The sequence below is a fragment of the Nerophis ophidion genome, linkage group LG08 (genome assembly GCF_033978795.1).
Source record: "Nerophis ophidion isolate RoL-2023_Sa linkage group LG08, RoL_Noph_v1.0, whole genome shotgun sequence".
NCBI classification, from domain to species: domain Eukaryota; kingdom Metazoa; phylum Chordata; class Actinopteri; order Syngnathiformes; family Syngnathidae; genus Nerophis; species Nerophis ophidion.
The window spans coordinates 33,700,946-33,773,034 of NC_084618.1; the positions used below are offsets into that span (position 1 = coordinate 33,700,946).

Below are 72,089 nucleotides of genomic sequence, written 5' to 3' on the forward strand. Positions count from 1 at the left end.
AGAGGTTTTATTCAACAATATTTGTGGCCACTGTATCATTACACACTTTGAACAGTAACACTGTGTTTAAAAATTCTATTTAATTGATGATTGATTTGGTGTGCCACAAGATAGAGCCCGATCTCCCACAGTTTGAGAATATCTGCATTAGAGAAAGTGACTTTAGTTGAGTAAAAGGGATAGTTTTCTTGGGAGAAAATAATTTGAGTTCAAGTCTTAAAGTAGCTGCTATCTATTGTGCTCAAAGGCGCTGTTAACAACTCTGCATGTGTTTATTATCAAAAAACAAAACTCATTTGTGACTATTAGGGGTTTATTAGGAGAACATATATGTTCTATTGTAGTTATGCTTTATTCCCGCTAGATGGGGACAAAGACCAATAGATGACTCCAAGGCACTTTAAAAAAAAAGCCTCAGGTCTTGTATAAATAAATACCTAAATAAAGTGAATTTGGCAAAAGTGAAAGTTTTTTTTGTAAAAAAATACTTTTTAGCTGTCATAAGAGGAATACTGAAGTCTTGCAAAAAGAAAAATTATCTTTACAGAAGACATTTAAAGTATAGAACCAAAGAAATTGAATACAAATATAAAAAGCACAAAAATAAGTTAACACAAATGATAAAGCACAGCAAACGAACATATTACTGTAACCTATTAGAACAACATAAAAATAGCATCCAGAGTACGTGGAAAGTTTCAAATGGTATCATTAAAAAAAAAACATGACACATAAGGAACATCCTAGCTATTTTATAGAAAATAATCAAACTATAAATGACCCTAAGAGAATAATGGATGCTTTCAACAATGTTTTTGTAAATGTTGGACCTAATCTAGCAAATAAAATTGTACAACCTGAAAACAATGAAAAATTTAATGAACAAACCATTCAAAACAATTTAGAATCATTTTGTATTTCCCCCGTTCATGAAAGTGAAAGCACAACAATTGTACATTCTCGAAAAAACAAGAAGTCAACAGACGGCTGTTACTTGGACTTTTCTCTTATTAAGGAAACTGTTGATTTTATAGCTGCTCCTTTCACTTACATTTGTAAAATTTATTTTACAAAAGGTGTCTTCCCAAAGAAAATGAAAACTGCAAAATTCATTCCCATCTTCAAAAGTAGAGATAAGCATCAGTTCACCAACTACAGGCCTATTTCTTTACTCTCACAATTTTCAAAAGTCCTCGAAAAATTATTTGTGTCAAGACTAGATAGTTTTATTGATAAGCATCACTTGTTAAGTGAACACCAATACGGTTTCCGATCGAATAGGTCCACTTCCATGGCAGTGATGGAACTAGTTGAGGAGGTAACCACTGCAATTGATAGGATGGAGTTTGCTGTTGGTGTTTTTATTGACCTGAGCAAGGCCTTTGACACCATCGATCACACATTACTTTTAAACAAATTGCAGAGGTATGGTGTCAGAGGTCTTGCTCATGATTGGTTGAAAAGTTACCTCGGTGGCAGAGAGCAGTATGTACATTTGAACAATTTAGATTCAGATAAAAAGATTATAACACATGGAGTACCCCAAGGTTCTGTACTGGGACCAAAATTGTTCTTACTGTATATTAATGATATTTGTAAAATCTTTAAAAATCTCAACTGTATTCTTTTTGCTGATGATAGAAGTATGTACTGTTCTTGGCAAGACCTTGACCAACTCCTAGAGACTGTAGAGATTGAACTCCACGTACTAAAGCAATGGTTTGATGCCTATAAACTATCAATTAACCTCAATAAAACAAAATGTATAATTTTTGGAAATAGGAAAAAATAACATACAGCATCATATAAGAATTGATGATATGGAGATAGAAAGGGTGTATTCAATAAAATTTGGGGGAATCTATATAGATGACAAATCAAATTGGAAACTGTACATAAATATACTTAAGACAAAGATGGCAAAAATTATTGCTATGTTACATAAAATTAAAATTCTGTAAATCAAAAGGCTCTGAACATGTTATATAATTCTTTCATACTCCCATATCTCAATTATTGCGTTGAAATCTGGGGTAACAATTACAAATCAAACATCAACTCTATATTCTTACTTCAAAAGAAAGCGATTAGCATTGTAAATTATGCGAACTATCATGACCATACCAATGCTCTGTTCATTAAATTAAAAACATTACAACTGCACAATCTTGTTGACCTCAATACTACTATTGTGGCTTACAAAGCTCATAACCAATTGCTGCCTGGGTGTCTACAAGTGAGATTCAAACCCAGAGAGAATCCCTATGACCTCAGAGGTTCAGCTTACTTTCAGAAAGCAAAAATAATGTGTTTCTGTTAGAGGAGTTCAACTGTGGAACACCTTGAATGATTCCTTAAAATGTTCCAGTTCCATTCACACATTTAAAAAACACTTTAAGACCAATGTCTTGAAGAAATATATCACTCTTGAATCAACATTGTGATTAATGTTGATTGAAAACTAAACTTGGGATATAAATAATAATGAAAGTATAATTGTTTGTATATATAGTATAGAATAGGTGCAAAGGTTTAATACGTGTGCAAGGATATTTCACATGCCTTTACTGTATATATAATTGAACTACGCTCATGTTGTGTATAACGGGTATTCACAATATGTTGTGCGAAGGACATTTCAAAAATTTTCGGAACTTTATATTTATTTTGTACTTGACATTGCTTATAGGGTTAGGCGCAATACGTTTTCAACTTCAGCCTAAACCCTTTCGGTCTGCAACATGTTTTTATTTTTCATTTTATGTATGTATAACTGTTCATTTGTTGACTGAAGAACAATACACTTGAATATAATGTACTTCAATATCAAAAGTGTATATACCTCAAAAAATTGTAAGTATAAACAGTATAATTAAATACACATAAAACTGTTATTTTTAGTCAACTTGAACTTTTTGAACTATTCATGTAAACTTAAGTCAATATTACACTTTTTGATTGATTGCCGCAGCTCTTCTTGCACTTATTGGCTGCAAAAACGGGACAAAAAGTAAAGAGTATTGATGGTAAAAAAAATATTAAGGTAAAAGTCATCCTTAGCAGGAATTTTGGAGCGCAGTGCGACGCCAGTGAGACACTGGACAAACATGCATGCTTCATCGATATCATGCAGTGTCTTGCTTCAAACCTTTAATAAAGATACAATGTAATGCAGAGGTGTGCTTTTCACAATTGTATAGACAAATGATACTATTTATAGTTGCAGCAGAGAGTATATGGAGGGATGGTTGGCGTCTGTAAGGAAATTCCCCACATTACCATCATATCTGGTGACATAACATTTGGTAATTATATTTTTATATTTGAAGAAAAAATATATTTTTGCACTAATCATACTGTATAGTTGTCTGTTCTTTAAAGCATTATTCTAAAACTGTGGCACCATTGTTTCCACTTCTGAGGTGGAAAAAGGTGAAAACATCTGACAAACACTATTTTAAAGACAACCTGCTCTGGAAAACTAAAATATTTAGTCCGTCTGAATTGTTGATAAAAAAAAAAAACATGATTATTTGAGTGACTCTGCTGAAGATAATACATCAAAATTTAAATAAAAGGAAGCTATAGTTAATATTTATCATGAGCATCACTTTTGGATATATATATATATATATATATATATATATATATATATATATAAATGTGTGTGTGTGTGAATGTGTGTGTGTGGTGGGCGTGGCCTGTGGACCTACAGGGAAGCGGGTGTGGCAGAACCGGCTTCAAGATTAGCGACAGGTGAGTGGATGACACAGCTGAAAGTGTTTATCTAATCACCTGTCGCTCTGTTAAAGGCAGCAGTCAGGAAGGAGAGGTGGTGGATGGTGGCGAACGAGCTCAAGCGAGAAAGAAGGAAAAAGACACTTGCTGAAAAGCACAACAACAACAACAACAACAACAACAAAAAAAAGACTTTATTGCAAAGTAAAACAGTGTTGTAAACCCGGAAACTGAACTGTATGTCAGTGCTTGGTGGTCCAAGGAACCCCGAGGAGGGAAACCTCCACAATTTGGCGCCAAACCTGTCTGGACCACTGGAGGCGGAGGAAGAAGACCCCTTGACGGATCTCGCTGGTTTGCTCGCCAAGGTGGCGGCGAGCAGCCGCCAACAAATAGATTGGGCCCGCCAACAGTGCCAGGTCCAGATGGGTGCGGCACTGCCAGGGCCGAAGGCCGTCTCCATTCACCGCATGGGGGATGAGGAGGACCCCCATGCCTTTCTGGACATTTTTTCGGCCAGGCCGAGAGCATACGTGTGGCCAAAAGAAGAATGGGGGGTGCGACTCTTTCTGCTCTTGACGGGGGAGGCGCAGCAGGCGGCGCTCAGTCTGCCGGCGGCGTCCAGGGTGCGCTTTGCGGACCTGAGGAGGGTGGTGCTGGACCGAACGGGCTGGTCCGCTGAAGAATACCGGCGTCAATTCAGGTCCATGCGGCTAGGGAAGGAGGACCGGCCGTTCGCATTCAGCCAGCGGCTCCAGGAGAAGGCAACGTGCTGGCTGCAGCCGGAAGAAGGGGACGGCAGGCTGCTGGACCAGTTCGTCCATGACCAGTTCCTAGAGGCAATCCCGAAGCGGACGGCTGACCTGGTCCGGTACCACCGGCCCCGAGACCTGTCAGCTGCGGTGACCCTCGCCGAGGACCACCTGGCCGTCCACAGCGAGGCGCATCCAGCAACCCCTGCGCACAGACAGAGAGCGCGACAGGAAAAGGAGAGAATAGTACACATTCCCCACCTTAACCCGCGTGACTCCCCTTCTGCTCTTTCCCCGCAGGTCCCAACTGCTGTCCCTAGAACATCTCCCGCGCAGACGGCCCCTCAAACGCTTGGGCAGGCGTGCTGGAGGCGTGGGCGGCCCGGTCACACGCGTCAGGGACCTCAGTGTCAGGCTTGCCACTGACAGTTTGTTTGTGTTTTAGTTTTAGGAGTGGCTGCTAAGACACAGCTACTCCTCACACAAGTAGGTCTGCAACAGATGGCGCCACCATCTCAAGTGGGTCTGCAACAAACGGCACCATCATCTCAAGTGGGTCTGCAACAAACGGCACCATCATCTCAAGTGGGTCTGCAACAAACGGCGCCATCATCTCAAGTGGGTCTGCAACAGACGGCGCCATCATCTCAAGTGGGTCTGCAACAGACGGCGCCATCTTCTCGAGTGGGTCTGCAACAGACGCCACCATCATCTTCGGTGGGCCGGCAGACGCCACCATCATCTCCGGTGGGTCTGCAACCTACGGCGCCACTATGCACTCCGGTGGGCCAGCAGACAACACCATGCACTCCGGTGGGGCAGCAGCAGGGGGCGCCACCACCATCATTTCCGGCGGGCCAGCAGCAGGGGGCGCCACAACCATCTGAACACAAACACAAAATATTTCTGGAGGAATTAAAATCCATGCTGGAATTGGCGGTAATAGAAGAATCCCACAGTGCGTGGTGAAGCCCCATAGTTCTGGTAGGGAAGAAGGATGGGTCTGTGCGGTTCTGTTGATTACCGCAAGGTGAATGAAGTATCAAGTTTTGACGCGTACCTCATGCCTCAGGTCGACAAGCTCCTGGATCAGCTAGGCATTGCTCGTTTTTCAACGACACTGGATTTAACCAAGGGTTACTGGCAGATTCCCTTGTCACCAGAGTCCAAGGAAAAAACAACCTTTTCCACTCCGGAAGGTTTATACCAATTTGAAACACTTCCGTTTGGCTTGTTCGGTGCGCCCGCCACATTCCAGCGCCTCATGGACCGGGTGCTGCGATTCCACGCTGCATACGCGGCCGCCTACCTGGATAATGTCATCAATCAGAGTAGCACTTGGGAGGAAGGCAGGTGCGGCCCCAGGTAGATAAAACAGCGGCAATTGCGGCCTGCCCAACCCCCAAGACGAAAAAAAAGGTGAGGCAGTTTTTGGGTCTGGCGGGTTACCACCGGAGGTTTATCCCCCGGTTTGCGGACCTGACCAGCCCAATAACTGACCTCCCTCGAAAGGGTGCCCCAGATCTGGTCCAGTGGACGGAGCAGTGCCAGCAGGCGTTTGAGAGGGTTAAGAAGGCCCTCTGCGAGGAGCCGGTCCTCCACATGCCTGATTTTTCTCTACCGTTTTGTCTGCAGGCTGACGCGTCGGGCAGAGGACTGGGAGCGGTTTTGTCCCAGCAGGTGAAGGGCGTCGACCGACCCATCCTTTACATCAGCCGCAAGCTATCCGAAAGGGAGGCCAGGTACAGCACAGTGGAGAGGGAGTGCCTCGCCATCAGGTGGGCGGTCGGGGCCCTCCGATATTACCTCCTGGTGCGCTCATTCAGCCTCTGCTCGGACCACAATCCCCTCCAGTGGCTCCACCGCATGAAAGATGCCAACGCGCGGATCACCTGTTGGTATCTAGCTTTGCAACCCTACAACTTCAAAGTGATCCACAGACCGGGTGCGCAGATGGCTGTGGCTGACTTCCTTTCTCGCTCTCCCCCGGGGGGTGGGGGAGGTAGGTGCGAAGCGGGTTGTGGCAGAACCGGCTTCGAGATTAGCGACAGGTGAGTGGATGACACAGCTAAAAGTGTTTGTCTAATCACCTGTCGCTCTGTTAAAGGCAGCAGTCAGGAAGGAGAGGTGGTGGATGGTGGAGAACGAACTCAAGCAAGCAAGAAAGAAGGAAAAAGACAATTGCTGAAAAGCACAACAATAAAAAGACTTTATTGCAAAATAAAACAGTGTTTTAAACCCGGAAACTGAACTGTCATGTCAGTGCTTGGTGGTCCGAGGAACCCCGAGGAAGGAAGCCTCCACTATATATATATATATATATATATATATATATATATATATATATATATATATATATATATATATATATATATATATATATATATATATATATATATATATATATATATATATTAGGGCTGCGAATCTTTGGGTGTCCCACAATTCGATTCAATTCCGATTCTTGGGATCGTGTTTCAATAATATATCGATTTTTTTCGATTCAACGCGATTCTGTATTCATTCAATAAATAGGATTTCAGCAGGATCTACCCCGGTCTACTGACATGCTAGCAGAGTAGTAGATGTTTATAAAAAGAACTTTTATAATTATAAAGGACAATGTTTTATCAACTGATTGCAATAATGTAAATGTGTTTTAACTATTAAACAAACCAAAAATATGACTTATTTTATCTTTGTGAAAACATTGGACGCAGTGTGTTGTCAAGCTTATGAGATGCGATGCAAGTGTAAGCCACTGTGACGCTATTGTTCTTTTTTTTTTTTTTATAAATGTATAATGTTTATGAGGGATTTTTAATCACTGCTATGATGAAATTAAAATTAATGTATTGGATTAAAAACATTGTGACACAGTAGTATTAAGCGCACATGATACAATGTTTCATTAAAACGACGTAACCCACAACGGGACCTGCTGCTGTGGTTATCCATCCATCCATTTACTACTGCTTGTCCCCATTGCTAAACTAAAAGTGATGCCATTGCGCGTTTACCGTATTACGTCATAAAAGCCACCATCGTACCAAAGTTTTGAAAACTTTTCGTTTGTATTTTCTCAAGCACAGACTGGTGATATAAGGATTCGAATACCTTTTAACATTTGATCTACAAATGACAGGTGAACCGATTTCATATGAACCCGGTAATTTTATTAGCAGTCGCTGCATTGCCCGGCATTACGGTAAATGCTATTTGAAGCGACTGTACCACCACGACACAATGCAAGTGCCCCGACTTTAAATTGATTAAACGGCAGCTCTTGCGTATCACCGACAGTTATATGCCTGTCTCACCGACAGTTATGTTCATGTTTTGCTTGTGAAGTGAAGAGAAGTGTGAGGCTTGGAGCAATTAACTAGCATTTCTGACGCGTCCGCTTACTAAGACAAAAACGCCGGTATAGCTTTTTGTCAGCTAGCTAGCGAGCTAACAAGGGAGGCACCTGACTGGGTGTGCATCATCGTCTCCACTAAGGACACACTATGGAGTTTCCTTTTGATATAAACCAGCTATTTTCCGAGAGGGTAACCATCTTGGACCAGACCCTTGGTGGAGGTCGTCTTACTCCGAGAAGGTAATGCCACAGTTCTCTGTGTTGTTGGTGACCATAGTCCCGTCATGTAAACATTCAGTACTGTTAGTGTTAGTATCTCCATCTTCTACTTTAATATTCAGCTGAATAACTTACATTGTTTGCATATTCTTGTTTTTAGGCATTTATATATTTTGGGATTTTTTAAAAAGTATTTAAAACTATAGGAATGTGTATTCGTTTACATCAGGGGTCGCCAACGCGGTGCCCGCGGGCACCAGGTAGCCCGTAAGGACCAGATGAGTCGCCCGCTAGCCTGTTCTAAAAATAGCTCAAATAGCAGCACTTACTAGTGAGCTGCCTCTATTTTAAAAATTGTATTCATTTACTAGCAAGCTGGTCTCGCTTTGCTCGACATTTTTAATTCTAAGAGAGACAAAACTCAAATAGAATTTGAAAATCCAAGAACATATTTTAAAGACTTGGCCTCTACTTGTTGAAATAAATTAATTAATTTTTTTACTTTGTTTCTTATACTTTTCAGAAAGTAAATTTTAGAGAAAAAATACAACCTTAAAAATTATTTTAGGATTTTTAAACACATATACCTTATTACCTTTTAAATTCCTTCCTCTTCTTTCATGACAATTTATATCAATGTTCAAGTAAATTATTTATTTATTGTAAAGAAAAATAAATAAATTTTAATTTAATTCTTCATTTTACCTTCTGTTTTTTTGCCGAAGAATATTTGTGAAATATTTATTCAAACTTATTATGATTAAAATTAAAAAAAAAATATTATGGCAAATCTAGAACATCAAATTTAAATCTTATTTCAAAGTCTTTTGAATTTCTTTAAAAAAAATGTTCTGGAAAATCTAGAAGAAATAATGATTTGTCTTTGTTAGAAATATAGCTTGGTCCAATTTGTTATATATTCTAACAAAGTGCAGATTGGATTTTAACCTATTTAAAACATGTCATCAAAATTCTAAAATTAATCTTAATCAGGAAAAATTACAAACGATGTTCCATAATTTTTTTTTTTTTTATTCCAAAAAGATTCGATTTAGCTAGTTTTTTCTTCTTTTTTTCTGTTGAATTTTGAATTTTAAAGAGTCGAAATTGAAGACAAACTGTTTCAAAATTTTATTTTAATTTTTTTCTAGTTTTCTCCTCTTTTAAACCGTTCAATTAAGTGTTTTTTTCATCATTTATTCTCTACAAAAAACCTTCCGTGAAAGGAAAAAAAATGTACGACAAAATGACAGAGACGTTATATATATTATATTTTATTTATTTATTAAAGGTAAATTGAGCAAATTGGCTATTTCTGGCAATTTATTTAACTGTGTATCAAACTGGTAGCCCTTCGCATTAATCAGTACCCAAGAAGTAGCTCTTGGTTTCAAAAAGGTTGGTGACCCCTGGTTTACATGTACTGTACTAAAAATTCAGGCAACGTGGGCAGTACTATACCTAATAAAACACAAGGGTCGTATCACCAATTTGTTCGTACCTTTCGTTTTTATGTGACTATTATTTGGTTTAGGCCAGGGGTGTCAAACTCATTTTAGATCGGGGACCACATGGAGAAAAATCTACTCCCAAATGGGCCGGACTGGTAAAATCATGGAAAGTTAACTTAAAAATAAAGACAAATTCAGATTGTTTTCTTTGTTTAAAAATAGAACAAGCATATCCTGAAATTGTGCAATTCATAATGTTGTTGTGTTTGTTTGTTTTATTCCAATTACCTGTTGCGGTTAATAGTATATAATAATAATAACGGTGTGACAGGGGTTAGTGCATGTGCATCACTATGTTGTAAGCACAATACCAATGGCGCGCAATTTGCAAAATTGAATGTCAAATCAAATCAAATAAAAATGTTTATTGGATTCATTATTATACAGTGTACATCCACGACAGAACTACTGACTAAACTACTACCACAGCTTGGTTTATTATTTATAAAATATAATAATGTAGGGTTACCTGGAACTTGAAATAGGCCACCCGGCCTGAATCCACACTTGGTAGTAGTTTAGTCAGTAGTTTAGTCGTGGATGTACACTGTTTAGTGATGAATCCGATAAACATTTGATTTGATTAGACATTAAATAACTATCAATTGCGCGCCGTTGGTATTGTGCTTACAACACCAATACGAAGGTCTTGAGTAATTCAATCCCGGGCTGGTCATCTTTCTGTGTGGAGTTTGCATTTTGTCCCCGTGACTGCGTGGGTTCCCTCCGGGTATTCTGGCTTCCTCCCACCTCTAAAAACATGCACCTGGGGATAGGTTGATTGGCAAAACTAAATTGGCCCTATTGTGTGAATGTCTGTCTATCTGTGTTGGCCCCTCGGTGGGGAGGTGACTTGTCCAGGGTGTATCCTGCCTTCCGCCCATGTGCAGCTGAGATAGGCTCCAGCACCCCCCGCGACCCCTAAAGGGACAAGCGGTAGAAAATGGATGGGTGGAATAATAATAATAATAATAATAATGGATTAGATTTATATAGCGCTTTTCTAGACACTCAAAGTGCTTCACAGAGAAGTGATAACCCATTATTCTCACAGCCGGTGGTGGTAAGCTACTTTCATAGCCACAGCTGCCTTGGGGTAGACTGACGAAAGCGTGGCTGCCAGTTTGCGTCTACGTCCCCTCCGACTACCACCCATCATTCATCCACCAATGTGAGCGGCACTGGGGGCAAGGGTGAAGGACCGTTGTGCCCAAGGACACAACAGCAGCGATTTGGATGTCAAGAGGCGGGGAGCAAACCTGCAACCCTCAGGTTTCTGGCACGGCCGCTCTACCCCTATGCCATGCCGCCCCAATATACACTTTATTTTTCATTATTTATATTTTCTGGATAAATGATGTGATAACGTTCATCTGTCAACTCATTGGTGTTAAATTTCAATCTATCGAGATAAAATAATTATATAAAAATCTAATTAAAATATCTTATTTATGTAGTTTGATCATTTTCCTCAACTGATGTAACGTTGTTTTATTTTTGTACATATGTAGCGTCATCTACAAAAATACAAAGAATTGCTATTGCGACATCCAGTGGACACATTTAGAGCAGCTGATTTTTTTTCATAAAAAATTTTCAGGGCAATTTTTATACTTAGCAAACTCATCCCACGGGCCGGATAAAACCTGTTTGCGGGCTTGATCCGGCCTTCGGGCTGTTCGTTTGACACCCCTGGTTTAGGCTAAATGGAAAAAAATGTTTTTGCGAACAAGTAAAACATGTTCACAGTCTGAAGTGTGGATGACATTTATGGATGGATACAGATCATTCTTGAATTTTGATTATGATTCGGCAAAAATAATTGTTTTGTACACAAGTTAACAAACATGAACAAATTAAAGAGATGGTTTGACAAAAACAGACTATCTTTAAATCTCAGTAAAACTCAAATAATGCTTTTCGGTAATAGCAGCAAAGAAAGTCCAATTCAAATAGACGGCGTAGAAATTGAAAGGGTAAAATAAATCAGATTTTTGGGTGTGATGATAAAATGAACAAGTTATCTCATATAGAAAATATACAACATAAGGTGGCAAGAAGTATTTCTATAAACAATTAAACAAAATATGTTTTAGACCAAAAATCACTTCATATTATCTACTGTTTGCTAGTGTTACCATATCTGAGTTATTCTGTAGACATTTTGGGAAATAATTACAAAAGCGCATTACATTAGTTAATTGTGTTTCCAAAAAGATCAGTTAGAATAATTCATAATGTTCATAATGTTGGTTATAGAGAACGCCCTGCGATGAGCTGGCGACTTGTCCAGGGTGTACCCTGCCTTCCGCCCGATTGTAACTGAGATAGGCGCCAGCGCGCCCCGCGACCCCGAAAGGGAATAAGCGGTAGAAAATGGATGGATGGATGGATGGATGGTTATAGAGAACAGACAAACCCTTTATTTATCATACAAAAAATAGTAAATTTTTGAAAATATTGAAGTTCAACCATTTGGTGCATTTGCAAACAGCTAAAATTATGCACAAAGCATACTAGATAACCTGCTACCCAGGAATGTGCAACAATTATTCCCAATAAAAGAGCAGAAGTATAAAAGTATAAAAACAAAGTAAAAAATATTTTAAAAAAAGGATACAAAAAGTATACAAAAATCTAACTTAAACATTTTGTATGCACGTTCAAACACTTAAATCCTTAATTCTGCATATCAGTATGCAGAATTAAAATGTGGAACGGTTTAAGCAAATAAGTCAAACAATGTAGTAATATGATCCATTTTGAGAAACTGTTTAAACCTGAAAGTGTTTACAAAGTATAAGGAGGAAGAGTTATGGCAGATGTCCTTAACTTATTCAAAATAAAATATTATTCATCTCATTATGCGAATCATAACTGACAGCTATTTATGAAGAGAATTGTTACATTTAGAATGCACTGTATTTGTAACACATGTAAACTGTGTTACAAATCAATAACAGTAAGTGACCATATGTGTTAGTAATTGCTTTAATGTGGAATTAGTAGAATAATAAGCTTCTTCCTACTTGTCTTAGGGCATGAAAATGAAAATATGTAAACATATAATGTATCATGTTGTAACTGTATACATGTTCCAAATAAACTTAAACTAACCAACCAACATGTTACAGAGTCTAAAGTAAATTAAGTTAATATTGTTCAATTGTATGGCTAAAATGAAAACATACCTTTTGTATGACAGAACATACCTCTTGGCAGACAGAACATTCTGGATTTTGATTAGGCAAAAAAATGTTTTATATATATATATATGTTTTTGTGAGTAAGTTATCAAACATGTTACAGAGTCTACAGTAAGTCAATATTTTTCAATTGAATAAAACCTACCTTTAAGAAGTGGCAGAACATTCTTGAAGACGATGCCTAAACACATCTCCGTTAGGTTAGGTAGAATTGTATCAAATAGCAAAATTTTCGACCAATACATCATTTCGTATTCAAAGGTGCATTAATAAAATGGTCTAAAAGTGTGTATTTGGTTAGTCAGTGATAAGGTCGAAGAGAACATTATGGCAGTAAATTACTTAAAACGTTTTCTCTGCCTCTCATTGCCCTGAATAAAGTTGCTACAAATATTGAATAAATATGTTTCAGTCACTGAGAAGAACACCCACAAGAAGAGGCAGTTTTATCAAACTTAATTTTGTCGAGTAAGAACGGCATGCCCATATACAACAATCTAAACACAATTGAGATGTTATCAATCAATGTAAAACAATTCCACTGAGTGAAAAGTTTGTTTTTAAACAGTCACAGCAACACATCACTTTTGCAGCCTTATCAAACATTTTGTAGGCATGACATAAGCAAGTCAGCGATTTATTTGGATGGAGGTTAGCTTCCATCCTGTTGTTTATCTGCAACAGTTACTATTAGTACTACTATAAATTGTACGACAGTACCTTTCTCTGCTTAATGAATAATACCAATTGTGATGTGTCTCTCTAGGCCAAATCTTCAGTCCCAACTTGTTGCTGTTATTGACGAACTTGGAAAAGCCTCAGCAAAGGTTAGCCTTCAGGTTTACTGTGTGAAATGTTGAGTTTTTTTTTGTCATAACTCTATTGTTTGCAGGCCCAAACGCTAACAACGCCTGTAACAAGTACTATCAAGTTGCAGTCTCAGCAACATCAACTCTACGTGATGAAAGATGGAGAAAGCAATGGGTAAAATTTCAGTTAATCAATATTTACTGTACAACTATCTGCTTGTTTTTCAGTGGGCTTGGTGTATTGCAGGTGAGGGGAGCAGCAGGGTTTCCCATCAAAAATTTATATTGATATCCGTTCAATATCAGCAACAAAACAAGCATCAGCTTGCCTCTAAACTTTCCGATATTAGCTTCAACACAAGTAGTTCTGCAGTGTTTGTTTAGTTGTGCAACGCCACACACAGTTAACAGCTAAATGTCCACCAATAAGCACAAAAGCTATTTTTGTATTTATGCGACTTGCTCACAGTTCCATGGCTAGGTTTGTTACGTTCCCAGATGGCTCAAAGTCTAGGGATCGTAGGGGAACGCAACATAAAAGTGTATAAATCAAATGAGTTGTAAATTAAAGACACCAAAGCCAAGAATTGAAAAAAAAACTAGTGTATTGAAAAGTAACCCTGACGGGTGGGGGGTTACAACAAAGACTCCTAGCTTGGGAATACAGGTGCTGTCAAAGAAATGAACAAAACATGCCAAAATACACCTCTAGCAAAGAAAGGTAAGCTGACTAACTAAAGCTATTTAATTAGCATAAACCAAAAACCTACCTAACTACTCTAACCTAAGGGGACTTCCAAAACATTTGCCTCATGTTCGAGACGAGCCAACCGGACCTTCAGTCGAGCCGCCTCTTGGTCTGGTGAAAATCCTTGTAACTTGGGGAGGTTAAGTGGTACTCTACCTACAACCTCGTCATCTGAAACAGGACTACAGACAGAAGCACCCACAGCTGCATCAGAGCAACTGAGGACAGAGAAAAGACAACAAGCGTGACTAGCTGGTCCCACACCTTGGACTTTATGTCCCTTTTCAGAGAGACATTACTAATGTCTATCTCATAGTGTGCCGCAATTAAAATTAAATCTGCCTTACGGCAGCTATCAAATACTTTTTCTGACCGTTTGCAAATAAACTCATCTAATTCAAACACTTGTGCCATTGTACACAAGTACACCAAACAAACTATAGATAATTCACATTCAAGGAAATAGAATTCTTGGACAAGCCCGCACTTTATTTTACGTTCCCAGATGGCTCAAAGTCTAGTGATCCTAGGGGAACACAACATAAAAGTGTATAAATCAAATGAGTTGTAAATTAAGACACCAAAGCCAAGAATTGAAAACAAAAACTAGTGTATTGAAAAGTAACCATACGGGGGTTACAACAAAGACACAACACTAGCCTAGCTTGGGAATACAGGTGCTGTCAAAGAAATGAACAAAACATAACAAAATACACCTCTAGAAAAGAAAGGTAAGCTGACTAACTAAAGCTATTTAATTAGCATAAACCAAAAACCTACCTAACCACTCCAAACAAAGAGGGGGTCCAAAACATACAAGGGTGACAGCCACCACTAAGCCTGGTGTCTCTTTACACAAACAAATCCTACGTGTGTAGTGTATTGAGGCCTCTGTCTAACCTTTCCCAAGACTAGGGCGCAGATATTTACAAAGGTTGAAAGGTCAAACAAAAAGGAAGACAAAAAAAAACAGGTGGCACAAGTTTAGCAAAAAGCTTAAGAAAAATGATTACACCAAAAAAAAACATGTAGCGTTATAGACAAAGTAGCGTTTCTCCAAGCTCCACACAGCATGTCAGAAAAAGAATCCTCTCAATCCAGTGGTGAGCAGGTGGTTTTTAAGCAGCACAGGAGGATGAATGGTGGACGGGGATTGGCTGGCTGATCAACAGGTGAAACGAGGAACAGCTGGGGTCAGGAACCGGTTGATTGGCAGCAGAGATCATGATTGAGTGTGACCTGTTCAAACAAAATAAGAAAAAAACAAAAACAAACCACCACTACGTGGAACGTAACTGGGTTATGTTACTATTATTGGTTAACAAAGCACATTTGTTTTAAAATTGTCTTTATTTTTTACACTTACTAAATTTGTGTAATAAACATTTTTGTTTACCTGACATAAAATATTGGTGTTTAGGGTGGTCACTCACCCTGTCTTTTCAACATGTACACGAAAGAAGTGCCTGCACACATACAAAAGCAATCCAAGAGTAGCAACGAACAATTTGCAGTCATGTTGTTATGATAGAATATACATTCAATGACCGCTAACGGTCCAATTATTAGCTAACAACAACCACAACTCATGCGCGTGCACATATTTTGTACTGTTCGTCCTAGAAGCCGTAAGAAGTCGGGATATACTGCATAGAATACATAAGAAAGTTTGCGCCCAGGGTATCCCCCAGATTGTCAACATTACCATTAGCACCAAACCCCGCACCACCAACCCCGCCCACCTCAACCGATGCACGGGGGAGCGGGTTTGGTGCTAGCGGGGGTGTATAATGTAGCCTAGAAGAGTTAGGGATGGATGTGATTCTGGGTATTTGTTCTGTTCTGTTTATGTTGTGTTAAAGTGAGGATGTTCTCCCGAAATGTGTTTGTCATTCTTGTTTGGTGTGGGTTCACAGTGTGGCGCATATTAGTAAGAGTGTTAAAGTTGTTTATATCCCAACTTTCAGTGTGACCTGTATGGCTGTTGAACAAGTATGCTTTGCAGTCGTGTACGTGTATCTGCGAAAGCCACATACAAAATGTTACTGGGCTGGCAAGCCGTTTGTACATGTTGTGGAAGGCGTCAAAGGCATTGCCTTCATAGCGCACCCTTATTATTATCTGGGTGAAATTCAGCAGATATTCGCAAGTATAGCTACTTTGAGAATTCAGGAACCTCCCGGAAAATTTGGGAGGGTTGGCAAGTTTAATGCTGTCAAGCGGCATTCATATAAAACTCGCGGGCTGCACTAACATTAAATTTTCTTATCAAGGTGCGTGCCGCGTGTCTGAGACCCCTGGTTTACACATTGCACAAAGCAAAAACAACCTCTTTATGCAGTGTTATTTCATTTTAAATTTCAAGAGTTTTGTGGCTCCCATTGTTTTCTTTATTTTGTGAAACAGATCTAAATGGCTCTTTGAGTGGTAAAGGTTGCCGACCCCTGCCCTAGGAGGTTCTGTGATGCGAGTGGGTAAAGAAATGTTGCATTTACAAGCTCCTTTCGCTCACTTTTTGGCACTGTATTATAAGTACACACCAAACGCTGAATACATCTAAATGGTTAAGATGAAATGTAAGAAAGCTTTAGTAAGCATGAGATGGACCAAAATCATAAGGACAATGTTGTTGCAAGGAAAAGCTAACAGGCAACTTGGCAAACAGTTGCACAGATGATAGCAATGTAACCAAACCTGCACAGCACTACAGAGTTGACCTGAAAACAGTGGAGGTTCTGGTGGAAATACACTTTTTTGCCTGGAAAACAGAGGCTGGATCTCCAACCAAAGATATGTTGTTTGTGCACAACCTCTTTGATTCAGAATTTTTGCAATTGCAAGATTTTTTTTTTTTGCTTACAATTTGTTTTTACTGTACTAGAATTACACAGAAAATACTGAGTAATTCAAAATGGTTGAAAAGCAATATTGTTAGTCTACTGTTATTACTGTAATGGTGATTTAAGGGATTTGGACCACAGGTGTAGGGATGGGTGTTATGAACTATTAAAATAACCTGCCAATCATGGTGAAAACAATAAAAGTAAAGATAAAAAAAACACCCATAGAACTCTACCTTTTTGACTACGCATAGAACTCTACCTTTTTGACTATAAGTCTGTCAGTGCATCCAGTCTTCAGAGCCCTCAAAACACTGCAATATATATAATACTTATTTTTTACAGTCTTTTCTTGTTTAAATTTGGGATCTACACATACACATACGACTGCACACCTGCCCACTCCATCATCACCACCGTAGTGGGGCTCATCTCGGAGGGAGACGAGGCTGCATATCGGGATGAGGTGGAGAAGCTGTCGGATTGGTGCAAAGTCAACAACCTGGCCCTGAACACCTCCAAGACCAAGGAGCTGGTCATAGACTTCAGGAGGAAAAAAACGGACATCCTGCCCCTGATCATCAGTGGTGACTGTGTGGAGAGGGTCTCCGACTTCCGCTCCCTGGGAGTCCACCTGGCCGACGACCTATCCTGGAGCACCAACACCACGGCTACCATCAAGAAGGCACACCAGAGACTGCACTTCCTGAGAATACTCAGGAACAACCACCTCTCACAGAAACTGCTGGTGTCCTTCTACCGGTGCTCCATTGAGAGCATCCTGACCTACTGCATCTGCGTGTGGTTCAGCAGCTGCACGGCCGCAGAGAGAACGGCGCTCCAGAGAGTCATAAAGTCCGCCCAGAAGTTAATCGGATGCCCCCTCCCCCCCCTGGCTGACCTGTACAGCTCCCGCTGTCTCAGGAAAGCACAGAGCATCCTGAAAGACCCATTCCACCCCGGGCACAGCCACCTGGAACTGCTACCCTCAGGCAGACGCTACAGGGTGCTAAAAGCGAGCACCAATAGACTAAAAAATAGCTTTTACCCAAGAGCCATAGTAGCACTAAACAGGCACTGAGTGAGCACAATATGTCCATCATGTCCTCATGTGTAATGTTTAAATGTTTTTCTATTTTTTCGGACTACAATGTGCAATAATGTTTTATGTATGTGTGTATATGTATTCATATGCATGCAGATATGCATCTGTGTGGATACATATACATAGATACATCTGTCATCTCTATCTTTTTTTTTTTTTTACTATTTATACTACCATATTGTATATGCACCTTAGGAGGAGCTGCTCCAATTTCGTTGTTCTTTGAACCTGTTCATTGCAATAATGACAATAAAAAAACTCTATTATTATTCTTTGATAAATAGTCCCGAGACCACATCATTCCCACCTCTTATTCCATGTTGCCTATTGTGTATTTATGTTCTAGTGCTCTCGACTGTTTCTACCAGTGTTTGTTATGTTTTTCTTTTTCAGGCTTGGAGGCTTGCAGTAGAGTCTGGATTGTTGATGGGTCAAAATCTTTGTGTGTGGTGTGCTGTATTGATATTATCAGAAAACACCACACACATAACGATCAAAACTGCTCAATGCTGTGTTTCTTTATCTTCAATTGCGGGGTCTGTAAGAGGTAGCAGATCTCCTCGGAATTAGAAAATCTGTGTGTGTAGCCCGCTTTACTCACACACCATCCCACATTGACTCACCCCTTAACCCTCTCCTTTCTATCCACAGAGGACGTGGTGTCATTGTAGGATTTCTCAAGGTGGGATGCAAGAAGTTGTTTCTGCTCGTGAGTCTCATCCATTTTCATTCTTTGTCCTTGGGACCGTCCTAAGCTGATTTACGTTTATGTAAACTCATCCCTGTTGTATTCTCTCCATAGGATAAAAAAGGTGTCCATGTAGAAGCTGAGCCACTGTGTGTTCTGGATTTCTTCATAGCTCAGAACTTGCAAAGACACGGATATGGACTAGAGCTGTTTAACTTCATGTTGCAGGTGAACCATTGTGAGAATCCCAGTTAGACAGGATCTGTGTTGAAACATCGTTATGAAGTATTGTAACAGTTTCTCATAAAATGTATAGTATTTCCTCATCCTAAATCTTTATTAAAGTGGCACTTTTATGTGACAAAATGTTGGGGCACCAAACACTTAGGAAAACTGTACCACAAAATGTATTTTGTCCTGGTTGAGGTGGTTTTATTACTTCCAATATGTCTTCTAACTAATTACAATTTCATAAGGATTTCATCTACTGAAGGACTGTGTGCATCAAAATACTAACAAACTTGATTAATGCATCTTAAGCTTATCTACGAATCCCGTGCGCAGCTGATACCATCTCTTACGTGAGCAAAATAAGGAGTGCAATCCATTTAGCGTGTCTGTGGTGCTGCAAACAGCCCCATGCATGAGAAGGTGTCTGAAGAGGTTGGATGAGCTAGTGACATGGGCACGGATGAAGATAAAACCCTCCAAGTCACGAAGCCTCTCATTGCGCAAAGGCACCAGGAACGACAAAACCATCTTTGTTGCAGGAGGTGAGCAAATCCCTCTACTGGTCAACCACTCCAGCCAAAGCTTGGGGAGGCAGTACAATGCGGACCTGTCGGACAAGCACGCAGGCAAGGCAGCACGGAAACAACTCTCAGAAGGCCAAGCGAGCATCAACAAGAGCCAGCTCCCCGGAAAGTACAAGTTGTGGTGCTACAACTTCACACTGTATCAAAGGGTTATGTGGCCACTGAAGATGTGCGAGGTTCCATCCTCAACAGCCAACGGGTTGGACAGAGTAGCAAACTCCTACATCCGAAAGTGGCTGGGCCTACCGCGTTGCTTCTCCGACACTGGCTTGTTTGGGGCAACTTCACTGCATCTGCCGATTCAGTCCATCGCCCTGGGCTACAAGCAGGAGAAGGCCAGATTGGTTCTCGAGCTGGAAGAATCCTCAGATCCTACAGTGAGGAATGCACAGGTACCAATCCGAACAGGCCGGAAGTGGCAAGCAGGGCCAGAGGTTGCCAAAGCCATTGGCAGGCTCCAACACCAGGAGATAGTTGGCAGGGTGCAAGTAGGAAGAGCGGGGCTTGGCTGGGGAGATTCTCCACGCCTTTGGTCCAAGGCCACAAAGAGGGAACGCAGAGCCATGGTTGTGGAGGAGGTCTCAAGGGCGAACCAGGAGCAATATACCATCAAGGCCGTGTCTCAAGGTCGCCAAGGAAGATGGACCACTTGGGAAGGTACCCTCAGCAGGCCCATCAGCTGGGCTGACCTATGGAAGATGCCCCAAGCCAGACTCAGCTTCCTACTCAGGGCAACTTATGACACCTTGCCATGCCCCAGAAACCTCCACCAGTGGTACGGCCAGGAGGAGAGCTGTCCCCTGTGTGGTGCTCCCAACGCCAGCCTGCAGCACTTGCTATCAGGCTGCAAGATCGGGCTGACACAGGGTCGCTTCAGATGGCGGCATGATCAAGTCCTGATGAAACTGGCAGAAATCCTGGAGAGCAGTAGACGAGAGGCCAACAGCCAACCCATAGCCAAGCAACGTTCTGTCATGTTTGTGAGGCCAGGGGAAGGCAAAGGTGACACCAGCCGAAGAGGCCCCTGCAGTGTCCTCTCTCTGGCAAGGGACTGGAGTATGAGGGCTGACATTGGCAAACAGCTCCAATTCCCCCGTGAGATCACCACCACTTCACTCCACCCAGACATTGTGCTGTGGTCTGCTGTTACCAAGTCTGCCATGCTGGTTGAGCTTACCATCCCCTGGGAGGAGGGAATCCAGGCAGCATACGAGCGCAAAGCAGCCAAGTATGCAGATCTGGCTGCTGAGTGCAGAGAGGCAGGCTGGTCCACTACCATCTGCCCTGTGGAAGTAGGCTGTCGGGGCTTCGTCGGTACATCAATCATAAGGCTGCTCCGAGATGTGGGATTGACTGGGGCTAAGCTCCAAAGAGAAACAAAGGCCCTTGCTGAGAAAGCAGAAAAGGGAAGTTTCTGGTTGTGGCTGAGGAGGAGAGATAAGTACTGGGGGTCGAGGCAATAAGATGAGTCAGCTGCAGGGGGTGGCAGGGAGACGTGCCTGCCACCGCTCCGCCACCAGGAGGCGTTCCGGGGTTAAAGAGAGCGAAACTCCAATGAGCGGTGGTCCCCGGCTGATGACCCTGCAGCTGACCCAAGGCGCTGTAGGAGGCGCGTCAGGCATACTTGCCCAGCAGAAACAACACCATATCTGTACAATCAATAGAAATTTGCATAATATACGCTGATTATCAGAACACCCACATTACTGGGAGGATAAGATGCAAATATAATCGTTAAGCATACACAATGTGATTTATCAATGCTAAAACTGTTCTGCAGACACCATTTTGAATCTTTATTTAGTATGTCTGAAATCTGCTTGCAAACTTGCTGTTACACAAATGGCTATGAAAAAGCAGGGGATCGCTGACACCCACACATAGGTCAATGGTTTGTCCTATGTGTGGGTGTCAGCAAATTTTAACTGGCATCAATAAAACATAATAGACATGTTGTCTATTCAGCAATATAATTGCTGGATGACTTAAGGGGTTGGTAAAACAGAAGAAATGGTCAGGGGCACTTAAACTTGCTTATAGGAAGTTACTCATTATTTGGGCAAGCAGTAGCCAAAATGAAACAAGCAACAAGCTAACTTCAGAATGAAATTGAAAAAGGTCATTAAGCAGATTGTAGCTGAGATAGGCGCCAGCGCCCCCCGCAATCCCAAAAGGGAATAAGCGGTAGAAAAATGGATGGATGGATGGATTAAGCAGAACACTAGAGTCACAGTGCATGATATAAAGATCTAAGAAACACCACATAGCACACCAACAGATAAGTAAACACACTACTACTATTACTACTGTGCACACTACTACTATTACTACTGTGTTTATCGTTAAGCAACAACTTGCATAACGATAAACGCGTAATAACAACAACTATTTACAATGCAGTGCTGCAAAAAATGGTGGTAGTACTCCTAGCAACTCTACAGTACTGTGGAGAAAATATGTATTTGATCACTTGCTGACTTGTTAGTCTACCCCTTTACACATATTTTCAATCACAAAGAAGTCCAGTTGCCTCAATTTAGATTTATCACATTTCCATGACACGTTGACTGAGCATCTACAGTTCTTGGTAAATCTAAAGACTCTTATCTCTGCAGGACAAGAATTTAGAACCAGAGCTGATGGCTTTTGACAGACCCTCGCCCAAATTTTTGTCTTTTCTGGCCAAGCATTACCGCCTCACACAAAGTGTTCCTCAGGTATTGTATGCATGTTGCTGACTCACTAGTGTACATATATCATGTCTTATATTTGAGGAGTTGGAGAGGGTTGGGAGTATGTTTGATGGTTGTGTGATGCATCTCGCTTCGGGCTTCCTTCCCTTGCCTGTTGTAAGATGTATGAAACCAATCACAACACAATTCAACAACACATTGTTTGGTTTCATAAATTACCCCCTGCCCAGCTGCAACAAAGATACAGTATAATTGATCTTGAATACAGTTTTCTAGTTACCAATTTATTGAGAGAATGTCAATAAGACGTTTCCTATTGTGAAACAAAGTATTTTTGTTAGAGATCAATTCGCCCATTGGGGTTTAAAGAAATGTAGTCTTCAGCAATTGATTGGCTGCATATTAAATTGACTATAAGCAAAGGCTTGTAGATGTGTTGCAACCATGTAATTTAGAGGCGCTTCTGGTGTTTCCTGCTTATTTACCTGCAGAACTGCAAATGTTGGTGTGTTTGCAGGTTTAAAGGAAAACATACAAACCGGATTTTGGAGAGAAATGTGTGCATGTGATGGAGTCGATCCATGTACTCTTAAGATAATATAATTTTCTGAAGGTTTGAAATATTTAACATCACCAAAGTCAAGATATCTGGTGAACCGCTCTTACTTCGCAAGGACTAAAAGTGCTAAAGAATGTGAGGCACGTCATGTCTTTAGATCTGGATGGCTCCAAAAATTAGCATTAAAGCAATGAAGGACAATGTTTCACTTATTCGTGCATCTGTAAGTAACTTTTTTGTTGACATTAACAAGTGTCTTGTACTGCTGTGATCGTTGTTACTGTGTTTTCAGGCAATTTCCCTCTGGCATATTTATTCGTTTAGTTTTTGCAGTTGATCTTGTGTTGTAAGCCAAATATTGTGCTGTCATTTATATATCGTGTTTGCAGTTTTATGCAGGATCAAATCGCCACTTCAAAAATCTAAATTGAATACTGAGTTTTTTTGATCTACTCTACTTTGTCATTTTAGTCATTGTGTTATTTGTCTTGCTTCCAGGTCAATCACTTTGTTGTTTTTGAAGGCTTTTTCCTCAACAAAGCAGGTAATTGTTTCAATGTTTTTTTAGAGAACGGTATATTTCAGAATTGTGTAGAAACAAACTTGTTTCAATATGTAAAGCTATAGATTAATTTGCAAATCTGACTGCTTAAAAAGTTTCAAAACTTTTCAAGCTTCTCAGTCAGATTTTGTGTTCTGATGAGAGACCATTGATTTTATTATTAAAGATTCTCAGTCAGATTTTGTGTTCTGATGAGAGACCATTGATTTTATTATTAAAGAAAATATATTTCTTATTCACAGTCATCAGGTTATCACACTTGAAATGAATTCAAGTTTGTTCCAAACAAATTCTAAACCTCAATAACATCCAATTGGTAAAGGAACAAATGTGTTTAAATCCTCAATGGCATAATACCTTCACCATATTCTGAAACAAAAACAATTAATTCAATAAAACATAACTATATAATTAGGTATCACACCAATTTGCTTTGCCACAAACACAAACCTAAGACATTAATGTTGTATAAGACAGTTTAGCATAGAGGGACAGCAACATAATAGTCTATTTAGACAGTGATCTCCTTTGGGTGCAAAGTAAGTTTGAAAAATAATAACATAGTAGTATTAACCTAGATTCTACCACAGCAACTAACAACAGCAGCCATTCATAAAAAATAAAAATAAAAAATATATATATACATATATGTGTGTGTGTATAGATATATATATATATATATATATATATATATACATACATATACAGTATATATATGTATGTGTATATATATATATATATATGAATATGTGTGTATGTATATATATATATATATATATATAGTATATATATATATATATATACATGTAATATATATATATATATATATATGTGTCCAAAATGTTTTGGTTTCCTGGAGCATTCTAAGTTCCTTTCACAGGAACTAAGGGGCCAAGGCCAACTCCCGAAAAGCAACCCCACACCATAAATCCATCCATCCATCCATTTTCTACCGCTTATTCCCTTCCTCCACCAAATTTCACACTCGGCACAATGCAGTCCAAAATGTAGCGTTCTCCTTGCAACCTTCAAACCCAGACTGGTCCATCATATTGCCAAATTGAAAAGCGTGATTCATTAGTCCGCGTCTCCACTGCTCTAGAGGCCAGTGGCGACGTGCTTTACACAACTGCATCAGACACTTTGCATTGGATTTGCTGATGTATGGCTTAGATGCGACTGCTCGGGCATGGAGACCCATTCAATGAAGCTCTCTGTGTGGGCTAATGGGAAGGTCACATGAAGTTTGGAGCTCTGTAACAACTCACTGTGCAGAAAGTGTTTGCACTATGTGCTTCAGCATCCGCTAACCCCTCTCTGTCAGTTTACGTGGCCCACTACTTCGTGGCTGAGTTGCTGCTGTTCTCAAACCATTCACTTTTCTTATAATAAAGCCGACAGTTGTCTTTGGAATATTTAGGAGCGAGGAAATGTCACGTCTGGATTTGTTGCACAGGTGGCATCCTATGACAGTTCCATGTTGGAAATCACTAAGCTCCTGAGAGCGGCCCATTCTTTCACAAATGTTTGTAGAAACAGTCTCCATGCTTAAGTGCTTGATTTTATACACCTGTGGCTGGGCCAAATGATTATGACACCTGATTCCGATCATTTGGATGGGTGGCCATATACTTTTGGCAATATAGTGTATATCATAAGATATTTTGCACTCCACCATTTTAAAGTGAACTTTTGCTTTGATACCTACCAGTAAAAAAAACTAACTATTTTCTTTATGATATAAATGTGGGCGATTAAAAGAAGTCATCACACCCCCATTTAATTGAATTGATTTATGTGTTTGGGTTTTCAACCCAAGAGACCTGATTTATTTTCTATTGAAGTTCCATATTCTTTTTTCCCCCGTCAAACTTTCTCAGGTTCATCATCATCTCCTCTGACGGATCAGGGGATGTACAGCTTTTTGTAAGACTATCTATCTTTCTCATCCCTTTATCCTGCATCTTGTCCCATAGCATTTAAATATTTTTTTTTCTTTGCCTCCTGTCTTATCCATAATTTGTATTTAACAAAATCCTTAATTGCATTGCTAACATTATATTTCAGGTTTGTTTGTATTGCCTAAAAACCGGGCCACAATCTGTGCGCACAGAGACCCTAATAAGTGCGCAAAGACCACATTCTGTGTGCACTCAGCCGCACATGCTCTGGTCAGAGCCAATCCTAGGGAACCTGTTGCGTTGCAACTGTGTCCCTTCTGAAGCAGAGTAATCTTGAGATAAAATAACAAAATACATAAGTCATTATGAAATAAAGTGCCTAAAATAAAAGCAATAAAATAACAGCAAATATTACATAAAATACATAACTCACAAATTGGATTGGTCAATGTAGACAACATCCATCCATCCATTTCCTACCGCTTATTCCCTTTGGGGTTGCGGGGGGCGCTGGTGCCTATCTCAGCAACAATCGGGCGGAAGGCGGGGTACACCCTGGACAAGTCGCCACCTCATCGCATGTAGACAGCATTCCAACTCAAAAAGACTTTCTTGGAAATGGCCTTACTAACCTTGACAATTGCAGGCACTCTTAATAATTTTTTTAAAAAGGGTCATATGATTTTTTTTTAACATTTAAAACACTTCCTTGTGGTATACAAAATGTAATGGTGGTGCTTTGGTCAAAATATTACACAGATTTTGTTTTACGGACCGTCTTCAAGTTGCTTTTGACTGTCTCTAAAATGCACGGTTTTGTGGGTGGTCTTATTTACATGCAGAAGCCCTCCTCCAGACCAAGCCCTCCTATCACTGCATTGACACCTCGCCCGCCATCTTGTAGTTTTTAGCACTTCCATATCAGGTCTACTGACAAATATAAGATAAAACTATACACATTTAATTAAAAATGGCAATAGCGGAGGATGCATGTGCTTGTTAGAATCAAAATAAGAGAAGAGAGAAAAAATTAGGTACTTATTGACTACAAATGTGTACTACAATTAAATAGAAATGGCGAATTCGCCTAAAGTTGTTTGGGCAAACCTCTACGGAGATATTCAGTGACATACACTAACTGTGGCAAAATGTGTCACAATCACCTCAAATTCCACATTGGAAAAATGCCTCTCTTAAAAAGAGTAAAACAAAATAGTGCAATTTATTTTTGCTTGTAATGAGCAGAAAAGAAATTGGCCAATGGAATTTCAAGTAAAAATTGTCTTGTTAAGATTTCTTGAAATAAGACATTAAATTCAAGCTTTAAAATCTCAAAGGGGAACTGCACTTTTTTTGGAATTTTGCCTATCGTTCATAATCATTATGAAAGAAATGATTACGTATTGTTTATTAAATTTTTTTTGCATTTTAAATATTAAATATTTGCGATCAACAGTACTCTTACAATGAAGCCATTGGGAGTTGCTTTATTCTGCCTATAAAGCCCTTTAAAAAACATACAAACACCTCCATTAAGGTTTTATATACATTATGTAAGTATATTTGTAATGAAGTAACAAGCACGTTTATAATAACATTTAATATTTACGTGTTTTGCTCATTTTAAGCATACGCGGCACATAATGTTAACGCATTACAACGTTCACATTTTTGGGGTACGAAATGATATGCTCCTTATTGTCATTGCAGAAGTACAACGAAATTAAAATTTTCACCCCAAACCTATTCAATATTAGACAAACAAACATTGTAGATAGAACATGAACTGTGATGGGTAGCCAGTTAAAGGCAACCCGTTAAACGTGGGAAAAGGGTAGATGATGGGAAAAGATGAGTTAAAAAAAAAAAAATCGATCTCAGTCAATCTCATGGCCGAGAAATAAAACTTGTACTCCAAACTCCAATCACTTGTGGCATCTTTAAGATACCTGTAATGGCAGCCAGCATCTTCCAATTTGTCTATGCAGTTCAACGCTCACTCCAATTAGTAGATGTCCTGTTATCATGATTCCGAATAGGTAGATATTGTCAGAGGTCCTCTACTGAAAGGGTCGCCAGGCACTCCAAAGAGCTCGTTATGTGCCCAGCAACAACTGTTCTTCTAGACACACAGGTTCACCTGAACTCGAGATTTTGTCAATTTTCTTTAGAGGCCAGTTGATAAATTCCATTTTTTAGAATTGGAGTGCAGTGCAAAAAGAGGCAACAAGAAAGTTAAGACAAGATACAACAAAGAAGCAAGCAAGGCGGACACAGAGAACAGAGGGAGTGCGGCTGTCTTTGCCAAAAGCTAAGAGATATTATTTTTTACACTAAAAAAATTGTTTCTACTTACTGCAGAATTGATGTGAGCCAACAAACATTATAAAATGTAAGTTACTGTCCAAGGTCTGCTGTCATTAGGATGCTGACAGCTAAGATGTTCATATATTCCCATTACGATGAAGAATGACTCGTATTCCTTGCAAAGAAGAGGAGTTTAAAACCAAGCGTCTTTTTGTGTCGTTCCCGCCATGTCCGGGTCTAAATGGGTGTCTGAGTGGACCAACATGTCAGAGTATGTCCTCATTTTCTACTATCTCGGTGAGAGGTACGATTTTATGATCTTGAAAAAAGTTTGACGAGCAAGGAAACGAGAGCAGCTGATCAGTTGATGTTCTCAACATTGGCACGCAAGCTCGTGATCACCACATCGCTATAGTTTGTCTGCGTCATGCTTATACTCACAATATTTTGGATGATTTTATTGGGTTTTTTGGGCAGAATAGAGGACCTCCCATAGGCTCTGCTGTAAGTGGACTTTTATTTTACTTTATTAAAAAAAAAAAATACATCCCTTGTCGTGTCTTTCATAATTATTTTGAATGATAGGCAAAATTCCCAAAAAAATGGCACTTCCCTTTATAAGTGAGCTTGAAATTAGCAATTAAAAACGTATTAGTTATACCTATACATATTGTGAAGTGTTGTCGTCTAACAAACTTAGGATGCTCAAAAGTAATATTTTTTTCCTTCAAAAGATCTATAGCCTAAAGACAAGCTCTTATGTGTCACTGAAAATTACTATTCAAGGGGTTGTGACTTGTATTAAGTTTGTTTAGATATTTTGACTCAAAATGAGAAGTACCAATGATTGTCACACACACTAGGTGTTACTTGGTGAGATTATGAGTTTTTCCAGTGCAAGCAAGGCAAAAATGTTTCATTAATATCTCCATCATGCATCCATGATTTGAATTCAAATTTTCGGAAGTTATAGGTATCCCAGATACACAAAAACAGGTGCCAACAGGTAAGGAAGGTTAATTGTGCATCATGTGATCCCTTAATGGTTGGTTCACCACCAGATACCTTTTGACCAACATTGCGTAGAAGTATAAGTAGCATGTTAGCCACTTTGTAGGACTCACACTTTCAGGCTGTATTCAGAATTGTTAAGTGTTTCAATGTATTCTCATTCACAGTGGTCCAGTTGAGAAAGGTTTCCCTAAGAAAGCCGGACGGCGAGATCAAACCTTACTCTTTAATGGAGAGAGACGGTAATATTTAGTAGTTATTACTTGACACGTTTTTGCTACTAGGTTCAGTTTTAGCTCTGGACTTGGCACAAGGAAATACATTGCAAAACAGTGGTACCTTGGTTTTCGTTAGTAATCCGTCCCAAATGGTCCAACTAAAACAAATTGTGCGTAAACAGAAGCAAGTATTCCCATAAGAAATAACGTAAATCCAATCAATCCTTTCCAGACACCCCAAATGTTAACACAAAATACATTTTATAAAGAATAATGATAGTTTTCCAAGCATACAAGTTTGCAAAGTACTGTACATCTAAATGACAAATTAACATTTAACATTCTCCTTTATTGAAGACTCATGTTACCAAAGACGGTGTTGAGAGGAGGGAGAGGAAAGGCATGCCATACTTCATACTTTGTTATGAGTACTTTATCGAATTAAATAGTGTTTCTCACCTTCATTTTGCAGTGGTACTGATTCACCAGCGCATACGATTCTTTGTTTAGACACTTAATTCCGTGAATAGGCAGGCAAGTGCTCTAGTTTGTTACGTATCATATTTGGCAAAAAACTTTCCTTGAAAGCCAAAGGTAAAAGAACATTTTTCAATTTGGATTTAATCATTATAATTGAGCTTTGAATTATCTATTCTTGCCTTCCTCAATTGCTAGAAATGGTATGTCATGGTCAAAATTCTGTAGTACCCTCCCCCTCTCCCTGACTGAGGTTGCCAGACTGGGCTACTCCAAGGAACTTTAAATTTCCACTGCCTCTTAGGAGTTGAGGTGCTGGGACCATAATAGCTAAATAGACAAGTGTGTTGTCAATAACAAATCTCTAACCAACACATTTTACACAAAATTTAGGCTATTTTCAGGAGAAGAATGTCATGTCTGCGTACAATATCAAAACCAATGGCAATCATATGGTTATTGTCAGTACTAAAACAAAACAAAAACTTAAACAAACTACAACCAACGCTAGCCATGGTTGTACTGGTGAAAAAGGGTAGAGCATGTTTAGCAGCCTAATTTACACCCAGAACTAAAGAGCAGACATTTTACCAAGGTATGCCTTTAGGCTACACAAACAAGTAATTATTTTATCATGTGATTTGGCTGTCTCCATATGGCATGATGACAGCCGTGCTAATGTTGGAACCCATATCCTCAGCGTATCAGCATATTGAGAACGAAATAGGCACTATCATTACCCATATCCTCATAGGTTTCGTTTGTCAAATATATTTTGCCCTGTCAGTTCGAATACACATCACCATACAGGCTAATGGGCATATATTTCCCCCGTTAGCCTATATGTCTGTGTCATTGACTGGGCTAGCATGCTAAGCATTATACTAGCACCATTACACTGAGCATTCGTTGCACAAACATGCTAGCTTTGTTAGACAAGATCCTAGACTGTATTGGACAATATAGTTCATGTACAAAATGTCCATTTCCATTTAATAAAGTAATAAGAATATGTAAATGCCTGACTTAGCTGTCAAGGAGGAAATTAGCAACTTTCTTCTCCGCCTTCAATTGTCTTCATCTTTCAAAGGCATTCCCGATACAAATCCTTGTTTTGCTCCTGGATTTGTCATGAATAAGTTGAGAATCGTAACGACGCCTTTTTAGATTTACTAAGGTCTGACATGTTTAGTAACTTTACCAGTGGCAGTAGCCAGACAAAGAGGGCGGTGCGTAACTGGCAACCTGAATGTGACACACTCACAGACTTTCTAATTGGTCAAACGGTGGAGGTCGGGACATCGAAATGAAAACAATATCAAGGCCGTAAATCTAATTTTGAAATGAGCATATCCCGGCTGAACTACTGTTATCAGTTATAGAGGTATTGGAAAAGCACATGATTTATTTCAAACCGGTATAGCTCGGTTGGTAGAGCGGCCGTGCCAGCAACTTGAGGGTTGCAGGTTCGATCCCCGCTTCTGCCATCCTAGTCACTGCCGTTATGTCCTTGGGCAAGACACTTTACCCACCTGCTCCCAGTGCCACCCACACTGTTTTAAATGTAACTTAGATATTGGGTTTCACTATGTAAAGCGCTTTGAGTCACTAGAGAAGAAGCGCTATATAAATATAATTCACTTCACTTATTTATCAGGGCCATTTGATGATGACTTGACGTGAAATTATTACATATGGCTCCTTTAACTCATGCTAGGTTAGTAATATGATTATTTGAATAATACCATCAAGTCTTAACGTAATACAATTCATCAACAGTGGTACGTCAGGAGCAGAGGACTCCTCCATGGCCGTTTGCTCCTCCTCACTCTCCCCAGCGGTCGGTATTCTCCCAGTACTCCCACAGTGTGGGATCGTCCCCCACCAGGGTGCCACCTCAAGCCCCCGCCGTGCCTGTCCCTGGGATAGACAGGGACCAGAACCCGCACTTTCCTCTCATCGAACGCTGCAGAGCAAGAAGCACCAGGTAAGCAAACTACTGCACAGGTCAACCGTGACGATTGTTTTTCGCATATGTGTGGTATTCTAATGTGTTTTTTCTTTTTTACAATCATAAAATAATTTGAAACAGGCATTTAATAGATGTAAAACCAAATATTAAAATGTAGTCTAATTCGTTAGACTAAAGGAACAAAATACAAAACATAAACATCCTTGGAAGTAATGATTTTGAAATAAAACATAAGAAACCTGCAAACATTTAACAGGTAATTCTGCAATAATTAAAATGTCAAATGTAAAAAAAAGTTTTTTTTATTAAATATGAAATTATATAACAGTTTAGAACAGATGTGTCAACACTTTCCAATGAGTGCTTCAAAATAAGTTTTGAAGGATGTGGGTTCACTTTGATACATTTTGTATTTACTTTTTCACCTATGATATACCTCATCACGCGCCCTAAAATGTGGTGCTGGCAACATTATATGGGGATGAAAATAAGGAGATTTTTTTAAATGAACAATGTATTAACTAAAACTAAATATATATATTAAGTGAAGTGAAATATATTTACTGGTATATGATGACTCAAAAGTGCTTTACATAGTGGAACCTCTACATCTCTAAGTTATATTTAAACAAACCTGGAACGCTGAAGTTGCTGTACCAACGGAGCAATGCTACCCCAAACACATGAACGCACACAAAAGCTCAGAAAAGTGTTACTGGTAACAGTTTAAATGTTAAAGATACCCATCCCTAGTCCAGATGTGCCATCCTAATTTAGACATACCCATGCAGACTCAGAGGGGGAATACTTATGTCAGGGGTGTCCAAAGTGCGACCCAGGGGCCATTTGCGGCCCACAGACAGAGTTTTAATGATCCGTAGCATATTGTTGGAAAAAAAATAACAGTGAATATGTAGGAAAAAGAGGAAGAAATCTGAAGGTCTAAAACCAGTAATTAATAACAATATATTTAGTCATTTATAATGCAATGTCTTAATTAAATATATATATAATATCTGTTTTTAGCTTTTTTTTTTTTTTTTAAACATCAAAATTGGCTATCATATACAGTCATTGCCAAAAATATTGGCATCCCTGCACTTCTGTTAGATAATGCACCACTTTTCCCAGAAAATTGTTGAAATTACAAATGCTTTGGTATTCACATGTTTATTTATTTTGTTTGCATTGGAACAAAAAAAACAACAACAAAAAAGCCAAATCTGTTATTATTTTACCCTGAACTCCAAAAATAGACTGGAAAAAATTATAGGCTCCCTCAACTTAATGTTATGCAGCACACCCTTTGGAAAAAAATAACTGAAATCAATCGCTTCCTGTAACCATCAATGAGTTACTTACACCATGCTACTGGAATTTTGGACCACTCTTCTTTTGAAGGGGCCTTTTCCCAACTGCTGTGCTTAGATCTCTCCACAGATGTTCGATAGGATTTAGATCTGCACTCATTGATGGCCACTTCAGAACTCTCCACCGCTTTGTCTAAAGCCATTTTTGTGTGCTGTTTGAAGTATGCTTTGGGTCGTTGGATCGAAGTTTTTTACCCACAATTCTTTGTTGTTCTCTTCTGTCCACGTACAGGGAGGTTAGCTACAGTGCCATGGGCTTTAAACTTCTTGATGACATTGCGCACAGTAAACGCGGGAATATTTAGATCTCTGGAGATGGACTTGTTGCCTTGAGATTGTCCATGCTTTTCCACAATCTTGGTTCTCAAATCTTCTGAGAGTTATTTGCTCTTCTTTCTTTTCTCCATGCTCAATGTGGTACACACAACACAAAGGTTGAGTCAATGTTTCTCCATTTTAACTGGCTGCAAGTGTGATTTCTATATTGCCAGCACCTGTTACTTGCTACAGGTGAGTTTAATTACAAATTAATATAGCATGCTTAGAATACAACTATTTCTTACAATTCTGAAAAGGTGCCAATCATTGTATCCAGTCCATTTTTGGAGTTCTGTGTAAAATAATATAAGATTTGGCTTTTTTTGTGTGTCCATTTATTTTTAACCCACAAGTTTTAAACTTCGCAAGTTAGATTTGTTAGGCTGCATGCTAGTATACTCACCAATCCATGTGTAGCATACGTTTAAACAAGTGGTGCTTGAGAAATATTTACTTGCAGTCCAAGAACTCCATTCATCCATTTTTACAGGGTACGGATAAACTGGAGCCTTTCACAGCTAACTTTAAGCAAGTGGCAGGGAACTGTACACCCTCACTGTACATGATCACAGGTGTCAAAACCAAGGCGCAGTGGCCAGATCTGGATCATTTTATATGACCCTCGAAAGCCTGGAAATAATATGCGTCAATTAATTATTTTATTTTTTCTTACGAAATGTATTTGTTCTTTCTAATACAGCAGAACAAAATACATGTACTCCATGCAATTGCATATCTTTTAAACTTTGATTATCTCTTTTGTCAAAGTAAAATAAATACTTAAATCCATTGTTCTCAAACTGTATTACGTGGGCACCAGCTAGTGGTACGCTTAATAATCACTTGACCATCATTGGAAACAAATTTGACACCGGGCTATAGACAAACAACCATAACAAACTCACATTTATACCTATAATCACCCAGTGGGGATCCATTATTGACATCCATCCATTTCCTACCGCTTATACCCTTTGGGGTCCATCATTGAAACTTTAATCCAATTGCCATTTAACATGAACTATTTTTTTTCTTCCCCTTGTATGGTCTAAACTAGATGAAGTATTTACAGTACCAATGTATTTGATAGCATATTTTCTAAGGCTGCGAATCTTTGGGTGTCCCACGATTCCATTCAATATCAATTCTTGGGGCCGTGATTTGATTATATATCTTTTTTTTTTCGATTTTAACGCAATTCTCGATTCAAAAACTATATTTTTCCGATTCAAAACGATTCTGTATTCATTCAATACATAGGATTTCAGCAGGATCTACCCCAGTCTGCTGACATGCTAGCAGGGTAGTAGATTGTTTTAAAAAAACTTTTATAATTGTAAAGGACAATGTTTTATCAACTGATTGCAATAATCAAAATTTGTTTTAACTATTAAACGAACCAAAAATATGACTTTTTTTATCTTTGTGAAAACATTGGACGCAGTGTGTTGTCAAGCTTATGAGATTCGATGCAAGTGTAAGCCACCGTGACACTATAGTTCTTCTTTTCAATTTTTATAAATGTCTAATGATCATTTCAATGAGGGATTTTTAATCACTGCTATGCTGAAATTATAACTAACATTGATACTGTTGTTGATAATATTAATTTTTGTTTCACTACTTTAGGTTTGTTCTGGGTCGTGTTGGTGGGGTCTTTAATTGCTCTCTTTATTGCAGTTCTGAGTGTTGCTGGGTAAGGTTTGGTTTTGGAATTGGATTGCATTGTTATGGTATTGCTGTGTATTGGTTTGTTGGATTGATAAAAAAAATAAAATCAAAAAATCAAATTGTTTTATTTTAAAAATGAGAATCGATTCTGAATCGCACAACGTGAGAATTGCGATTCCTATTCGAATCGATTTTTTTCCCACATCCCTAATTCTATGCACACATTGATCAACTGGTGTGTCATCCACTTTCAACAAAAAGATGCCTTATGGAAAAAATAGGAGGTCATCACTGCAAGTGCAAACTACCGTATAGACATACCGATATATCCAGACATTATTTCAGTAAAGTAAATTTATCTTGCTAACAAAAAAACAAACACATTTTTAAATAGATTCTTCTTGTCTGTCAGAAGGGTCTTTAGTCATTAGGTATCCAAAATACACATGTGGGTCTAAAAGTAAGTAAAACTATTGTATTTGATGTTGTTCTTATCAGGGACTCTTAATACTCCCTAACATTTCAATACAGTCACACAACAGTAAATTATTTCATCATGAATATTTACAACATAGCATGTCTGCCTCACGGTCAGGAGTTCCACAATCCAATATCTCTTGGAACATTTATGTGAGTTAACATGTTACCCCAATGCTTGCATTTTTTTTTTCTCTGGTGACTCCCCAAAAAAGGTGTGTTAGGTTACTGTAAATGGGGACTTTTAGTTGCAGCTGTAAATAGAAAAACAAGTGTCAATGTGAATTGTTGTTTGTCAATGGCTGTCACTCAATTTGCACGCTTCTGCACTTACTATCAATCAATCAATCAATGTTTACTTATATAGCCCTAAATCACTAGTGTCTCAAAGGGCTGCACAAACCACAACACAAACCACTACGACATCCTCGGTAGGCTAAAAGCCTTTTGAGTATCTAAAAGTAAAAGTATGTCAAATGCAGTGAAGTCAGTATCCGGATGTTGCACTTACAATGGCCTAAGTGGTGAGTGTGTACTGATGGAGACTTAATGCCTTTAATAATCGCCGTCTTGACTAAATAAAGGAGACTTTGGTAGAAACTTAATATAATGGTGACTGAGGAGCAACCTGTAGCGCTGTAAAGTAGGGAACAGAAGAACCATTAGTGGGTAAATATTAGGATTATTATTTCTCGTAAGTACGCAACAACAATAATCGATTTGTTGTTGACGTTTGTTTTGTCAGATTCGCGTACATTCTTCGCCCCGGGGGCCACATCCGGCCCTTTGTGCGTCCCTGTCCGGCCCGCGTGGGGCCAATCATCCATCCATCCATTTTCTACCGCTTATTCCCTTTTGGGGTCGCGGGGGGCGCTGGCGCCTATCTCAGCTACAATCGGGCGGAAGGCGGGGTACACCCTGGACAAGTCGCCACCTCATCGCAGGGCCAACACAGATAGACAGACAACATTCACACTCACATTCACACACTAGGGCCAATTTAGTGTTGCCAATCAACCTATCCCCAGGTGCATGTCTTTGGAAGTGGGAGGAAGCCGGAGTACCCGGAGGGAACCCACGCATTCACGGGGAGAACATGCAAACTCCACACAGAAAGATCCCGAGCCTGGATTTGAACCCAGGACTGCAGGACCTTCGTATACATTTTAAAAAGTATCTATGTCGAGTGTGAAATACAACGGTGCTACTTTTGTTTAGAAAAGAGTTATTTGTATTACTTCCGTGTGGACGTATGCTCGTGCGCGATTGTGAGTGAATGTGAACAGCGGCAATCGCAATTTACAAAATAAATTCAAAAAACATCTATGTCGTGCGTACAGTACAACTGTGCTGTTTTTTTTTTAAGTGTTATTTATGGGCGTACGTTTGTGTGTAACCTTTGAGTGAAGGTGCACAGCGACAAGTGATGCCCGGTTATCACTGAGATGTCAGCTCACGCTAAAAAAAAATAGTTGATGACGAATGCAGTGTTTTCAACAAGATATGGACTGCCAAGTATTTCTTTCCAGAGATGAAAGGTAAAGCCGTGTGCTTAATTTGTGGTACACAGGTTGCTGTGTTTAAAGAATATAATTTGAATCTCCACTACAGGACGAAGCAGGGGGAAAAATACCGGAATCTGTCTGATGAAGAGCGCCCAATGGAGGCTGATGTGCTTATTTTAAAACTGCAAACCCAACAAGGACTTTTTGCCAAATTTCACATTCCTTGATATGCAGCCGTCAAGACAAGTTTCGTAATTTCTCACAAAATCGCCAGAAAAAGTAAGGCGTTTTCTGACGGATAATTTATTAAGGCGTGCTTATTGGACTCTGCCTGGAGAAGAGGGGAGCATTTGAGAACATGTTACTCTCCCGACGCACTGTAACGAGGCGGGTTAGAAGTTAAAATTAAAGTACCAATGATAGTCACACACACACTAAGTGTGGCTAAATTTGTCCAGACCATCGCTGGAAACTTGGAGCTTCAGCTGAAGAACAGAACGACCGACTTTGACTGTTTTTTGCTGGCTTTGGATGAGAGCTGCGATGTACGTGACACCGCCCAGCTGCTCATCTTCTTAAGTGGGGTAACTGCAGACTTTCAAATCACGGAGTAGCTGGCAGCCATGCAGTAAATTAAAGAGATAACCACAGGTAATGACTTGTTCACATAGGTAAATGCGTGTTTGGACATGTTAGGACTGAAATGGGACAAGCTGGCAGGTGTGACCACAGATGGTTGTCCAAATCTGACGGGGAAAAATGTTGGACTTTTAAGAAGATGCAAGATAAAGTGACAGAAATTTACATTTTTGCATTGTTTTATACATCAGGAAGTATTGTGTAAGACAGTGTTAAAAATAAAACCATCAAAAGGAATCTGCTTTAGTATAAAGTTAAGTTAGGTTAAATGAAATTATTATTGTTATTATTATTATTTATCATACGGTATATCAAAAATAATTTGAGCAAAATTTAATTGAAATATTGTCGGTGCGGCCCTCCAGCAGTGCTCGGGTTGCTCATGCGGCCTCCGGTAAAAATTAATTGCGCACCCCGGTACACAGTATAGAGTACTTACACAGGTGTACTAGCAGAAGGGTTCCATTGGAGAGACAGTCATTGACACTATTACACGGTCAAACTTAACACCCTTAGGAACTCTGTCTGCTCAGTGTACAGTCATGGCCCAAAAAATTGACACCCCTGTATTTCTGTCAGAGAATGCATCACTTCGCTCAGAAAACTGTTTAAATTGCAAATGCTTTGTTATTCACATGTTTATTTATTTTGTTTGCCTTGCAACAACAACAAAAAACACCCATCCATCCATCCCAATCATCCATCCATTTTCTACCGCTTATTCCCCTTTCGGGGTCGCGGGGGGCGCTGGCGCCTATCTCAGCTACAATCGGGCGGAAGGCAGGGTACACCCTGGACAAGTCGCCACCTCATCACAGGGCCAACACAGATAGACAGACAACATTCACACTCACATTCACACACTAGGGCCAATTTAGTGTTGCCAATCAACCTATCCCCAGGTGCATGTCTTTGGAGGTGGGAGGAAGCCGGAGTACCCGGAGGGAACCCACACATTCACGGGGAGAACATGCAAACTCCACACAGAAAGATCCCGAGCCTGGATTTGAACCCAGGACTGCAGGAACTTCGTATTGTTAGGCAGACACACTAACCCCTCTGCCACTGTGAAGCCCCCAAAAAAATAAATCTGGTATTATTTTACACAGAACTCCAAAAATGGACTGAACAAAATTATTGGCACATTTTCAAAATTGTAAGAAATAGTTTAATTCTAAGTTAGTTAAACTAACCTGTAGCAAGTAACATATGGTGGCAATATAGAAATCACACTTGCAGCCAGTTAAAATGGAGAAAAGTTGGCCTCACCTTTTGTGCTGTGTGTACCTCACTGAGCTTGGGAAAAAGAAAGAAGAGCAAAGAACTCTCAGAAGATTTGAGAACTAAAATTGTGGAAAAGCATGGACAATCTCAAGGCTACGAGTCCATTTCCAGAGATCTAAATGTTCCTGTGTAAATAACTGCACAATGACATCAAGGAGTATAAATTCCATGGCAGTGTAGCTAACCTTCCTGGACATGGACGGAAGAAAGAAATTGATGAAAGACTGCAACAAAGGATTGTTAGAATTTTGCATAAAAAACCTTGATGCACTTCCAAACAAATTCAAGCTGACCTGCAGACACAGGGTGGTGCAACAGTGTCCGCTTGCACTATCCATCGCCATCATAATGAAAAGGGACGGTATGGTAGGAGACCCAGGAGGACACAGAGACATAAAAAAGCAAGACTGGAGTTTGCAAAAACTTAACTAAAGAAGCCAAAATCCTTCTGGGAGAACGTCTTATGGACAGATGAGACTAAAATGGAGCTTTTTGGTAAAGCACATCATCACACTGTTCACAGAAAACAAAATTAGGCCTTCAAATAAAAACACCATCCTTACAGTCAAACATGGTGGAGGTTCACTGATGTTTTAGGGTTACTTTGTTGCTTTTGGTACCAGATGGCTTGACTATGTGCATGCCATCATGAAAACTGAGGACTAACGTAGGGCCCGGTGTCAGAAAGCTGGGTCTCCGTCATAGGTTATGAGTCTTCTAGCAGGACAACGAACCAAAGCATACTTCAAAAAGCACACAAAAATGGCTTAAGACAAGGCGCTTGAGAGTTCTAAAGTGGCCATCAATGAGTCCAAATCTCAATCCTATCGAACATCTGTGAATAAATCTAAAAACAGCAGTTGAGTGAAGGCACCCTTCAAATCTGAGAGACCTGAAGCAGTTTGCAAAAGAAGAGTGGTCCAAATATCCAGTAGCAAGGTGTAAGAAACTCATTGATGGTTACAGGAAGCGATTGATTTTAGTTATTTTTTCCAGAGGGTGTGCAACCAAATATTAAGTTGAGGGTGCCAATAATTTTTTCCAGTCCGGGGGACGGCGTGGCGAAGTTGATAAAGTGGCTGTGCCAGCAATCTGAGGGTTACTGGTTCAATCCCCACCTTCTACCATCCTAGTCACGTCCGTTGTGTCCTTTGTCAAGACACTTCACCCTTGTTCCTGATGGGTCCTGGTGAGCGCCTTGCATGGCAGCTCCCGCCATCAGTATGTGAATGTGTGCGTGAATGGGCGAATGTGGAAATACTGTCAAAGCGCTTTGGGCTCCTTTTAAAAGGGGTAGAAATGCGCTATACAAGTACAATCCATTTACCATTTTGGAGTTCCGTGTAAAATATCAGATTTGGCTTTTTTTTGGTTCCGATGCAAACAAAAGAAATAAACATGTGAATACCAAAGCATTTGTCATTTCAACATTTTTCTGGCAGAGGTGGTGCATTATCTGACAAATGCAGGGGTGGCAATATGTTTGGCCATGACTGTATACAGTAAAACTATTCAACTGTACTGACAGAGGTATTCATTTGAGCTGTAGCTAATATGTGCCCAGCAGAGTGCAAATTACTGACCACTAGTCCAAAGCCCTCCTCTCATTGGCCTTGTGGTTAGAGTGTACGCCCTGAGATCGGTAGGTCGTGAGTTCAAACCCCGGCCGAGTCATACCAAAGACTATAAAAATGGGACCCAGCATCAAGGGTTGGAATTGGGGGTTATACCACCAAAATGATTCCTGAACTCGGCCACCGCTGCTGCTCACTGTTCACCTCACCTCACAGGGGGTGGAACAAGGAGATGGGTCAAATGCAGAGAGTAATTTTGCCTCACCTACTGTTAGTGTGACTATCAGTGGTACTTTAACTTTAAAGTGTTCCTGCCTCTTGCTTGAAGTCAACTACCGTACCTTAATCTTGTTATATGCAAATATAATGACAATAAAGTCCATTCTATTCTATTCTATTCTAACTATAATAGGCACCAGCTCAACTGCAACAATAATGAGAACAAGCAGTATAGAAAATAATTGGACGGATGGTTGGATTAGCGTTGTAGCACATTAATGGTCTACAGTTTACTCTAGACTAGGGCAACAGTTTACTCTAGACTAGGGTCTTCATTGTTTTCCAAGCCAAGGCTCCTGAACTTGATGGGAAGATGAAGCGGGGACCCCCTATTTATATATCCTGTCTGAAATCAGGTTTTTAACAAGACTGGTCCTAAGGTAGCTAGCTTGTTATTATGCAATACTAAAATATTCAAATAATACACTATAGCGCCGTTATTTGCTAACTGGTGCTGCCAATCAATAGCTAAAAACTATTGCAGCTAATCGCTAACTGGCGACTAGTACTCTAATCGCTAGCTGAAAACCAGCATTGTTAATTGCTAGCTAAAAATTAGCGCTGCTAATTGCAACCTGGAAACTAGCACTGCTAATTGCTAGCTCTCTTATCTGCTCACCAGAATGTTATTAATTATTAATATTTTTATTTTAAACCTGCAAGATATAGTGAGTAGGGTGGCTATGCCAATGCCAACTATAAACTACACTACAGTGTGTTCAATGTGCTCAATGTAAATGTGTATTTAAAGACAAAATATTATGGAAAATTGTAGAGTAATATTTTTTTTAAACCAAAAATTTCACAAACTCTCCCAGCAGTACATCTGCAAACCCCCCAGGTGTCACAAACCTCTGCTCTAGACTAATCCCCTAATTGTATTTAGTTACATTCTATGAGTCAAGGTTTTATCAGATTCTCAAATTAAGATGTTTGAATTGGGCGCACCTATGTGGCGTTATTAAATGGTCTTTTTATTATTATTATTTATTGTAATGCTCCTTCCATCAGCAGTTATATTGGTACTCTGAGAGTAATATACATTGACGAAGAAATGCCTCATCTCTTTTTGAAACCAATACATAGCGAGTGTCTTCTCCTTATTTGTTTGTCCAATACACTTCTTTCTGTAACTCAGTCGCTTTCTCTTTTTCTCCACTTCATTTATCTGTTCACCCATCCTTTCAATCTATTTTCTTTTCAATTTTCCTTCCTGATTTATTCACTGTATCATGTTTGTACAATGATCATTATATGATTATAATGATGACTAGTCGCCTTAATAGATCTGAACTGGGCTTCAATTGACCATATTCTAACTGGCACTGTTGTCTCATAAAAATAAATGGTGCTCTGTCTTGATAGACTTGCCATGTTTGTACGACACAGAGGAGGAGACTGTGCTGGCATTTGAATAGTTATTTTACTTGCATAAAATCTCATTTGCCCTTATAAAAGAACATCGTTGTTATTTGGCCAGCTAAAAGAGATCTGTTGTGCCTATTTTCTTGGCATTGAACTTGCTTCCACAAAACTGTATACAGTATGAATTAAGATGCTTCTATTGCAGTTTGTATGTGCCATCCCCATCTCATGCTGTCATGTTTGATCCTTAGTTCTGCTTTGTGATATTTATTGCATACACTCAACAACAAAAACTTGACGCACGAGTTTGGGTTTTCCTCCCATCTTTCATGATCTGACCTCAAATATTGAAATGTTTTATAGGTACACAAACCAGCCACTTGAACAGCTCTTTCAAAAACCTGTATTTTTACAAAAACAAACTGTCTCAGAGAAGCTCATGTGCATGCTCACCGTACACATTGGGGCCTCGACCTGACTGCAGTTTGTCTTTGTAACCAACTTGAGTGGACACTTGCTCACATTCAATAGCGTCTGGCGCTTTGCAGACGTGTTCTCTTCACTGATGAATCCCAAGTTTCCCTAATTGTTTAACATATGATTTAGATATTTGATTCAGATAATAAATGATGGAGGAAAAAACAAAAGTGTTGCATTTTTATGTTGAGGGTATTTCATGCTTTGTTAAATTTTTGTTTTTGTTTTTGTTTGCATTTTCCTCTCCCCTCATGATTCCTTTTCCCTCTCCATTGGGCCCCACTTTTTTTTCCTTCTCATCCTCCTTGCTGGCCTTTCTCTGATAGCCAACGAGGCCAAGTTGCCAGAGGTGATCTGCACAGTCGCTACATGGACATGAAATCTTTAGGAAAGCGGGCAACACCTTTGTCAGGTAAAATTATTTGACCATGTACTGGGCTAATTTTTTGGATCAGGAAAGAAGAAAACAGAATCTATTAGTGTTTTCTACAGAACGGCAATCTATTTGGTGGGGGGGCATTGCCAAGATATCAAGATTACATCATATGATTTGCTTAATTGGCAACGTACGTATGTTTTGTTTTTTGTTTTTAACTAATCTTGAGTAATTAGGTTTATGGGCAAAAAATCTAAGGGCATATAGTACAACTTTTAATTGATAGTGTTCTCATAATGTCTTTAAATAGTAGTTTGATTTATAGGTTTTTCACTTTTGTCAAAACGTTGTCACCCGCAACTTTCTTTGGTCCCATGATGAGTTTTTTTGCAGTCGTATACAATAAAATAAGTAGAGTCACTGGTGGGATTATTTTTCCACTGGAATAACATGCTGTTAAAACTAGCAAATTGTTTAGTTTGTTACGCGCAAAGTTTGGCAATACAATAACTAGGACGGCAAATTTTGGGTGAAAAGTCTCAGAAAAGTGGGGTGTACAAAACTGCAGTTCCACTTAATATGGTATATTTCACAATTGTGTTATCATGACACAATCCTTATTGTTGGCAAAAGGTTGTAACATGGTCCATCAGTAAATTCCACACTTATGTCTGTCGAGAAGATTAAGATCCACATTATTGATAATATTTTTACTAATAATTTTGATGATAATACCACAAGTGGCCTGCTAATATCTGACGTAAGTGATCATCTGCCAGTTTTCATATTCTATGACGGAAACTACAAGAAGAGGAACATGGTTTGATTTGAATGATTGATTGAGAAGTGTATTGACATTTTAAAGAATTTGATCCATGTACAAACAGTTGGCACAAACAGCCAAAAGGCTTCTTTCCATTATGGTCCATGACAAAAAAAAAAAGACTTTTCGAAGAATATGTACAGAACAATGTATGACACCTCTCAAAAATGATCTGAGAAAACAGAGTTGGGACAATGTCTGCATTGAAAATGATGTAGATGATGCGTATGGTATTTTTAAAAAAATACCATCGAGATGCTGTATGACAAATACTGTCCAGTGAAACAACTTAGTAAGAAGGAAAATGAAAATAATCAACCATGGCTGACCAATGGACTGAGAAATGTTTGCAAAAAGAAGAATACACTATGTAGAACATTTATACCACATAGATCTACAAAAGCAGAAAAAGTACAAAACGTAAAATAATAAGCTAACTGGCATACTACGAACATGTAGAAAAGAATATCACAGTCAATTATTGGACCAGAGCAAAAACAATATGAGAGCAATGTGGGGCATCCTGAATAGCATGATTAAAAATGATGCTAAAAAGGACTAACCTAAGTATTTTTTAGATAGAAAGGTAAAAAATTACAATATGAACAAAGTAGTTGAAACTGTCAATAAGTACTTTGTGAACATTGGACCAAATCTGGAGGAAAAGATTCCAGATCCTGAGTCAGTTGAGGTCTTGAATGACACCATAGATCGAAACCCCAACTCTATGTTCTAGAAAAAGTGGCAAAACGAGGAAATAATCAATATTGTGAAACAAGATAAATCCAAGACCTCAACTGATTGCACCAAAATTGATATGAAATTGATAAAAAAGGTTATTGAAAAGATTTTAGGACCTTTAACATATATCAGCAACCTATCATTTCAAAAAGATAAAATTAAAATTGCAAAAATCATACCGATTTATAAGACTGAAGACAAACACCCGTTTAAAAACTACAGACATGTTTCTTTACTTCCACAAATTTCTAAAATCTTTGAAAAACTGTTTTAACAACAGATTTTACAAATTCATAAATAAAAACAAAACACTCACAGACAACCAATACGGATACAGAGCCAACATCTCAACATCAATGGGATTAATCGAAATAAGGGAAGAGACAACACATGCACTAGATAGTAATAAATGGGCTGTAGCAGTGTTTATGGATTTAACCAAAACTTTTAACACAATTAATCATAGCGTCTTAATAAACAAATTAGAAAGGTATGGCATGAGAGGCTTGGTCTTGAATTGGATAAGAAGCTACTTAACCAACAGGAATCAATACGTGAAGATAGGCGAACACACTTCCACAGAGCTAAAAATATCTTGTGGCGTACCTCAGGGATCAATACCCAGACCAAAATTGTTCAATCTCTATATAAATGACATTTGTAAAGTTGCAAAGGACTTTAAGTTAGTATTATTTGCAGATGATAGAATGGCATTTTGTTCAGGAGAGAACACACAGAAGATAATACAAATAACAGAAGAAATTAACAAATTAAAAAGATGATTTGACAAACACAGACTATCTTTGAATCTCAGCAAAACTAAAAATAAAACTATTTGGTAAAAGTAGAAGGGAAAGTCAAACACAAATACAGAGAGTAAATATTGAAAGGGTAAAAGAAAACACAATTTTGGTGTAATAATAGATGATAAAAATTAATTGGAAAGCTCATGTGAAAATTTTACAACTTAAAGTAGCAAGAAACACATTCAGTAATGAATAAAACAAAACATGTTCTAGACCAAAAATCACTTCATTTTCATAAAATGATTCCTGGGCGCAGCCACCGTTGCTGCTCACTGCTCCCCTCACCTGCCAGCTGGTGAGGGTGATGGGTCAAATGCAGAGGATAATCTCACCACACTTAGTGTGTGTGTGAAATTCATTGGTACTTAAACTTAACTTTAACTGCTCTCTAGTGTTACCATATCTAAATTATGCAGAAATATGGGGAAACAACTGCAAAAGTGCGCTTCATTTACTAAATGTGTTACAAAAATCATCAATTAGAACAATACATAATGTTGGATGTAGAAAACATACAAACCCGTTATTTATTAAATCACAATTATTGAAATTCACCGATTTAGTGCATTTGCAAACAGCTAAAATGATGTATAAAGCAAACTATAACCTGCTACCCGAGAATGTACAACAATTGTTCTAAACAAAAGAGGAGTAATATAACCTTAGAGGAAAATGTAACTTAAAACATTTGTATGCGCATACAAAGAAATAAAAAAAAAGCACCAACATTATTCAGTTTAAGAGAGTATTCACCAAGTACACAGAACAAAAATTATGATGAACATCTTGAACACCTTTTTTTTTAATTGAGACAAATATTATTTATGTATTTAATATTTGTATGCTTATTATCGTATATTATTTATTTAATATTTATTTGTTCACTGTTCTGTTACAGAGAACAAGGAAATTGGATAAAATTGCTTTGGTATGAAAACGGGTAGGATTAAATAAGCTGTGCTTCTTCCTACTCCTTTTCGGACCTGCTGTAATGAAACAACTGGAATTGTGTGATGCATTATATTGTATCGTATGCATGTTCTAAAAATAAACTGAAACTGAACTGAACAGAACATTAGCGTCATCTTTTATATACCATAATATTTGCCTTGAGTACAGTCATCTCCAAGTCACTTGTTCCCCCTCAGGTCCCAGATGGGGAGGAGAACACATACTGGGGCATACAGAAGCACACAAAGTGGCCAATCTTCCCATACCACAGAGCAGGTATTCACACTCTTGGACTCCACATCTTTTCGAGACACTGTTAAACAATGTACAGATAGCTAAAGCTTCTGGGATAAAAAGAAAAAATAATGGCCAAAATATCTACTGCACTGACCCAATTGATTCGTTTTAGTGGATTCAATTTGATAAAAAGATGGTTTCATAATCATCTCATAGTCTGCGGGGGTTAAGTGTTAGCCTTCAAACAGCAAGCGTGTTGCTATGTGATGCACAGCGCAGTTTGATACAGTATGCCGATATGATTATCAGCAAAAAAATTATACCAATGGGATCCGATATCATATTTGTAATCGAACATCTCGAATTAGAATGTATATCAGTGGTATGTCAAAATATGCTCAATATGCAGTTTCAGTAACAACTGGAGGATGCCCTGAGGGACACACTTTGATTTTTTACAACATTTGCTGTCAAAGTTAATGCAATAATAATGTGTTAACTACAAGTTCCTTTAACAGCACTAATTATGTTAACGTGCATGTGTCCTGACTCCTTTTTTATCTTCGGTCCATTCTGTAGTGTGGGAAAATGTAATGGCGTTCAGTTACTGTTGAGCCACAGACTCGAAAATAGAGAGCAGAAATGCACAAGGAAAAAGGCACATTATAGAAATGCCAGATTTAAAGCCATAGCAAGTTGTCCCCCTCAGCAAGACAAGACTATTTGATTATTGATCGCCAAGAGACTACATCATTGATGCAAACGCCTGCTTTGCAACTTGCAAAGGTGGAGCTTCACTTCCGTGTTTGGATTATTGTTGAGGACTTTGATAACATAAAATTTCGATTGTTACACTAACGGCTTTAGTAAGATGGAATAAAAGCTCAGCAGGAAAGAAAGGCAGGAACTCTGGAGTAATTTTGTATTGGAGACTTTCACGTCGTTAAAACATGTCAAGACACCTCTTCGCATACCAATCACACATACTTCCGGCTTCACAAAAATACTGGTACACGTCACATCCGGTCTTACCACCATAACAAAATGAAAAATGTCTTAATAATCATGCTTTGTCAAATATGTTTTTGTAATGTTATCTTTGATATTTAGTACCGAAATGAATGATTCTGGCAGGTTAAAATAAGGCGTATGTTCTTTTATAACCTGTTTTTATTGATAGTCCGCATCACAGAATGTTTAGCAGGCTAAATATTACTTTTTTCAGTTCAGTTCAGTTTCAGTTTATTTCAAACATGTATACAATACGCTGTAATGCATCACATATTTTCAGTTGTTTCTTTACAGTACATCCGAAAAGGAATGGAAAGAAGCAGAGTATATTTAATCCTACCCCTTTTTATATCATACCAGATTTGTCCCACTCCCTTGTTCTGTGTTTGAAAAAAATAAATATACCATAAATAATGTTTCAGATGTTCATCATAATTGTTCTTCTTTGTACTTTGTGAACACTTGTAGTTTGAACAATCTCTTGAACTGAATCCTATTAGTGCTTTGTTTGATTTCCTTGCTTAATCCATTCTATATTTTATTTCTACATATGGATATGCTAGAGGTCTTAAGTATTGCATGTGCATACAAATGTTTGAAGTTAGATTTTCCTCTAAGGTTATATTTCTCCTCTTTTGTTGAGAAGAACGTGTTGTACATTCTTGGGTAGCAAGTTATAGTTTTGCCTTGTACATAATATTAGCTAATTGCAAATGCATCAAGTTGTTGAATTTCAATATTTTTGATTCAATAAACAAAGAGTTTGTATGTTCTCTATATCCAACATTATGTATTATTGTAACTGATCTTTTTCTAACACCTTTACTGAATGAAGCGCACTCATGTATGTTCTCTCCTGAACAAAACAGAGTTGTATAATCTGCAAATGATACTAGCTTTAAGTCTTTCGTAACTTTACAAATGTTGTTTCTACAAAGACTGAACAATTTTGGTTCCAGTATTGATCCTGAGTTACGCCACAATATAAAGTTTGTTCTCCTATTGCTTCCTGTTGGTTGAGTAGTTTCTTACCCAGTTCAAGACCACCCTCTGATTTCATACCGTTGTAATTTGTTTATTAAGATGCTATGATTGATTGTGTTAAATGCTTTTTTGTGTAATTTATAAACACTGCAACAGCACATTTTTTGCTATTTATTTATTGCATTGGTGATCTCCTCCGTTATTTCGATTAGTGCAATTGATTTTGAAATGTTGGCTCTGTATCCGTATTGGTTGTTTGTGTTTTATTTTTATTCATGAATTTGTCCTATCTGTTGTTAAACATTTCTTCAATAATTTTATAAAATTGTGGAGAAAGAGGTTTGTAAATTGGTGTGTGTCTCTCGTCTTATAAATTGGTACAACTTTTGCGATTTTCATTTTACCTGGGAATTTTAAATAAGTCGCTCATATATGTTAAAGGTTTTGAAATCTCTTCAATAACCGTTTTTATCGTTTCCATATCAATCCCGTTAAAATCAGTTAAGGTCTTGTATGTACATTTTTTCATAGTATTTATTTCCTGTTTTGTCACACCTTTTGAGGAACATTGAGTGGGGTTTTCTGTCTGTAGTGTCATTCAAGTCCTCAACAGAGTCGGGATCTGTAATCTTTTCCTCTTCTTGTAGTTTCCGTCATAGATTACGATCACTGATGTCGGATATTAGCAGACCACTTGTAGTATTACTATCAAAATCATTAGTAAAAATATTATCAATAAATGGCGCTGTTTCCTGATATTCTGCTGGGCCTTTTGATTTTAGGATATAAACTCAGGTTGTACATTTGGTCTATAATGTCATCTATGTACTTTTGTTTTGTTCGGGTTCAAGAGGTCAATGTTGAAGTCTTCACATAATAAGGTTTTTATTTGACTGATTTCAATAAAAGTTGCCTTAATCAAGTTCTATAAACCCGTTTCCATATGAGTTGGGAGATTGTGTTAGATGTAAATATAAACGGAATACAATGATTTGCAAATCCTTTTCAACCCATATTCAGTTGAATGCACTACAAAAACAAGATATTTGATGTTCAAACTCATATATATTTTTTTGCAAATAATAATTAACTTAGAATTTCATGGCTGCAACATATGCCAAAGTTGTTGGGAGAGGGCATGTTCACCACTGTGTTACATCCCCTTTTCTTTTAACAACACTCAATAAACGTTTGGGAACTGAGGAAACTAATTGTTGAAGCTTTGAAAGTGGAACTTCTTTCTCATTCTTGTTGTATGTAGAGCTTTAGTTGTTCAACAGTCCGGGGTCTCCGCTGTCGTATTTTATGCTTCATAATGCCCCACACATTTTCGATGGGAGATAGGTCTGATTTTGCAGGCGGGCCAGGAAAGTACCCGCACTCTTTTACTTCGAAACCACGCTGTTGTAACACGCGGCTTGGCATTGTTTTGCGGAAATAAGCAGAAGCGTTTATGATAACGTTGCTTGGATGACAACATATGTTGCTCCAAAACCTGTAGGGACCATTAAGCATTAATAGTGCCTTCACAGATGTGTAAGTTGCCCATGCCTTGGGCACTAATGCACCCGCATACCATCACAGATGCTGGCTTTTGAACTTTTTGCCTATAACAATCCGGATGGTTATTTTCCTCTTTCTTCCGGAGGACACCACGTCCACAGTTTCCAAATATAATTTGAAATGTGGACTCGTCAGACCACAGAACACTTTTCCACTTTGCATCAGTCCATCTCAGATGAGCTCGGACCCAGCGAAGCCAGCAGCGTTCCTTGGTGTTGTTGATGAATGGGTTTTGTTTTGCATATCAGAGTTTTAACTTGCACTTACAGATGTAGCAACCAACTGTAGTTACTGACAGTGGTTTTATGAAGTGTTCCTGAGCCCATGTGGTGATATTCTTTACACACTGATGTTGGTATTTGATGCAGTACTGACTGCAGGTCTGAAATATCATCGCTTACGTGCCGTGATTTCTCCAGATTTTCTGAACCTTTTGATGATTTTACGGACCGTAGATGGTAAAATCCCTAAATTCATTGCAATAGCTCGTTGAGAAATGTTGCTTTAAAACTGTTCGACAATTTGCTTACAAATTGGTGACCCCGCCCCATCCTTGTTTGGGAATTACTTAGCATTTTGATGAAAGCTGCTTTTATACCCAATTATGGTACCCACATGTTCCCAATTAGCCTGCACACCTGTGGGATGTTCCAAATAATTGTTTGATGAGCATTCCTCAACTTTATCAGTATTTATTGCCACCTTTCCCAACTTATTTGTCATGTGTAGCTGGCATACAATTCTAAAGTTAATGATTATTTGAAGAAAAAAAAAATATCAGTTTGAACATCAAATATGTTGTCTTTGTAGCATATTCAACTGAATATGGGTTCAAAATGATTTGCAAATCAATGTATTCCGTTTATATTTACATCAAACACAATTTCCCAACTCATATGGAAACGGGGTTTGTAAAGCGTATCAATGCTTGACTTAGGTGATCTGTATATACAACTGATCAGTACGTTTTTGCTTGTTTCATGATGTATTTCAATGGTTATACATTCTAAAATATTATCAATAGCTAATGACATTTTTTTACCACTTTGTAGTTTAAGTTCTTCATCACTTACAAAGCTACTCCCCCTCCGTTCTTGTTGGTTCTGGTGATATAATTTAGTTCATATCCTTCCAGTTCAAAATCCATTCCTCTTTTTAGCATTTACTCCTGTTTCTGAAATAGCAATAACTTCTCAGAAGGAAATATGTTATTAAAAAATAGAGATGGTTAAGACATTGCCATGCAGAGATGTGAATATCATTAAATTATACAACATGTAATGTACAGACTATCAGAAGCATATATTCAGGTAGAAATATCACAGATTACATTACCAAACATATTTGACAATCAAATTGATCATTGTAGCAATCCACGTTTTGTGTTATTAACGTTTTTAACTGATATCTAAACATGATGTAGCTCCTCGCCTCTGAATACAACTGCTTCTACAGCAGGAAAACAAGTTTTGTATTCCTACAAAATACAAAGTCTGGCAAGACACCAACACACTGCAGGTAATTTCATTATTGTCATTAAAAGTGTGATGTCCATTTTGTGTTGAGCTGTTTAAAAAAAGCATAATGTTTAAAAAACATTTCATTGAAGCGAACTAATTGTCCAATCATGGTAATAAAAACAAAAAAATTGTCTGTCTAGGGTCCACTTACTAATGATGAAAAAATTATATCTGTCTCCGGTTCATTTTGAGTTAACTATGAACAAACTGCGATTAATCGCAATCAATTATTTTAATCGTTTGAAAGCCCCATTTAAAACCTATCTATCTATGACTTATCTTTTTAACACGGAGTGTAACATGGGTGTCAAACTCTGGCCCGCGCTCTAAATCAAATTTAATTTGGCCCTTGAAGCAATATCAATTTATCATTAGAGCTGACCCGCTGGTGTTATACAGCGTCGGTGCCGCTGTAACACCACATTCACCGCTAATACTCATACTTGCCAACCCTCCTAATTTTCCCGGTAGACTCCCGAAGTTCAATGCCCCTCCCGAAAATCTCCCAGGGCAACCATTCTCCTGAATCTTTTCCGATTTCCACCTGGACAACTATATTGGGGGAGTGCATTTAAGGCACTGCCTTTAGCGTTCTCTACAACCTGTCGTCACGTCCGCTTTTCCTCCATACTAACAGCGTGTCACATAATATTTGTGGCTTTTACACGCACACACACACGCACATGTGAATGCAAGGCATACTTGGTCAACAGTCATACAGGTCACACTGAGGGTGGCCGTATAAACAACTTTAGCACTGTTACAAATATGCGCCACACTGTGAACCCACACCAAACAAAAATGAAAAACACATTTCGGGCGAACATCCGCACCGTAACACAACAGAACAAATACCCAGAAGCCCTTGCAGCACTAACTCTTCCGGGAAACTTCCAGCAAACTGACTAATAGTTATCGTTTTATTCATGCATTTTCTCTTGCTACTTCAAGGCTTGAATGTTTGGTTCATTCATTATTGTTATTTTATTTTCAAATGTATTATCCTGTGGAAAAAATTTGATATTTACCTCAGAATATTGCAAATAGAAAAAAAGGCATAACATTTTTATTTAAATGTTATTTGATATGCCATTGATGTTTTTTTATTATTATTATTATTATTATTATTTGAAACTGGATTTTGCACGTCACTAAAGTTATATAAGTCTTGCTTGTTCAATATTTAATGCAAAACTTGTTTGGGTCCCTATTAAAAGTTTAATTTGTTCAACCTTGGCCCGCGGCTTTGTTCCGTTTAAAATTTTGGCCCACTCTGTACTTGAGTTTGACACCCCTGGTTTACAGGTTTTTTTTTTTACAGAGGGCGGCATACAGAAAAATTGAAGGCGGCCACTTTGATAACATTTTGTACATTAAAGATGCCAAAATCATACCAATGTAGGTGGATATATCTATAAAACAGACTGGCTCGTACATGCATATGCATACTAAAATCCTTTACTGTTGCCATTTCAAATATAAAGTACTGTATACAATAGTTCTAACATATATCTGTCAGTAGACTCTATATGGAAGCACTAAAAACTACAACATGACTGACAGGGTGGAGACGCAGTCGAATGGGGCTTGGCCTAGAGGAGGGCTCCGGCACATAAATAAGACCAGCCACAAAACGGCACATTCTAAAGCGACAGTTAGAAAGCAGCTTGAAAATGGTCTGTAAATTAAAATCTATGCAACATATTAACCAAAGAAACACTATCATGTGTCATGTCAACCACAAGGAAGTATTTTAAATGTAGAAAAAAAATCTAAATACGACCCCTTTAAGACAATGTCATTCCGCAAGACCGAGGCATGGTACCTGCAAGCTCGACACACCCAACTTTTCTAAAAACAGACACCAACTCAAACCACAGGCACCCAAATTCCGAGATTCTAAATATTCAGAAGCATCAAAGTCTCACCTCCAAAGCCCACGGTTTAAAAGATGAAGACATTTTAATATTTATGCCCTACCTCTAATCCTTCCACTACCCTCAAACTGTCACACAGGCTTCTTACACGGCCACCTCTATCCACGTCCAAGAACAATGTCGTCTGCTGCCCAACATTCCTAAACAACAGAGGGCTACAGCACCGTGGCACAGGTGCTGAGGTGGTTGGTTTTAAAAAGGATGTTCAAGCGCCAGAGGGCGCTGCAGGAGGCCTGTTGGCAAAGAAGCAAGCTAGAAGCAGCAGTGGGTGCTCTTGGACTGTGGGAAACAGCTTCTGGTCTGCCCAACAGGTGAAGCAGATGCACGTATACAGGAGCACATGTCCATGGTGATGGCTGTAGTATATGTACTGAAACAGAATAGCATTCACATAGTGTTCATTGCCATAAATGCTTGGTTCGCACAGCAAATTATGGTCAATATTTGTTAAATACATGACGTCACTAAAACAGTAAAACTGTTTCCTGCTCCATTAGAAAACCCGGTGTCAGTTTTCTTTCACTGTATGGAGTAAAAACACACGTAAAAGCAGTAAGTGGCGTGAGTCAGTGTTGTACCAATTTACAAATACAAAAGTACAAAGTCAGCATGTGGAACCTTATGTGCACTCACAAAAGAATGTGTGAGTCACAAATAACCATGGACATACTCCTTGATCATTCTCAAGCTGAACTCGGCCTCACAACAGAAGAGCCACAACTGAACCTTGGCCAAATAATACTTTTCAATAAAGTACTTAATTTTTTCTTACTACATGTATTTGTCCATTAATTTTCGACAAAAATGAATTTGTGTATTGCATGCAATTGCATATATTTTAATAACGGATTGTGGCTCTTAGTTACAAAAAAATGCCTTCAAAATCCTGCAGGGACTGACAATCACTTTAATACAGCTCTTGTTATGGATCTCATTTTGTGACGTTTTTTCTACATGCTTACATCTGTAGCTCAGACTCTTCCTTGTTGCACGATGCAGTTTAGAAAAATAAGAAGCAGATATTACACAACCTCCCTGTAATTCACAGTCAAGTTGACACAGATATTCAGGAAACTCACATAGTACTTTGGACTCTTTTGCTCTTTGCAAGGAGCTCAACCTGTTTTTCCTCTCCATTTGCATTAAAAACGTGGCTTAGGATGCCTGCTGGACCATGAGGGACATTACCTTCTCACACACAAGATGTTTAATGATTACAGTAAGAGCTGTGACGTTTTCACGGGTCACAGAATGTGTTACATGTGTCTTTTTCCAACCTGAGAAGAAAGCTTAAAGGCCTACTGAAACCCACTACTACCGACCACGCAGTCTGATAGTTTATACATCAATGATGAAATATTAACAATGCAACACATTCTAATACGGCCGGGTTAGTTTACTAAATTGCAATTTTAAATTTGGCGTCGAAAAATCCTTCTCGGTATGATGACACCTGCGAGTGACGTCACGGATTGTAGAGGACATTTTGTTCTGGCATCGTTCCCAGCTATTAATTTGTCTGTTTTCATCGCAAAATTCCACAGTATTGTGGACATCTCTGTTGCTGAATCTTTTGCAATTTGTTCAATGAACAATGGAGACATTAAAGAAGAAAGCTGTAGGTGGGAAGCGGTGTATTGCGGCCGGCTTTAGCAACACAAACACAGCCAGTGTTTCATTGTTTACATTCCCGAAAGATGACAGTAATGCTTTACTATGGAACAGAGATGTTAAGCGAACACGGTTGGATTGGACCACACACACAAAGTACAGTGTATTATGCAGCCATCATTTTTCCCATTCTGTATTCTAAAGGCGATCTATGTCGTGTGCTACTCTAGCATCAATATGCATCCTCCTGACCGTCACCATCAGCGTCTGGTTCAAAGCGGTATGGCTCTATCCCTTGTGGTGGTTGGGACTGGCCGAGTGGTCCTGCCACCCCCACGGCTGCCACGGCGCCTCTCCTCCCAATTTGAATCGCTCCCACTGCCCTCTAGTCTTTTTTTTTTTTTTTCTCACATTCCTCATCCACGAATCTTTCATCCTCGCTCAAATTAATGAGGAAATCGTCGCTTTCTCAGTCTGAATCGCTCTCGCTGCTGGTGGCCATGATTGGAAACAATGTTCAGATGTGAGGAGCTCCACAACCCGTGACGTCACGTGCAGAACGTCTGCTACTTCCGGTACAGCAAAGGCTTTTTTATCAGCACCAAAAGTTGAGAACTTTATCATTGATGTTCTCTCTAAATCCTTTCAGCAAAAATATGGCAATATCGCGAAATGATCAAGTATGACACATAGAATGGACCTGCTATTCCCGTCTAAATAATAAAATCGCATTTCAGTAGGCCTTTAACTACAAAATGCCGTATTTTGGGTGGAAAAGATGCAACAAGAATGTAGAAAGGCTTCATATTATTTATTAGGACTAAATTACAATATTGGAAGTAGGGCTGGGCGATACAGCCTTTTATTAATATCTCAATATTTTTAGGCAATGTCACAATACACAATATATATCCCCATATTTTCCCCTAGACGGCGTGGCGAAGTTGGGAGAGTGGCCGTGCCAGCAATCTGAGGGTTACTGGTTCAATCCCCAGCTTCTACCGTGCTAGTCACGTCTGTTGTGTCCTTGGGCAAGACACTTCACCCTTGCTCCTGATGGGTCCTGGTGAGCGCCTTGCATGGCAGCTCCCGCCATCAATGTGTGAATGTGTGTGTGAAAGGGCGAATGTGGAAATACTGTCGAAGCGCTTTGGGCTCCTTAAAAAGGGGTAGAAAAGAACAACCATTTACCATTTCGCCTTGAATTAACACTTAATGCATAAAATCCCAGCAGTAGGATGATTTTATGTGTCTACATTAAAATATTCTTGTTCATACTGCATTAATATTTGCTCATTTTAAACTTTCATGCAGAGAGGGAAATCACAACTAAGTCAATTTACCAAAACTGTATTTATTAAACAGTTATTAAGCAGTGGCACAGACAATCATACGATTTCCAAAACAGAAAGTGCAAGATTGTCAGAGACATTTTAAAACAAGCTTTAAAGGCCTACTGAAATGAGATTTTCTTATTTAAACGGGGATAGCAGGTCCATTCTATGTGTCATACTTGATCATTTCGCGATATTGCCATATTTTTGCTGAAAGGATTTAGTAGAGAACATCCACGATAAAGTTCGCAACTTTTGGTCGTTAATGAAAAAGACTTTCCTGTACCGGAAGTAGCAGACGATGTGCGCGTGACGTCATTGGTTGTGGAGCTCCTCACATCTGAACATTGTTTCCAATCATGGCCACCAGCAGCGAGAGCGATTCGGACCGAGAAAGCGACGATTTCTCCATTAATTTGAGCGAGGATGAAAGATTCGTGGATGAGGATAGAGAGGGTGAAGGACTAGAAACAAAAAAAAGACAGGGCAGTGGGAGCGATTCAGATGTTATTACACACATTTACTAGGACAATTCTGGAAAATCCCTTATCTGCTTATTGTGTTACTTGTGTTTTAATGAGATTATATGGTCGTACCTGTACAACCTGAAGGTCGGCCCCGCACCGTTCTTCAGCACCAGTCGACGGGTGGTGGCGATGCCCATCTCTGCCCTTCGCAAGGGGCCCTCTTCGAAACATGATTTTTCAAAATGATGGCTGCATAATACATTGTACTTTGTGTGTGTGGTCCAATCCAACCGTGTTCGCTTGACATCTCTGTTCCATAGTAAAGCTTTACTTTCATCTTTCGGGAATGTAAACAATGAAACACCAGCTATGTTTATGTTGCTAAAGCCGGCTGCAATACACCGCTTCCCACCTACAGCTTTCTTCTTTAATGTCTCCATTGTTCATTGAACAAATTGCAAAAGATTAACCAACACAGATGTCCAGAATACTGTGGAATTTCGCGATGAAAACATACGACTTATAGCTGGGAACGATGCTGGAACAAAATGTCCTGTACAATCCGTGACGTCATGCGCACGCGTCATCATACCGAGAGGTTTCAGCAGGATATTTTGGTGCGACATCTAAAATTGCAATTTAGTAAACTAAAAAGGGCCGTATTGGCATGTGTTGCAACGTTAAGATTTCATCATTGATATATAAACTATCAGACTGTGTGGTCGGTAGTAGTGGGTTTCAGTAGGCCTTTAAGTGCACTTTTGTGAATGATGTCACCAAGATGACATATCAAAACAACACTAAATTAAAGTGTACTTTTTAGTTAATAACAAATATAGTGCACTTTAGTGCATGATGTCACACAAGATATTTCAATAACTGTCAAATAAAAATGAGCTGCATAATAGGTTATTGCGGACGTTATCTCCTTCTATTGTTGACTTTTTTTTTTCATACGGTGTTGATCTGGAAATAGTTGCTTCGCCATTTTGTTGGTGTGGCACCGATCGGAGATGTTGACATGCAGAGTTTCAAGCACTCCTTATTCCATAGCGGGTGACTTTTCAAAATGATGCTACATTAGTGTAATGCTACTTTTTGTAGCAACGCTTTTGCCGCATAAATGTTGAATCTATTCCCGCTTGAAGCCAAACCGCTGCCGGACGATGGATCCCATCCTGGTTTTTTTTTTGGTAATTAATTCTTCCTCCTTTTATTACCAGAATCGCACCTTCCGTCACCGTTAGTATCACAGCTAACGTTACCATGTCGCTACCTCTCTGCTCTGCCGCAGCGTGTCACATTGCACTCGTGACGTATGTAAGAAGGTGCGCTTGTTTTATGCCTCTGTGAGGAGAGACAAGAAAGAGTGGGAAACGCATGCTTTTAGCCCGCAGCTAAAAACAACTGCTTGAAAACGTATACTCCAGGGATCGGGAACCTTTTGGTCTTAGAGAGCCATACAAGCCAAATATTTTAAAAAGTATTTCCGTGAGAACCATATAAAAAATGGTTTAAGACTGAATACAACAATGAGTGAATTTTTAAGTAAGACCAACACTTTTAGAGTATAATAAATGTCTTATTCTTTTTAATAACCTTGTTATTCTGAAGCTAGCCAACAATAAATAAAATACTTCTTACCATTAATGCAACTTGTTGAACTGGTGCGGTAGAAACCGGATGGATGGATTAAAATGCATGAGAATGTTTTATATTTTAAACGTTATTTTTGACACTGTGATTACCAGCGGAATTATTCATTACTTACCGTGATTTATCTGAGAGCCAGGTGCAGTCATCAAAAGAGCCACATCTGTCTCTAGAGCCATAGGTTCCCTACCCCTGGTATACTCGAATATCACGATATAGTCTTTCTATATCGCACGGAGACAAACCCGCAATATATCGTGTATCGTCGATATATCGCCCAGGCCTAATTGGAAGACATTCTCTTTACAATTATTGTGTCCAAACAGGCACAGGACATTGAAACATTGTTGAGAACTTATCAAATCATGTCCTGACGTTAAGTAACTGAAACCTAACGTTGGAACAACATGCTTTTTGACGACGTTTTAATCACTGTTGGGTTCTGACGTTGATCGGAGCATTGAAATTTGGTCATTTCCCAACCAACATTCTACAACATAAATACAACGTTGAAATGACATGCTATTTGACATGTGTTTATCAAATGTTAGCTTGTGACGTTGATTTGACCAATGAAATTTGGTCATTTCGCAACCGACAACATGGATACAACATTAGACAACATCTCAATCAACGTTTGCAACATTGTTTCAAAGCCAGTTTTAAATGACATGTATGTATCATCAACATTGTGTCAATGTCTTGTGCCTGCTGGGATTTTTCCAGGGAAGGTCACATACAGAACAAATAAAAATATTTGGTGACCGCTGAAAAAAGTTTCAAATTAGATACTGAATACATGCTGAGCCAGGGGTCTCCAACCTTTTTTTTTCTGATAACCGTATTTCCTTGAATTGCCGCAGGGCATATAGTATGCGCCTGCCTTGAATTACTGCCGGGTCAAACTCGCTTCCCAAAATAATTAGCGCATGCTTAGTATTACGGCCTGGTCAAACTCGTGACGTCACGAGTGACACTTCCCCTGTCATCATTTTCAAAATGGAGGAGGCTGATTTCAATACCGGAAATTTGAAATCACATAAAGGTAAGAAGATTAAGACCTACTCAGTAGGATTTAAGGTCCAAGCTTACATCACACTCAATTTTTTACTGCATACCTTTGGTAAGTGCCGGAGTGAGAAGAGGTTTTAAAATAATTAGCGCATGCTTACTTTTACCGCATGCCTTTGGTAAGCACAGGAGTGAGAAGAGGTTTTAAATTAGCGCCCCAGTGGCAATTCAAGGAAATACGGTATTTAAATTTCAATTTCAACCCAAACATAGGGAGTACGCTTGTTTTGCAATAAAATTAAGTACATATTGGTCATCAACAACAACAAAAGTTCATCTACATCTCGTATTTCAGTATGTATTTATTTCTAGTGCAGAGTTTTTTTTACATAGCTACTTTGACAAAAAGAAAGGCCTTTCTGCTTTATTTTTATGACTGGCAACATTTGAACTGTACAGTTTGAATTTACATATACGCACGTACATACATATACACGTACGTACAGTTTACATACCGTAAATTTGAATACACATATCTCCACTCAAACAGTGCAGTCATTGTCTGTGCTATTTTGTGGTAAATTGGTATTAACAGGAATGAGAATTTTCCGCGGATCTGCAGAATCCCGACGATTTTGGAAGGAATACTTCGAAGACCTCCTCAATCCCACCAACACATCTGGGGAATCTGTGGTGGACTCTCCTATTTCTGGGGCTGAGGTCGCTGAGGTAGTTAAAAAGCTCCTCAGTGGCAAGGCCCCGGGGGTGGATGAGGTCCGCCCGGAGTTCCTTAAGGCTCTGGATGCTGTGGGGCTGTCTTGGTTGACAAGACTCAGCAGCATCGCGTGGACATCGGGGGCGGTACCTCTGGATTGGCAGACCGGGGTGGTGGTTCCTCTCTTTAAGAAGGGGGACCGGAGGGTGTGTTCCAACTATTGTGGGATCACACTCCTCAGCCTTCCCGGTAAGGTTTATTCAGGTGTACTGGAGAGGAGGCTACGCCGAATAGTCGAACCTCGGATTCAGGAGGAACAGTGTGGTTTTCGTCCTGGTCGTGGAACTGTGGACCAGCTCTATACTCTCAGCAGGGTTCTTGAGGGTGCATGGGAGTTTGCCCAACCAGTCTACATGTGCTTTGTGGACTTGGAGAAGGCATTTGACCGTGTCCCTCGGGAAGTCCTGTGGGGAGTGCTCGGAGAGTATGGGGTATCGGACTGTCTTATTGTGGCGGTCCGCTCCCTGTACGATCAGTGTCAGAGCTTGGTCCGCATTGCCGGCAGTAAGTCGAACACATTTCCAGTGAGGGTTGGACTCCGCCAAGGCTGCTCTTTGTCACCGATTCTGTTCATAACTTTTATGGACAGAATTTCTAGGCGCAGTCAAGGCGTTGAGGGGTTCCGGTTTGGTGACCGCAGGATTAGGTCTCTGCTTTTTGCAGATGATGTGGTCCTGATGGCTTCATCTGACCGGGATCTTCAGTTCTCACTGGATCGGTTTGCAGCCGAGTGTGAAGCGACCGGAATGAGAATCAGCACCTCCAAGTCCGAGTCCATGGTTCTCGCCCGGTAAAGGGTGGAATGCCATCTCCGGGTTGGGGAGGAGACCCTGCCCCAAGTGGAGGAGTTCAAGTACCTAGGAGTTTTGTTCACGAGTCAGGGAAGAGTGGATTGTGAGATCGACAGGCGGATCGGTGCAGCGTCTTCAGTAATGCGGACGTTGTACCGATCCGTTGTGGTAAAGAAGGAGCTGAGCAAAGCTCTCAATTTACCGGTCGATCTACGTTCCCATCCTCACCTATGGTCATGAGCTTTGGGTTATGACCGAAAGGATAAGATCACGGGTACAAGCGGCCGAAATGAGTTTCCCCCGCCGGGTGGCGGGGCTCTCCCTTAGAGATAGGGTGAGAAGCTCTGTCATCCGGGAGGAACTCAAAGTAAAGCCGCTGCTCCTTCACATCGAGAGGAGCCAGATGAGGTGGTTCGGGCATCTGGTCAGGATGCCACCCGAACGCCTCCCCAGGGAGGTGTTTAGGGCACGTCCAACAGGTAGGAGGCCACAGGGAAGACCCAGGACATGTTGGGAAGACCATGTTTCCCGGCTGGCCTGGGAACGCCTCGGGATCCCCCGGGAAGAGCTAGACGAAGTGGCTGGGGAGAGGGAAGTCTGAGTTTCCCTGCTTAGGCTGTTGCCCCCGCGACCCGACCTTGGATAAGCGGAAGAAGATGGATGGATGGATGAACTGGAAAACTTTGCTATTTTTTACAAATATTACCTCATTTGGAATTTGATGCCTGCAACATGTTTCAAAAAAGCTGGCACAAGTGGAAAAAAAGACTGAGATAGTTGAGGAATGCTCATTAAACACTTATTTGGAACATCCTACAGATGAAGAGGCTAATTGGGAACAAGTGGGTGCCATGATTGGGTATTAAAGCAGCTTCCGTGAAAGGCTCAGTCATTCACAAACAAGGAAGTGGCGAGAGTCACCACTTTGTAAACAAATGTGTGAGCAAATTGTCCAACAGTTTAAGAACAAAATTTCTCAACGAGCGATTGCAAGGAATTTAGGGATTTTACCATCTACGGTCCGTAATATCATCAAAAGGTTCAGGAATCTGGAGAAATCACTGCACGAAAGCGATGATATTACGAACCTTCGAACCCTCAGGCGTTACTACATCAAAAACCGACATCAGTGGGTGAGGATATCATCACATGGGCTCAGGAACACTCCAGAAAACCACTGTCAGTAACTACAGTTGGTCGCTACATCTGTAAGTGCAAGTTAAAACTACTTTGCAAAGCAAAAGCCATTTATCAACAACTCCCAGAAATGCCGCCGGCTTCGCTGGGCCCGATGGACTGATGCAAAGTGGAAAAGTGTTCTGTGGTCTGACGAGTCCACATTCCAAATTGTTTTTGGAAATTGTGGACGTCGTGTCCTCCAGAACAAAGAGGAAAAGAACCATCCGGAAAGTTCAAAAGCCAGCATCTGTGATGGTATGGGGGTGTATTACTGCCCAAGGCATGGGGTACTTACACATCTGTGAAGGCACCATTTATGCTGAAAGGTACAAACCCGTTTCCATATGAGTTGGGAAATTGTGTTAGCTGTAAATATAAACGGAATACAATGATTTGCAAATCATTTTATGCTACAAAGACAACATATTTGATGTTCAAACTGATAAACTTTTTTTTTTTGCAAATAATCATTAACTTTAGAATTTGATGCCAGCAACACGTGACAGAGAAGTTGGGAAAGGTGGCAATAAATACTGTTTAAGTTGAGGAATGCTCATAAAACACTTATTTGTAACATCCCACAGGTGTGCAGGCTAATTGGGAACAGGTGCGTACCATGATTGGGTATTAAACATCTTCCCAAAAAAGGCTCAGTCTTTCATAAGAAAGGATGGGAGCGGGATACACCCCTTTGTCCACAACTGTGTGAGCAAATAGTCAAACAGTTTAAGAACAACGCTTCTCAAAGAGCAATTGCAAGAAATTTAGGGATTTCAACATCTACGGTCCATAATCTCATCAAAAGGTTCAGAAAATCTGGAGAAATCTTTCCACGTAAGCGGCATGGCCGGAAACCAACATTGAATGACTGTGACCTTCGATCCCTGAGACGGCACTGTATCAAAAACCGACATCAATATCTAAAGGATATAACCACATGGGCTCAGAAAACTTTGAGAACCACTGTCACTAAATACAGTTTGTCGCTACATCTGTAATTTCAAGTTAAAGCTCTAATATGCAAAGCAAAAGCCATTTATCAACAACATCCAGAAACGCCGTCGGCTTCTCTGGGCCCGAGATCATCTAAGATGGACTGATGCAATGTGGAAAAGTGTTCTGTGGTCTGACAAGTCCACATTTGAAATTGTTTTTGGAAATATTCGACATTGTGTCATCCGAACCAAAGGGGAAGCGAACCATCCAGACTGTTATCGACGCAAAGTTGAAAAGCCAGCATCTGTGATGGTATGGGGGTGCATTAGTGCCCGAGGAATGGTTAACTTACACATCTGTGAAGGCACCATTAATGCTGAAAAGTACATACAGGTTTTGGAAACAACATATGCTGCCATCTAAGCGCCGTCTTTTTCATGGACGCCCCTGCTTATTTCAGCAAGACAATGCCAAGCCACATTAGCACGTGTTACAACAGCGTGGCTTCGTAAAAAAAGAGTGCGGGTACTTTCCTGGCCCGCCTGAAGTCCAGAGCTGTCTCCCATTGAAAATGTGTGGCGCATTATGAAGCGTAATTACGACAGCGGGGACCCCGGACTGTTGAACGACTGAAGCTCTACATACAACAAGAATGGGAAAGAATTTCACTTTCAAAGCTTCAACAATTATTTTCCCCAGTACCCAAACGTTTATTGAGTGTTGTTAAAAGAAAAGGTGATGTAATACAGTGGTGAAGATGCCCTTTCCCAACTACTTTGGCATGTGTTGCAGCCATGAAATTCTAAGTTAATTATTTGCAAAAAAAAAAAAAAATTGTTTTTGAGCTTGAACTTCACATATCTTGTCTTTGTAGTGCATTCAATTGATTATGGGCTGAAAATGATTTGCAAATCATTGTATTCTGTTATTATTTACCTCTAACACAATTTCCCAATTCAAATGGAAACGGGCTTTGTACATACAGGTTTAGGAGCAACATTTGGTGCCATCCAAGCAACATTGTCACGGACGCTCCTGCTTATTTCAGAAAAACAATGGCTTCATAGTAAAAGAGTGTGAGTACTAGACTGGCCTGCCTGTAGTCCTCATGTCTTTCTTTGAAAATGTGTTGCGCAATATGAAGCCTAAAATACCACCTCGAACAACTTAAGCTGTACATCAAGCAAGAATGGCGAAGAATTCCACCTGAAAAGCTTCAAAAATTGGTCTCCTCATTCTCCAAACATTTACTGAGTGTTGTTAAAAGGAAAGGCCATGTCACACAGTGGTAAAAATTCCCCAGTGCCAACTTTTTTGCAATGTCTTGTTGCCATTCAATTCTAAGTTAATGATTATTTGCGAAAGAAAATGTTGTTTCTCAGTTCGAACATGAAATATCTTGTCTTTGCAGTCTTTTCAATTAAATATAAGTTGAAAAGGATTTGTAAATCATTGTATTCTATTTTTATTTACGATTTACACAACTTGCCATGTTGATTGGTTTTGGGTTTTGTATATAATCATTAGTGAACCTACACCTGCTTCAACACAGTTCATCGATAATGTTTTTGCATCGATAATGTTTTTGCAATCACCACTATGACGCTTCAGTCATGTGGAAAAATAGAAAAACTATATCATTTTGAATAAATATCGGTGAAATGTAACACGTGCGACAGGACTGTTTCGTGCTTAGGGGGGTGCACGTTGAACATGATGAAGCACCTCCGAGTTCATGGAGTACAAATAAATGCGTGTCCCGTCTTCAACGCGCTGCGCCGACCGTCCTCCTCTGCCTCTTCCTCTGGCTCCGGCTCCGACGCCCAGCCTGGCACCTCGGTGACTGCACTGCAGTCCGAATCCGGTAAGTAAAACAATATATATGCAATAATTGTGTTTTGCGCCAACGTTGAGGCAGCTAACAAATTAGCCCGCATATTTTTTCATAGACAATTTACAACCTGCTAGCCAGGCTCCGCGATGTGCTCAGCGTACTACGTTGGGGAAGATGTCGGTGTCACAGGCGGAAGAGTGCCACAGAAAGGTCACTGCACACATCATCAAAAGACTGCATCCCTTTTCAGAGGTGGAATCTCCAACATTTAGGTTAGTTAAGCAATAACGTTAGAGCTAAGCTAATTGATACTGGGCTAAACAGTAACAGCAACATTACATGTTTGTTTATGTTTGCAGGGATACGGTGAAAACTCAACCCAAAATACATACCACCTTCCAGGGACTACCTGGCAAACACATTGGTACAAGAAGAATCGGAATCGGGAATCGTAGATGAAACAAAGAATCGGAATTGGAATCGGAATCGTTCGAATTCAAACGATACCCAACCCTATTGATAGGTATTCAACTAAAATGCATGTTACAATCAAATAGCTGGTGCGTTATAATAGCAATACTTAGTGTAAATAGGGCTGTCAAGGGAATATTTTTTTTTAAATCAGATTAATCAAACTCCAAACCTGTGAATAAACCATACTTGCCAACCCTCCCGGATTTTCCGGGAGACTCACGAAATCCAGCGCCTCTCCCAAAAACCTTCCAGGACGAATTTTCTCCCAAAAATCTTCCGAAATTCAGGCGGAGCTGGAAGCCACACCCCCTTCAGCTCCATGCTAACCTGACTCAGCAATGTTGTGACCCTCTTAAACAGGACAATACTGCCATCTACTGTCCATAGAATAGAAGATAATGTACTTTATTGATTCCTGGGGGTAATTCACCACCACAGTTCGCTCACAATAAACAATGATAATAATAAATAATATAATATATATAATACATTATATATATAATATATGAATAATATAAATATATTCAACATATATTCTACATTTAAGTGCAGTCAAGAAACATGTGCATTAGGGAGTCTGTTGTGAAGCCCACAGTAAAGAGACGCACAGTACAGTTAGTAGAACAACTGTGTTTTTATTACTGTGTATTTGATAGGTGCTTTCGGAAATTCAACTATATATTTTATTTATATATATAATAAAATAAATATAAATAGTTAGAATTCACTGAAAGTCAAGTATTTCATACATATATATATATATATGAAATACTCGAGTTGGTGAATTATACTCCTCCCCTCTTAACCACGCCCCCGCCCCAACTACCCTCTTCCCCTCCCTCGACCAAGCCCCCCTCTCCTCAACCCCTGAAATCTGAGGTCTCAAGGTTGGCAAGTATGGCATAAACAAGGGTTATGTTTTGGTTACATAAATAACATTTGCTGAAGAAAATATTCCAATATGTGAGTAGTCATTGATTTGCCCAAGACGACCCCAGCTCGTTGTGATTACTTACAGATGTCCAACATTATCCAGGAAAAATGAACATTCAGTCTGCAGTTGCAAGTTGACGCTCTTGTTTGTTTAATACAGTTGGTTTATCCTTGCTGTAATTGTGCCTCTTCAAGGTATTGTACGATGACTCAGCTGTGGTGATAAGAACGACATCTTAGATAGTTAGATGACCTACATGTGCTGGCTGGCTGTTAAGCAAAGGCATATGTTTAACTTAACTGTGGTACTTTTGTTGACAACATTGAATCAGTAAACTTTGCCAGCGTAGTTTTCTCCTCTTCTTCCTGTCGATGTAGCTAGCATTCATGCTAGCATGTAGCTATCGGCGCGGCAGCACGAGCTGACCGCATACTTGCCAACCTCGAGACCTCTGAATTCGGGGGGGGGTTGGTGGTTGCGGGGGTGTATATTTTAGTGTCCCGGAAGACAGTGCTGCAAGGGGTTCTGGCCATTTATTTTGTCGTGTTTATGTTGTGTTACGGTGCATATGTTCTCCCGAAATGTGTTTGTCATTCTCGTTTGGTGTGGGTTCGCAGTGTGACGCATATTTGTAACAGTGTTAAAGTTGTTTATATGGCCACCCTTAGTTGACCTGTATGGCTGTTGATCAAGTATCCCTTGCATTCACTTATGTGAGTGTAAAAGCCACATCTATTATGTGACTGGGCCGGCACGCTGTTAGTATGGAGGAAAAGCGGGCATGACGAAAAGCAGTGCCTACAGCAGTGGTTCTTAACCTGGGTTTGATCGAACCCTAGGGGTTCGGTGAGTCGGGCTTAGAGGTTCGGCAGAGGTCGAAACACACCCGACTCATCGTGTATATAAAAACTTCTCCCTATTAGCGTATTACGGATACGGCAACAGCAGAAGTCAGACTGATTTGCAGGTGTGTAATTTGTTGTGAGTTTATGCACTGTGTTGGTTTTATTGGTTGAACAAGGTGATGTTCATGCACTGTTCATTTTGTGCACCAGTAAAAAAACATAGTAGCACTTTAGTAAGGGGAACATATTCACCATTAATTAGTTGCATATTAACATGCAAATTAGTAAAATATTAGCTCTTTACTAGTCATTATTAAGTACTTATTAATGCCTTATTTGGCATGGGCTTATTATAAGCTTAACCCTCCAACCCTGACCCTAACCTTAACCAAATAACTCTAAATTAAGTCTTTGTTACTTAGAATATGTTCCCCTTAGTGTCCAAAAAACTCAAAATTAAGTCTTTATTACTTAGAACATGTTCCCCATACTAAAGTTTTACCAAAAACATATAACTTTGTCTTGAATTTGTAAAAAAAAAAAAGGAGGGTTCGGTGAATGCGCATATGAAACTAGTGGGGTTCAGTACCTCCAACAAGGTTAAGAACCACTGGCCTATAGGGTACACCACCAATATTGTTGTCCGTGTGGAAATCGTAAGAAATTCGGGAGATTTTCGGGAGGGGGACTGAAATTCGGGAGTCTCCCGGGAAAATCGGGAGGGTTGGCAAGTATGGCTGACTGGCAGCAGCTGTCACTGCATGCTGAGGACGCTGACAGCTGCTTGCTTTGTCTCCAATATCATCCAGAGAAGTCTCTAGATTTTTTGTTGCTAGTAGCTTTTTGCAAAATAAGTCATCAAGAGGATTGACAACACATACAGCATCCTGGAGTACATGTTTTGATTTAAGATGGTGTTTCAAGGGGTAACTGCACTTTTTTTGGAAATGTGTCGATTGCGCACCATCCTTATAAGAGACTAGAAGAAAGACATTTTCTTGCATTCTCACATGCAAAAAAACGGCTCGTTCTTGGTGGCTAACAATGTAGCTAATGGGAGCAATAAGTTTGCAAACATATCAAAGATGCTATTATAATCTATTTCTAATGGATAAAGCTTTGGCCTGGACAAGAGGTCATCAGGTGGTCCCCAACGTTCACCGAGTGTTTCGACCCCTATCTACAACACTCTCCGGTTGGTGGGTCAGCAGTGATTGGCCAGATCACTGCCCCTCTCATCCAGGCTTCCAACTATTGTCCTCTCTCTTATGCCAGAGCCAACAGGAGGCTCTCTCTGCCGCTTCTCCCAGCCTACAAACGGCTGTTTTCCTCAAGTGACCTCTCAATCCAACCTCTGTCATCAGATTCCACACAGTTTGAGCAGGGAATCCTGGACAACCAACTTCCACTGTCATCAGCCATGCTGTCCACCCCTTCTCCCGGCAGTCCTGGACAAGTTGTTGGTACTTTGTTTTCTTCCTCTCTGCCGCTTCCTGACATCCCTCCTCCCACGGGACAGTAAGTTCCACCAGGATAATTTTCTTTCCCTCTGGAGACCACTCTGGTCTCAGAGTGGTGGACAGTACAGCCTCTGGGAAGAAGAGCTTTCTCCCCAGGTCGACCTCCATCTCCCATCCCTGGGCCAACTGCAGGAGGTTTTGCTTGGTTTAGCCATGGAAAACTGGTTCTGTCACCCTCTTTCACAAAGGTGATGGTGCTCAGCAATGGCTTAGTTTTGGCTGGGTGTTTCTTTCTCCTCTTTTGCTCCAAGATGTCTGCGAGCATTGCCAACACCTTGTCATGGCGCCACCTGTATCTTCCCTGGGTCAGTGGTGTTTTGCACCCAGAAAGAATGTGCACCATAGTTCCTTTACCGCCACACAACCTGTCCGCCCTCATTCCCCACCTATGCAAGTTGACTGGGTTCGACAGGGTGTTGTGTACTGCTTCAGCTTCCACAGTTCACTCCACGTCACATACCTACAGTCTGCGTCACGTTAACTTAGAATTTAACTGCAGCAATACGTTGCAGAAAAGTTGGCACAGGGGCATTTTTACCAGTGTTACATGGCCTTTCCTTTTAACAACACTCATTAAACATTTGGGAACTGAGGAAACCAATTTTTGAAGCTTTTCAGGTGGAATTATTTCCCATTCTTGCTTGATGTATAGCTTAAGTTGTTCAACAGTCCGGGGTCTCCGTTGTGGTATTTTAGGCTTCATAATGCGCAACACATTTTCAATGGGAGATGGGTCTGGACTACAGGCAGGCCAGTCCAGTACATGCACTCTTTTACTATGAAGCCACGCTATTGTAACATGTGGCTTGGCATTGTCTTGCTGAAATAAGCAGGGGCGCCCATGATAACGTTGCTTGGATGGCAACATATGTTGCTCGGAAACCTGTATGTACCTTTCTGCATTAATGGTGCCTTCACAGATGTGTAAGTTACCCATGTCTTGGGCACTAATACACCCCCATACCATCACAGACGCTGGCTTTTGAACGTTGCGCCGAGAACAATCCGGAGGGTTCCTTGCCTCTTGTTCTGGAGGACACAACGTCCACAGTTTCCAAAAACAATTTGAAATGTGGACTCGTCAGACCACAGAACAGTTTTCCACTTTCCATCAGTCCATCTTAGATGAGCTCAAGCCCAGCGAAGCCGGTGGCGTTTCTGGGTGTTGTTAATAAACGGCTTTCGCTTTGCATTGTAGAGTTTTAACTTGCATTTAACAGATGTAGCGACCAACTGTAGTTACTGACAGTGGTTTTCTGAAGTGTTCCTGAGCTCATGTGGTGATATTCTTTCCACACTGAAGTCGTTTTTTTAATGCATACTGCCACGGAAATTCAATGTTACGTGCAGTGATTTCTCTAGATTCTCTGAACCTTTTTCTATGATATTACAGACTTTAGATGGTGAAATCCCTAAAATCCTTGTAATAGCTCGTTGAGAAAAGTTGTTCTTAAACTGTTGGACAATTTGCTCACGCATTTGTTTACAAAGTGGTGACCCTCTTCCCATCCTTGTTTGTGAATGACCGAGCATTACATGGAAGCTGCTTTTATTCCCAATCATGATACCCACCTGTTCCCAATTAGCCTGTTCACCTGTGGGATGTTCCAAATAAGTGTTTGATTCCTCAACTTTCTCTGTTTTTTTTGCCACTTGTGCCAGCTTTTTAAAAAAATGTTGCAGGCATCCAATTCCAAAGGAGCTAATATTTGCAAAAAATTACGTTTTCCAGTTAGAACGTTAAATATATTGTCTTTGCAGTCTATTCAAATGAATATATGTTGAAAAAGATTTGCAAATCATTGTATTGTTTTTATTTACGATTTACACAACGTGCCAATTTTACTGGTTTTGGGTTTTGTACATTTCGTAACCTGTATAATAGCCAAACTGTAGCGACATTGTTATTGTAAGAGCGAACACTGCAAGAACTATTTTTCTAATGCACCAACACATCTGCATGCTACAGTATTAGCCGTAAAAGCTAACTATGGCAAGAGATAAGCTAGCTTGTACGTCAGCAAAAAACGTGTTTTGAGTTTGAAATGCACATCACAATGCGATAGGACACCAATCTTTATTGATTGAAAAAACATGACCCATAATATTACAGTATATGTAAATTATTAGCCCACATTTAATGTTTTGTTTGTCCACAGCTAGTCAGACAGTGTATGTACTGTAATTGTAAAAACACACATGGCGGGCTGTGTGTGTCATCAATATAAAGTGTGACTAACTCGATTGACAGTTGTCTGTTTGGTCCACCTGGCCAGGGATGGGTTTTTTTTTTTCCTTTTTTATTTGGGTAAGCACTCAATTTTATATTGAAAAAGCTTGGCTTCAAATTCCACATTTTGCAGCTTTGATTCACTTTCACCTCACTCTCTCAGCTTCCATCTACTCCAACGTCTCACTCTTCCTTTGTACTGGCTTTCAGAAGCTGTAGTTTGTATTCCAAAAATTCATGTTCAAAAAGATATGCTTTTGAATCCTCATTCTTGGTCGTTTGTTACGAAATCTGCCATGATTAACACACCCATGTGTTTAATTCCGGAAGGGGTTGTTGCCAGAAGTCAGACGTGCACTGCAAAAACTGAAATCTAAGTAAGAATAAATATCTCAAATAAGAATGATATTTGCTTATTTTCTGTCTGATAAGATAATTCTTCTCACTAAGGAGATTTTATGTTAGTGTTATACTTGTTTTCAGAGTTTTGGTCCTAAATGATCTCAGTAAGATATAACAGCTTGTTTTATTTATTTTATGACCTATATTGAGTAAAACATGCTTAAAACTAGAATATCAACTGATGCAAAGCTGTGTCATTAACGCTCAGAATTTTTTTAAAGTAATAATTTCTTACTTCAAGCATAAAAAAAAAAAATCATGATGCCAAACGCATATCATTATGTCAAGATAATAGCACTAGCATTTACTTAATTTTAGAATATTTTTCAACATATTGAGCAAAAAGGTCTCTTTTTTCTACCAATAAAAGTGCACTTGTTTTTCGTGAGAATATACTTATTTTAAGGTATTTTTGGGTTCTTTGAGGTTAGCTAATTTTACTTCTTTTGGAATGTCTTGACAAGCCAAATTTTCTTGTTCTCTTGGCAGATAATTTTGCTTCGTTCAAATAAAATACCCCTCATTTTTGTAATTTTTTTTCTTGTTTTTGAACACTGACTTTTTGCAGTGTGCGCTTCTTTGGAAACGGAAATAAATTCATGGAATAATTAGTTCCGGAAATTATTAAAAAAAACAAAATATGGTAAATGTTGAACATATTAAATATTGTTATGAACATCTTACCATCCATTT

General features: G+C 39.5%; 1 protein-coding gene across 15 annotated transcripts; it reads left to right on the forward strand.

The window, feature by feature from the left end:
- Nucleotides 1-7,676: 7,676 nt before the first annotated feature.
- atat1 (alpha tubulin acetyltransferase 1) lies at nt 7,677-54,178 on the forward strand. 15 transcript variants are annotated; one of them, XM_061908323.1, is made up of 12 exons: nt 7,677-8,091; nt 13,554-13,614; nt 13,680-13,771; nt 18,941-18,998; nt 19,092-19,205; nt 22,408-22,509; nt 23,543-23,588; nt 25,487-25,532; nt 28,993-29,067; nt 31,300-31,507; nt 46,346-46,424; nt 47,677-48,609. In XM_061908323.1, exons 1-12 carry the CDS (start codon nt 8,000-8,002, stop codon nt 47,784-47,786), a joined length of 1,083 nt encoding a protein of 360 aa, XP_061764307.1. In that variant the 5' UTR covers nt 7,677-7,999; the 3' UTR covers nt 47,787-48,609. The 15 variants fall into 15 exon arrangements, 13 of the variants coding, with proteins under 13 accessions (XP_061764307.1, XP_061764306.1, XP_061764309.1 ...); XM_061908322.1 differs by having other exon boundaries at nt 47,691-48,608; XM_061908325.1 differs by lacking the exon at nt 47,677-48,609 and adding an exon at nt 53,480-53,687 and having other exon boundaries at nt 7,678-8,091.
- Nucleotides 54,179-72,089: the final 17,911 nt, after the last annotated feature.

Excerpts from the sequence above, each read along its gene's own strand:
- atat1 (XM_061908318.1), top strand. The coding sequence starts at position 8,000 with ATGGAGTTTCCTTTTGATATAAACCAGCTATTTTCCGAGAGGGTAACC. Across the intron at positions 13,772-18,940 it reads AAAGATGGAGAAAGCAATGG|AGGACGTGGTGTCATTGTAG; the intron begins GTAAAATTTCAG and ends TTCTATCCACAG. Across the intron at positions 46,425-53,479 it reads CTTCCCATACCACAGAGCAG|GCTTCTTACACGGCCACCTC; the intron begins GTATTCACACTC and ends ACTGTCACACAG.